Source organism: Quercus suber, unplaced genomic scaffold (assembly GCF_002906115.3).
Source record: "Quercus suber isolate HL8 unplaced genomic scaffold, Cork oak 2.0 scaffold_284, whole genome shotgun sequence".
Lineage (NCBI taxonomy): Eukaryota > Viridiplantae > Streptophyta > Magnoliopsida > Fagales > Fagaceae > Quercus > Quercus suber.
In genome coordinates, this window is record NW_027069740.1 from 274684 (window position 1) to 346772 (window position 72089).

The following is a 72089-nucleotide window of genomic DNA, read 5'->3' on the forward strand; positions in this document are numbered from 1 at the left end:
AAACTGAGAAGGTCCTATGTTAAGAGAAAAACCTTTGTTACTATGTTCGCCAAAGTTAAGCCACGACTACTACAACTAATACATCAATGTTGGTTTTATTCAAAAGGACGTGGCTTCTGTGTGTACAGTTATCAATTTGTGTGTATTGTATTGAAATTATGGAGAATATTACCTTAGCATGTGTCTGGCATTAGTTTTTGCCTGTCAAAATTCTTGAATTTGATGTACAAGCTTAGGAATCGATCAGAGCAGAACAAGTTGGTTTAGTTCCTTCTAGGAATATAAAACAAAACTGATTTTTTTTTTTTTTTTTTCATAAAGAAAAATACAATACATGGTCTATTTGATTTTTTTTTTTTTTCTTTTTTTAGGCGGGGTTGTTTTGAATGGAAAATAATTTAAGTGGAAAATTTTTTATGAAACTATAAAATAAATGCTCATTTTGAAAGCATGGTGTAAAATATAAAATACATGAATGAATGAACAATAAATTAGAGAAGTGAATGGAGACGCGGGGAATCGAACCCGGTGCCTCTCGCATGCGAAGCGAGCGCTCTACCATATGAGCTACGTGCCCAACTTAGAAATTTAAAGTGAAAAGCCCTTGTACCTTCACTAAAGTCAACAACGTCAGAGGATAATCACATAAAAATAAAAAATAAAAAATTAGAACATGGTCAACTCTACCTCCACTTCTTTCTCTCTCTCTCTCTCTCTCTCTCTCTCTCTCTCTCATAAAAGAAGCATTGAAACATTTTTTTTTTAATATGTATATATATATATATATATATGAATAATGTTAATATATTGAGAAGAAAAAGAGAAGGAAGGTCTCAATCCATCTCTAATCTCTGGGGCAAAAACTTAAGATGGAAGGGAGGAGATGATAAAGACCCATTCCAATTACAAAAAAGCAATCCAAAGGGCCAAATTGTGTATCAAATATTTACTTCTTTAGAAACAAAAGCAAAATCGAAGCAAGACAAAAGTTTTAGAGTAGATATAATATCATATACAACCGAATCCAGTGAACCAAAGGATGGGGATGGGGTGTTGAAGTTTTGCACAGTATCAATGAGGTTTTGGAACCTCTGTCAATGATTGAAACATTATCAAACTTAAGCCTGCACAAATCCCATTTCATCCCTTGAGTTTAACTTTTAAAGGTACACATGGAAGTTAATCATATTTAAAATTGTAAAATGAACTAATATGTTATAAATTGTGCAGCGCCCGAAGTGTTGGCTAGTCAGCCCCAAGTCTCCGCCCCAAAACACGCGGTCTTTGGCCCAATCCTCATTCGCCCTAAGGCCAACCCTTGCTATCACAGCTCGGGAGTGCCGAGCTTCACTACTAAGGTATGATCGCATAATTTTACCGAGCACTCGGGGGTGTCATTGAACGGCGCATCGACTTTGTTCGGCTCAAAGAAGGCCTCCAAGCGCCACCACCTCGCTCTAACCTGATGTGGGCACCAAGTCCCAAAGCCACCCAGCCTAGACTCCCACTTACCATCCCCCTGATTGACCCCCGTAGCACTAAGCGCGCCCTAACTCTGCCGAGCTGGCCGACGAATATGGGAACCAAGTCCCAAAGCCACCCATACCTAACCTCCCACTTAGAGAAAATCCTACTGGACCCTCTGTTGCACAAACATGAGAGCATTGATAACCCTCGCCTGAGCTGAGCACTATAAATAAGAGGGAAGGAGAAGGAAGAAGGGTTGGTCAGAAAAGGGGGAGGAAAGAGAACTGGGGTAATAGAGAAGAAAAATAGAGTCTGAGAGGAGTTGGGAGGAAAGATTGTGTTGCCGAGAAGGATAAGAGTGATCTCAGTGAGTCCTTGGTTGTAGAACTACCCATAGTAGGAAATTCAGCCCAACAAACAAATAAGTTGTGAGCCCAAGTGGGGTTGAGCCCATTGGCCTCATTTGCGACCCGCACATAAACAATTCGAGTTTGGCCAGTAAAAATTCTTGTTTGAGTTTATATTTTAATTACACATATCAACATCAAGCCGAAGTTTAAAGCTTGATTACTTAAAGGAACCAAGTTAAAAACCAAAATTCAACATTATACACTCGTGAATACTGAAGAAAATTTTTTCCATGATTAATTTATTACAAGTTCAAAAGACAAATTTATAAAAGAACATTTTTCATGATTTACTTTGAAGTGTAAATGAGTTAATTAATAAAATTATGATATTATTTTGGTGGCTAGTATGCATTAAAAAGGTAGAAATATATAAAGGTTTAAGTAAAAAAATGTATTAAATTAACTTAAGTATCTCAACAAAGCTTATAAACAAGCTTGAGCTAGTTTGGAATATATTAAGGTTATTGAAATGACAACCCCTTTGGTTTGTATAAATACAACAGTAAGGTTTTCCATTAATGAAATATTTTTAAAAAAAATTATTGTTATTAATTTATACATACACATCAGAGACTTTCATTCATCCAAAAACCTTAAAGGAGGGAAATGCCATTCAATCTATAGCTTTGATAAAGAATTTTTCTTTAAAAGTGAAATATTCTGTTAGTGAAATCACACAATTTGAGAGGATATTCACTTAACTATTGCAATTATACAAGCCTCAAGGGTGTGGTATTATCATACAAATGTTTGGCGTGAGTGTCAGTTTGATAAAACTAGAGGAAAAGTGTATGCATGTGTGTGTGCGTGTGTGTGTGTGCGTGTGTGTGTGTGTGTGTATATATATATATAGAATAATAATACAAGCAAGATAACCTTTTTAATTGAAAGCAAGATATACTTTTAACTGACTGAAACTTGTACAACTATGATTAAATATAGGACTATAACATATACATTGGGTGCTACAATACAATGACCTGCTTTCTTTTTTCTTTTTCCTTTTTTCTTTTTTTTTGCCAGATGAAAGTTGCCAAATTCCCCAAGCATGGTGATCCATTTAGAGCAAAAGAAAATACGTCTAGTAGCACGATTAAAATAATAGTCAAAACGAAATACGTCGTTGTTACTTTTTATTGAAGAAGATAGTAGGTCATGTTGTTAGCCATCGACATACTTAAAACAACAGTTTATAAGCCAGATATTTCACTACCAAGATACTCGGATGAGGAATTTTTGGTGCAATGTCAATTATAACCAAAGCTGTTTATGGTCTCTTGTTTTACCACACGGATACTAGTGTGAAAAATATTAATATTATATCAAGCACGCTCATATGTGTCATTGTTTTATACAAAGTCATCAATAGCATTTTGTTCCAATTAGAACAGCCAAAAAATTTCACTCCGATTAGTTACCCAAGTATGAATCACCCCACTGTTCAGCCTCAGCTTGAATTCTAGTCCATTCCAATTTATTTCGATTTTTGCTCTGTTCCACTAAATTTCAGTAGGCATGTGAACAAAACTTTGTTTTTTTATTGATTTTTTTTTTTTTTCCAATTCCTTTTTAGAATAAGAATTTGAGTTTCACTGGAACTATAAGATAGCTAAATGAAAGATCAACTTCAAGGGCAGCTTGGTACACTTTAGGATGAGTTAAATAAAATAGCTAAATGAAAGCAACACCTCCAATCATTAGAATAAAAGTCAACATGCTTTGGACGAGTTCCGCATTAGATCACAATGAATGGACATCAAACTAACTACATGGGCAGCTTGCCTTTGAAAAAGACGTTGGAGCACTGCAAATTAAGAAGCAATGGTACAGTTTAAATTAATGCATTGTCATCTGTTTAGATATTAGACACAGGCTTTGAAGTTTTTACAGGCCTGAAAATGTTAGTGTGATTAACACGAGGATCCAGAAGCCATACCTAAGCATAAGACAAAAATATTGCAAATTAGTGCCTTTAAATGCTAAAAGATATACTATCTTTAGAAGGATGCCCTGGAATCATTAACACAGCTATGGCAAAGGTAACAAACCTCTGGTAATCCCATGGATGGAGAAAATGGCATCTTAGGGGCATTTTCTTTGAATGTAAGAAGCCCCATGTTCTTCATACCTGTCAATCACATACAAAAACAAAACAATTAAGTAATCTATAAGAAGTTCAACCCTGATTCTGTAAGCATGACTTTAATTTTTTGTTCCAATAAAAAAGTGTGGTTAAAATGCATCTCTAACAGTTAAAGACACTTTCTAAGCACAGTTATGGCAAAAAGTGGAAGCTTACTCAGACTTGGAGAACCACATCTGCTGAAATGAACCAAGAGAAGCCAATATACTCCCTCCTATCCAAACACTGCAAAAGTTCTCAACACCAACAATAAGTTCGATGAAGCAACAGTGCATAAATTTTGTATGTAAACAAGAATTTTGCAAAGAACAACGAAAGAAAGAGGTGTTGCAGGAGTTCAACTATAGCAGTATATTAGCCAAAAGTGAGAGGCTACAGTACATAAATTTGAGAATTATGACCTTCATTAGGAGAGTTGAGTATGTGGACAGAGAGTACCATGATTGATAGATCACAACTGATTAAATTTTGAATTACTAAGGCAGAAAGTTAATCAGATTCAAGCCTTTCATGTATCAGGAAGTGATCTGTATAGAGGTTGCCATGGCCCCTTGTCAAAAGGCCTAGTAAAAAATGCTAATACATTTCTTCTATACAGAAAATCATACCACAAAATATCATGCTTTAGGCTTACAGAAACTTGCATCCTAATCATGCTTCAACCTTAGAGAAATCTATAGAGTCAGACCCGTGAAAATGATGCCACCTTTACACAGCATAAAAAGGATGTCTACTCGCACTCAAGCAACACAAGTAGTCCTCATGGAAGAACCACATTTGAAAAAATTTGTTTGACAGAGCATCAGATACCAAAATATTAGGTATTGCAAAACACTGACCTGAATCTCCTTTCTGTTGCATTTCCACTTGCCAATACTTTAACTCGAGCAGCTTGAGGAGATTCCTACAAATTGAGGATGATATCTCAGAAATGAAAGATCTCCATGTAAACTCAAAATTCTCCATGACTTGCCTAAGGTGTGATATCGGTGGTGTTTTTAAAAAAGAATAGTAAATAAGATTTTGTTTTTTTTGTTCCGGGGGTGGGGGGAGTAAATTGGAAGGTTTGAATGCTCCAATGAAAATTGTTGGTGATAAGTTGCACTAATGTGGTTATTTAATACTCAAGGCTTACTGCATGATGAAACTGATCGACTAAGTTGTTGAAAAAGTGCGTACCAACCAGAAAGGAATGTAAGCAAGCATAGGAAGAGAGAGAGAGGAAAAAAAAAAAAGGATAAACAATATACTTCTAGCAAGTCTTTCTCAAGGCGTTCCTTCAACTGTTGCATTGATGCAGTGCCACCAGCAAGCTGTATAAAATAGAAACAGCAGAAAGTTTGAAAATGATCCTAGTTATAGTAAACAAAGGCACTTCTATTGGATATATCATGTGTGTGAGTGCATGTGCTCATGTGTGTGTGATCCCATTGCATGAAGAAATTAGGGTATGTACCTGATAGAGTGGTCTCTAAAGAACAGATAAAAAGAATCTCATTGAAAATATTTTAGCATAGATAAAACTATTCACCTAGTCCTAAGAAGTTATTGGGAAGTCTGCACACATAATACATTATAAAAATTATAATAATTTGATCAATTTTTCCACCCAAAAAAAAGGATATTCAACTTAAACTAGGTTACACTATTGAAGTTTTCATACTTAGTAGCATTTTATAATCTAAACAAAAAATATCTAAGAAATTAATGGATGAAGAGTAGAAATTAATCAAGATATCCTAAAGAAGAAAATTGAAAAAGGAAAAGACAGATTGACACATATATTAAATTTACCAGTATACTACTAAATAGCTCTCTCCGAATGTCCACATCACACTTATTAATGCTCTCTATGACCTGAAGAGTTTAAAAGAAATTAGTAAACCAAGAGAAATTTAAAAAATAATTAAAGACAAAATGCATGCAAGTGTAAATGCATGATCAAACAAAAGAGCTCACCATTTGTGGTAGACCACGAACAGATGGAGCAATCTCTGCAAAATTCTCCATGCCAGGAATTGTCTGAGGTTTACATCAAGAATAAAATTGAAAAGTTAACACACGTCAAAAGTAACGAAGGGGATATTGAATTGCCAAATAAACTGAATAAGCACACAAAACCATTGAGATCTACATACCAATTCAACCACTTAACATTTCGGAAGCACAGACAAGAACACGAGATACACCATGATACATAAATGGAAATTCTTAACAAACTAGAACACGACATAGCGGGAAGATGGGAATTAATTAACTAATTAATATTTTTTGTGTTTATTTTATATAATATTGTTAGGCATGTTTATTTTAGGTTTTAAATAAATAATAACCATAAAAATGTTCATAGTGAATGATAAAGTTAATAATGAAAGTTATTAGACATATATGTTTATTTTGGGGTCAATGATGTCTTAATAGAAAATAATCAAGTCAATGATAAGGTTGAAAAGAAAAAGAGGAAATTATAATAAAGACATTTTGGTCAAACCGTGAACCCATACCAAAGATAGCTCAGAACAAAAAAAATTAAAAGCATTAGACTGGTGAGAGTAACCAAGATGAGATTAGTGTAGAGAGAGAGAGAGAGAGAGCATCAAGGGTTGGTTAAAGCAGCTTGGATGGAGGCCGACGATAGATGGACAGGTCTATCGAAAACCAATAACAGAGGTGCGATGGCTGGTCAAGAGAGAGAGAAGATTTTTGATTGAGAGAGAAAAACAAGAGCGCATATGATTTGTGAGCTTGATCAACAGTTGAGATTGCACAAAGTAATCAAAATAGATCCTTTTTTTTTATTGGTCGTCATATTAGGACCATGTCCCTACTGTGCCCTGACCATGTCCAAAATAAATAAATAAAACTATTTTTTTCCTCCCAACATGCCGTGAACACGCATGCAACCTTGTTCCCATCAAATATAGTCTGACATGGACACACCAGGGATTTTGCCATATCCGTGCTTCCTAGCATAGCACACGTACATTAATTTTTCTTTAAATAGTAAATTGCACATGCATTTAGTGAATTTTCAACTGAACATAAATGCTCTTTTATTGGTAAGTTGCACGTGCATTTAGCGAATTTCAAAACCCAAGATTCTTATGGGAGGAGGAAATTCCATTTGTGCCAAAGCTCAATGGCCACATATATATGTACATTAATTTTGGGAATGTGCATATCATACCAATATATCATATCAATAAAACCCAGTTTTTATTGCACATTCATCCAAAAATAACCAGTCACCGAGATGACAATGAAAGTTAAAGAGGAGGGTGTCTTTCCATTTGTATTTCCTATTATGAATTCCACTAAATAACTTATCTTTCAAATTCTCATTAAACCAACGCAATAGAAAAGGTAATCAATTAAATTAGGAAGCTAGTGTTAACAGAGAGTGAAATCTGATTTTTACAGGTAGAAGCCAATTTAGCCAATAGACCACTGTTTTAAACCCATATTGGTAATAATGGTACTAAATGAGATATGAACCCAAATTTTGTAATTTACCTGAGAAAATATATAAAAATTTGACATTTTGTAAACTCACAAGACACCCACCTGAGCCAGGGATGGATTAAATAAAACATCAGGAATCTTGAATCTGTCAGCACCAATTTCAATCGTCCTGTGTTATACATTCAGAATATAATAACTACATATCAATATTAGAAAGAACAACTTAAGGTTACTTAAACAGTATAAAACCGAGGTAAAAGCATGTTGTTATAATGCCACATTGTGCCTCATGAATCCAAAAAAGTTTATGAAGACCAGAACTGGGGAATTCAAAGATGCAGAGCAATGAAACATGATGTAATCTGATAACTGGTAACAAAAAAGTAAAGGGCTTACTGGCCATCAGGTAGCTCATATGGCGTCATTGGAATGTTTGAATAAGAACTTTCTGTAACGATAAGGATACAATATCAGAATGCTTAGTATGGTCAATGCTTCTAAAATCTCAAAGATTAAAACATTTCATGAAACAATGGAGATTTAACCTGAAGAGAATTAACAAGATTGTCAAGGTTCAATTATATATGAAACATGACCACTTGTTTATCATCTATTGCCAATGCAAAAGTACTAAGGTTCAGGCTTTGTTCATTTTCCAAGATAATATTTAATTAAGTTGTGAAAGAATTGAGGTATCTTGCCAATGAGCCCTAGCGTGACAAACATCTCCTCCCCTTGCAAGAGAAAGGTGGTGAGTGAGGTCGTGGGTTCAAAACCCATCAAGTGCGTGTGTAATATTACCAATAAAAAAAAGGGTATTCCATTAGTCCTTAAGTAGGCTCCTGGCTCTCATACACTATAAAAATTAAGAATTAGAGATACAGTGGCGGGAGCGTGGATATAAATGAGCTACTTAAGGAGCCTTTGGGGGGACGGGATATGGAAGAGTAAGGAAAAATCAGGTTCTGGACCCATCGCAGGAGTTTGGGACCTTCTAAAAAATTGACGAAAATATGGGGAAAATGCACTTGCAAATTCACGAATTGCTACAAAAAAAAAAAAAAAAAAAAAAAAAAAAAAAAAAAAAAGCCATGCCTGAACACAAGCAGTAACTAGAGGAAAAAAGAAAAAAAAAAAATACAGTAACTAAATAAGATAAGCATAAAAATACATGCATATATCTTTATAGCTACAAAACAGCATCTTAAAGTGTAGATATGGGAGGAGCACAAACCATCATACGGAGTATCTGGGGCTCGACACACACATTCCTTAATATCACTAGCAATTACCCTCTGTAATAAGAGAACAATCAGAAAATCATAATAAAAATGAGAGAGAGATTAGTAGAAAAATTAAAATAGAGGATACATCTCAATAAAAAAACCATGATCAATCACAGACCTGGGAGTAGAGCTTGTAGCTTTCTGTTGTATTTGGAAAATCAAGGTCTACTGTCTGTGGATTATAAAAGTTAAAATTGTTAGCAATTACATGTTAATAATTTAATATGCAAATGCACGATTAGGAAATGTATAACTCATAGTGCATTTCACTTAAAATAATGACAGAAGGAGAATTAAGAATCTTGCATTATCTAGTAGTGCACCAATAAAATTTATTCTTGAGCTGAGAAGCATATCAATCTTTTTGGTAAAGAAAGTCAGAAGCATAATAAGAACAGTGGTCAAGGTGTTGAATGGCACACCTTTAGATAAGTTTAATCTTAAGCAATAATGGACAGTATTTTGAATTTCAAGGCCTTTGATTACAAGCAGCACGCCAGATGGTCAAAAGGGAATCAGGTATATACTAGAGTCAACTTATATTTAGGAACAAGTGAGTATATTGTTAAAGAAATCAGGAATTGTTAATAAATAAAGACATGTTTCTGGCTAAGAAGAAAAAAAAAAATCTAACATTAGACTTCATATAAAGCTTACAAGCAACCTGACCATGTGGGTACTATAATTTTGTGGTTTCATGCAGATTGAGAAGTCAAGACAGAGGAGATGAGGAAAGAAAGTATGAGATTGAATTATGATACAAATAAATTGAATGAATTATGTGCACAAAAGAAACGAGCAATGAAATCATTGAATACCTGATACTCCCCTGGCCTTGTTTCCTTTCTCTTAAAAGCATATCGAGGTTTTATCTGCAAAAGAATATTAAGAACACATTTTGAAAAATAAAAGGCAAGGAAAATTTATGAAAATTGAGACAATCAATTTGCCATTCAAGATCTATATTAATTTTAGTCACTTACCATCATTCCTTTGCTTTCCAAACTTTTCAACAAGCAATCAGTAAGAAATTCTCCTCCAATTGGAGAAGATGCCACAGCCTAAACACAAAAATTAGGGAAAAGGGTCTGTTACAAGCTATGAAAAGATTTATTAGACCTTTAACATGGTAAAAACAGGACATTAAACAACTTTAAGCTGCCCCTTCATATTTTGGGGAGAATAGGAGGGTGGATATAGGTTATATAGGATGAATGTTAAAATTTAAGAACGAAGCTTATACAATCACTTAGTAACAGTTGTATGTATCCAAAAGACATGGACATCAAAACTTATCAACCAGTAGGTAATTAACATTCTTAAATGTTAAGATTTAAGAATGAAGCTCTGTTTGATTGATCTCATGCATGGGGGGCTTACAAATGACCATTCACTTTAAACTTCAAAGAATCAGTTTATTTTTTACAATTTATTTTTAAAAATTCTTTTAGGTGACTTTGTGTCATTATTGTGTGCATGATGTGCATGAAGTAGTCTATTCCCTTATTAAATACCATTACTTTTTTTTTTATAATGCCATTATTTTTGGAACTCAACAAACTTCTAAAATTAGATAATTAGTTGTACTTGTGACTGGGATGAAAGGATTACTGACAATAAAAAAAGGTAAAACTTGCTGAATGAGTGATACAAGCCAGTATATGTATCAATAATTATATAGCTGGCAGTACATATATGAAGCTACAGTGACTATGTAAGAGTCCAAAAGGCAGAATTTGAATAAAAACTGAGCTTGCTTAACAAGAACAAAATTTACTTGAATATAACAATAGCTAGTCATTCTTTCACTTGGTTAATAGGTGAGGAATACCTTTTGAAGAACATAACCATCGTGCACTGGAGCAACTGTGGTTGATCCTCCACCACTGAAAGAGTTGGCAATTATAGACTATCATATGTTAGTTTTGCTTCTCACAAAAACCAAGAAATTTTAAATGAGGATGAACAGTATACTTTTGATAAGTGAAAAGAAAAACAAATAACAATTGCAAATTGCGCATACTCATTAAGTTACTGACAAGACAAGAAGATTATAACCAACATATTTCTTAAATCAAAGAAAATAACAGTCTCTCCAAAAAAAAGTGTTAACATTAAATATAGACAAAAGAAGGAATATACCGCAAATCAATAACCCATAATTCCTTTTTTTTTTTTACACTGATATTTTTGTGATGAGTATATCATCATTTTATTAAGAGTAGGAGAGTGCTTCACGTTCAAAAATATTGTGCAGTAAAAAATGTCAAGAATTTGATTAAATTCAAGATTTTTTTGCTAGGTAGATGAAATCCAAGAAATAATCAAAGAAATGCAAAGCACATATGATATGAAAAGAGGCTTAAATTAAAAGGGATGCCAATCAATAATGCTTTGCATGTAGCTAGTAATGCCAAAGAAAAGGAACCAATACTCATGCACAATAATTAAATGTGACTACCTGTCAACAACTAATGCGGTAGCACGTCCTGATGCAAAAGATGTTAGAACCTGGCATCAACAAGTACTCCGATCAATCAAAATACTGACATTTCTTGATGAAAGGAGAGGGAAAGAGAAAATTCATATTAATAATCAAAGTACTGGAAGTGAGGATATGGGTCCATTAGGAGCATACAGCATTCTTGGCCAAAAATAATGCAGGAACTTTGTACTTTTCGAACATAAGCTCCGCAGTCCTGTCAGATACACCACAATCAAACTCTTTTATCAAACATAAAGCTACATCCTAAAGAATAAAATGCAAAAACTTAAACCATGAATATTGATTCTCGCTAAGTGGAAATGGCTTATTGAGTTAGGTGAGTATAATTGTTCCACATGAGGGTAGAGCCAGATAATGAAGGCATATAATCTTAAGTGACAAGAAGTTTGATTCTTTATAGATTTATATAAGACAAGAAACTAATGATCACGTATCATGCTTTGCATCAAATATTACTTAATAATATTTTTATTTAAATCATGAAAAAAAAAATCCTCCATTAATGGATTCAATCATAAAGGTTACAAAAATAAAATAAAATTAGCCCAACGGGACAGCACTTGTGTTCATACTACATGACATTTTTATAAAACTGGCACCATGCTCTTGACAAACTCAACTGAAATGCATTTACGTGTAACCTTAGACCGCTGTAGTGAACATTCCACTTTCCAAGAGATCAATATTGTTGTCTAAGTCTTAATTTTGTCTTAAATTTTCAGACATTTCCAATTACCCATTTTAACATAAGTTACTTTTGTTTAAGATTATCTTAAAAGGCTGTGGATAAAGATAGTCCTCTTCTTTTTCTTGGAGTGGTAATTTATAAATGCACCCAATGGTTTTGAACTCACAACCTCGCCCTTTTCCTTGTTCTTACAATGGGAGGATGCACCATCTAAGAAAAAATGTCTATTGATGAAACTATGAACCTGGTCTAAATTCTTTGTCTAAGCTTATCCACTTTGAGGTTTGAACATGGCGGCTTTTGGGTCTCTCCAAACCAGATTACATACATGCACTTTATTCAAAGAATATATTTGAAAGTTACAACACAGTTTCATGAGTTTACTAGGAAACAAAGAGGTTGTTGTTCTATTACACACAAACTTCGAAGATTAATTTTGACAAGGTTTAGACAGAACCTAGGAAACCATTAAAAGTTATCGGGACTACAATCAAGAAGAAGAAGTTATTTAAAATTTGCAAGGACTAAAATGTTCACTTTTTTCACCCCTCACTCCATTTTCAGCTGAAATTCCTGAGGCAAGATACCTCTTAGTTGAACATTCGGTTTCATTTCACAGAACATAAACCCTAGAAAAACCAGATAAGGTTTCAGGATCAACTGTTCTGAAAGGAAAAGAATTTATCATTATATCACAGAAGTTTTTTCTAAAATAAAATCAACATATATATGCAGTTTTCACTCAAAAGTTACCGACGTCCGTACCTCACATAACTCATGAAATAACTGACAAAGAAAGCTGGTAGTATGTATGCACAGAGACAACTAACAACAACTTCAGTAAGTCAATCCTCAGTGGCTCTAAAATAACGCAAGCCATAAAGATTACAACATCCAGAAACAGCTCTAAAATGAATTAAATATGAGAGGCACTCATCATATTATACAGTGCCAGCTCACCTTTCTCTTTGCTGTTGAGTATTAGAAGATGGTTCTGCAAGTAGCATTGGATGCTCTTTAGGATCAACCAATAGGCATTCCCTAAAACAAAAGAGCAACCCATTATGACAATTGACATACAGTAACATAATTACCCAAAAAATTTCTCGCTGATAATTGATATTTTACAGATAAATAACACACTTCTGATTGGTCCTGAACACACGGTCCACCCAGTTCTCACAGCAAGGGGTAATATTTGAGCTAAAGCTCATTGGACTAGGCTGATAAATGATCCCCAAAAAAAAAGCCTTCACATAGTTACATATAGAAGTTTGTAAGTTTTCAGGCAGTGGAGCGGAGTTACAGAATAACATAGTTCTATTTTTTTTGAAATCTGATATTCAATGAGAAAATACTTGCGTGAGTAAATACACACAAACACACAGAGTAGAGTGCTACCGAATGACATGGTTCTACTCTAAATTCAAAGCAACTAAGTAGGTCCACACCTTCACCACATCTCTCAAAACTACAAAAGATCATATGATCATTTATGATTTAGACGCACAAGCCATCTCTATTTCATTAGCATATCACTAGAAAATAGGATTACGAGCACCAGAAGACAGTATAGAAATCTATCCTCAACCATTACCTGAAAGCATGGTCCCATATGCAGTCAGCTATTTCCCAGTCAGCGATGACTCCATCCTTTAGAGGTGACAGCACCTAATAAACAGACAGCAAAAATCAAAAAAAAAAAAATGATTGCCCAGGGAAACCTTCCCTTTTTTTGGAACTCAACAAACTTCTAAAATTAGATAATTAGTTGTACTTGTGACTGGGATGAAAGGATTACTGACAACAAAAAAAGGTAAAACTTGCTGAATGAGTGATACAAGCCAGTATATGTATCAATAATTATATAGCTGGCAGTACATATATGAAGCTACAGTGACTATGTAAGAGTCCAAAAGGCAGAATTTGAATAAAAACTGAGCTTGCTTAACAAGAACAAAATTTACTTGAATATAACAATAGCTAGTCATTCTTTCACTTGGTTAATAGGTGAGGAATACCTTTTGAAGAACATAACCATCATGCACTGGAGCAACTGTGGTTGATCCTCCACCACTGAACGAGTTGGCAATTATCATATATTAGTTTTGCTTCTCACAAATACCAAGAAATTTTAAATGAGGATGAATAGTATACTTTTGATAAGTGAAAAGAAAAACAAATAACAATTGCAAATTGCGCATACTCATTAAGTTACTGACAAGACAAGAAGATTATAACCAACATATTTCTTAAATCAAAGAAAATAACAGTCTTTCCAAAAAAAAGTGTTAACATTAAATATAGACAAAAGAAGGAATATACTGCAAATCAATAACTCATAATTCCTTTTTTTTTTTACACTGATATTTTTGTGATGAGTATATCATCATTTTATTAAGAGTAGGAGTGCTTCACGTTCAAAAATATTGTGCAGTAAAAAATGTCAAGAATTTGATTAAATTCAAGATTTTTTTGCTAGGTAGATGAAATCCAAGAAATAATCAAAGAAATGCAAAGCAGATATGATATGAAAAGAGGCTTATATTAAAAGGGATGCCAATCAATAATGCTTTGCATGTAGCTAGTAATGCCAAAGAAAAGGAACCAATACTCATGCACAATAATTAAATGTGACTACCTGTCAACAACTAATGCGGTAGCACGTCCTGATGCAAAAGATGTTAGAACCTGGCATCAACAAGTACTCCGATCAATCAAAATACTGACATTTCTTGATGAAAGGAGAGGAAAAGAGAAAATTCATATTAATAATCAAAGTACTGGAAGTGAGGATATGGGTCCATTAGGAGCATACAGCATTCTTGGCCAAAAATAATGCAGGAACTTTGTACTTTTCGAACATAATCTCCGCAGTCCTGTCAGATACACCACAATCAAACTCTTTTACCAAACATAAAGCTACATCCTAAAGAATAAAATGCAAAAGCTTAAACCATGAATATTGATTCTCGCTAAGTGGAAATGGCTTATTGAGTTAGGTGAGTATAATTGTTCCGCATGAGGGTAGAGCCAGATAATGAAGGCATATAATCTTAAGTGACAAGAAGTTTGATTCTTTATAGATTTATATAAGACAAGAAACTAATGATCATGTATCATGCTTTGCATCAAATATTACTTAATAATATTTTTATTTAAATCATGAAAAAAAAAAAATCCTCCATTAATGAATTCAATCATAAAGGTTACAAAAATAAAATACAATTAGCCCAACGGGACAGCACTTGTGTTCATACTACATGACATTTTTATAAAACTGGCACCATACTCTTGACAAACTCAACTGAAATGCATTTACGTGTAACCTTAGACCGCTGTAGTGAACATTCCACTTTCCAAGAGATCAATATTGTTGTCTAAGTCTTAATTTTGTCTTAAATTTTCAGACGTTTCCAATTACCCATTTTAACATAAGTTACTTTTGTTTAAGATTATCTTAAAAGGCTGTGGATAAAGATAGTCCTCTTCTTTTTCTTGGAGTGGTAATTTATAAATGCACCCAATAGTTTTGAACTCACAACCTCGCCCTTTTCCTTGTTCTTACAATGGATTCGTACTTGTATTTCAACTGTCCAGTTCTCTATTTTGGTTAATGGGACCCCAGCTGATTTTTTTAAGAGCACGAGGGGTCTGAGACAAGGGGACCCGTTATCCCCTTTGTTGTTTTTGGTTATAATGGAGGTTTTAAGCAGGATGTTGAAAAGAGTTGAAGGTGCTGGCTTGATCAGGGGTTTTAAGGCTGAAGGTAGACAGGGGGAAGGGGAATGCATCTCGCATCTTTTGTTTGCGGATGATACTATTCTGTTTTGTGATGCTGAAGTGGAGCAGATCCTGCATGTTCGAATGCTTCTCCTCTGTTTTCAGGCTGTGACAGGTTTGAAGGTTAATGTCTTGAAGAGCGAGATGGTTCCAGTAGGGGAGGTTAATAATTTGCATGCTTTGGCAGAGATTCTGGGTTGTAGGATTGGGGCTTTGCCTATGACATATCTTGGTATGCCGTTGGGGGCTTCCCACAAGTCCCCCTCTATTTGGAATCCTATCTTGGAAAAAATTAAGCGAAAGTTGGCTGGGTGGAAGAAGTTGTACTTGTCTAAAGGTGGAAGATTAACGTTGCTTAAGAGTACGCTAGCTAGCCTCCCTACTTATTATTTATCTCTTTTTACCATCCCTTCTCATGTGGCTAAGAAGATTGAGAAGATGCGAAGGGACTTCCTGTGGGGGGATTCGAAGGCTCATTTGGTGGGGTGGGATAAGGTGTGTGCTCCAAAGGCGAATGGTGGATTGGGAGTAAGGAAAATTACGACTTTCAATAAAGCCTTATTAGGAAAATGGTTATGGCGGTTTGGGGTGGAAGAGACTCGTCTTTGGAGGAGGGTTGTAGCTTTGAAGTTTGGGGAAGAGTGGGGGGGTTGGTCTTCCAAGTTGGGTAGGGGTGTCCACGTGTGTGGTTTATGGAGAAGCATCCGAAAAGGCTGGAAGGTGTTTTGTAAATGCATTCACTTTGAGGTAGGGATGGGAGATAGAGTGAAATTCTGGACGGATTGGTGGTGTGGGGAGTTACCACTCCGTCTATCCTTCCCGATGGTGTATGGGATTGCTTATAATAGAGAGGCATCTGTGGCCTCGTCTCTTGAAAGGTTGGGGACTGGGGCTCAGAGAAGCTGGAATGTTCGTTTACTCAGGGAACCAAATGATTGGGAGTCGGGAGAGGTGGAGGATTTCCTTCGTACCTTAGGCTCAAATTTACCTCAATCTGAGCACGGAGACCGTATGAGGTGGAAGTTGTCAAAGAAGGGGAGTTTTAACACTCACTCTTTCTATAATAAGCTTCGTAGTCCCTCATCTATTATCTTTCCTTGGAAAGGTGTTTGGAAGGTTAAGGCTCCTCCGCGCGTCTCTTTCTTTGTTTGGAGTGCTGCTTGGGAGAAGATTCTTACTGGGGATAATCTGCAGGGTAGAGGCTTTGATTTTGTTGACTGGTGCATTATGTGTCGTTGTAATGGGGAGACGGTAAATCATTTACTACTCCATTGCGACAAAGCTTATCAGCTGTGGAGCTGGGTTTTCAGATCTTTTGGGATCAATTGGGTATTGCCAAGCTCGGTTGTAGATACGCTTTTTGGTTGGTGGAACTGGCTGGGAAAGCACTCTTCTAGTATTTGGAATTTAGTTCCTCCGTGCCTAATGTGGTGTATTTGGAGGGAGCGAAACTGGCGCACTTTTGAGGACTTGGACAAATCCGATGACCAGCTGCTCGCTTTTTTTAGTGGCTCCCTTTTTGATTGGTCTGGGGCCTAGGGACTCACCTCTAGTGATTCTCTCCCTATGTTCCTTAATTCCCTTCTTTGTACTTAGTTTTTTGTTGTTTGTTGTTTGTTTTGTTGTTTTTTCATGTTTGTTTCCTTCTCTGTATTCTTTGTTCTGCCTTATGTTGTTTGCATGAGGTAGCTTCTTGAATATACTTCTCTCTTACTTATCAAAAAAATGGACCTGGTCTAAATTCTTTGTCTAAGCTTATCCACTTTGAGGTTTGAACATGGCGGCTTTTGGGTCTCTCCAGACCAGATTACATACATGCACTTTATTCAAAGAATATATTTGAAAGTTACAACACAGTTTCATGAGTTTACTAGGAAACAAAGAGGTTGTTGTTCTATTACACACAAACTTCGAAGATTAATTTTGACAAGGTTTAGACAGAACCTAGGAAACCATTAAAAGTTATCGGGACTACAATCAAGAAGAAGAAGTTATTTAAAATTTGCAAGGACTAAAATGTTCACTTTTTTCACCCCACACTCCATTTTCAGCTGAAATTCCTGATGCAAGATACCTCTTAGTTGAACATTCAGTTTCATTTCACAGAACATAAACCCTAGAAAAACCAGATAAGGTTTCAGAATCAACTGTTCTGAAAGGAAAAGAATTTATCATTATATCACAGAAGTTTTTTCTAAAATAAAATCAACATATATATGCAGTTTTCACTAAAAAGTTACCGACGTCTGTACCTCATATAACTCATGAAATAACTGACAAAGAAAGCTGGCAGTATGTATGCACAGAGACAACAAGTAACAACAACTTCAGTAAGTCAATCCTCAGTGGCTCTAAAATAGTGAAAGCCATAAAGATTACAACATCCAGAAACAGCTCTAAAATAAATTAAATATGAGAGGCACTCATCATATTATACAGTGCCAGCTCACCTTTCTCTTTGCTGTTGAGTATTAGAAGATGGTTCTGCAAGTAGCATTGGATGCTCTTTAGGATCAACCAACAGGCATTCCCTAAAACAAAAGAGCAACCCATTATGACAATTGACATACAGTAACATAATTACCCAAAAAATTTCTCGCTGATAATTGATATTTTACAGATAAATAACACACTTCTGATTGGTCTTGAACACACAGTCCACCTAGTTCTCACAGCAAGGGGTAATATTTGAGCTAAAGCTCATTGGACTAGGCTGATAAATGATCCCAAAAAAAAAAGCCTTCACATAGTTACATATAAAAGTTTGTAAGTTTTCAGGCAGTGGAGCAGAGTTACAGAATAACATAGTTCTATTTTTTTTGAAATCTGATATTCAATGAGAAAATACTTGCGTGAGTAAATACACACAAACACAGAGTAGAGTGCTACCGAATGACATGGTTCTACTCTAAATTCAAAGCAACTAAGTAGGTCCACACCTTCACCACATCTCTCAAAACTACAAAAGATCATATGATCATTTATGCTTTAGACGCACAAGCCATCTCTATTTCATTAGCATATCACTAGAAAATAGGATTACGAGCACCAGAAGACAGTATAGAAATCTATCCTCAACCATTACCTGAAAGCATGGTCCCATATGCAGTCAGCTATTTCCCAGTCAGCGATGACTCCATCCTTTAGAGGTGACAGCACCTAATAAACAGACAGCAAAAATCCTTGTAATAAGAAATTATTTTGAAATATCGGGTCAAAAATCCCATATTAAGTAAAAACTAACAAGCTTACATCCATATGATCCCGACGGAAGCCTAAGGATTGGGATCCAACGAACAATTTGCGTTTTCCCTTGGCTTTGTCAGAATCAAGAGTTTTGACAATGTTTTTAGAATCTACTGCAGATCCAGAATTTTTTTCAGTAATTGCAGTCTCATCAACATCCATTTGGTCAATTGCCCCGACAACCTTAACAAACACAGAGAGATATCAAAAACTGATTTTAGCTGGTACAGATTCAAAAACAAAGCACAACTGCACAACAATTTCCAACAAATTATGTTAAGGTGGACAGAATATATTTTACACCTAATCCCGTAAGAGTGTAGACTGTAGACTTATGAAGCAGTAGCATATCATTATAGAAAGCTCCCAGACCGATGCTCACAACCTTTAACTGTCCAAGCTGTTTTTTTTTTTTTTTAAGTAATAAAAATTTTATTGATATAAAAAAAAAAAATAGTGCAGCCCAAGTACACAGGGGTATACAACTGGGGGATCAATTACGCAAATTACATAAATTTATCAAATCAATAATAGATCATAAAGAATGACTATGCAAAACCAAGGTATGGGCCAGTGGGACCACCCCTGAGGGGCAAACCCCAGATGCCTACACACACCGCTGAGCAAGCATCAGCTAAATTGTGAAATTCCTTATCTAGGAGTCGAACAAGAGACTTCTGGATTTACAGTTAGTCCAGGCACTCTCCCTTACTGCTAAGGCACCCTGAGTGGGGGCACATGCATACATACATATATGTCATATATATTCAACGCATGGAATGCGCAAGTCTGAAATCCCAAGAACCAAGAACCAAGTATTTTTTAATTTTTATTGGTAAGTTATACATACTCCCAATGGATCTTCAACCCAGGACCCCCACCTTCCATGCCATTGGTTGAAGTGCCAGTTGACCTATAGTTCATTGGCGGCTCAAAGAGCCAAGTATTCAACACCAAAAATTGAACATTTCCATTTCCCACCAAAAACATAATATCGCGATCAACCTCCACACCCCTTCGTTAACTAGAAATTACCAAAATCACTACATTTTGCACAACTGTTTAAATAACACCAAAACTGGAAACATTTTAACATTCCCCCACCAATCTTCCCACAAAAAATACCCCAAAATTACCATCCCATTCCCTCTAAAAGTTTCCACATACCATTAATAGTTCCATGCTACAATTCCAAAACTCACTAACACAAATTTTATAGTACAATGCTACAAGCACACAGAAAATTACAGGTGTGGAGGTAAAATTGAGACCAAAAGTTAGAAACTTTAACAGAGTGAAAGTGAGAAAAAGACTTACAGAAGGGAACACAGCTTTTGGGGCATCTTCACCGGCGTAACCGGCTTTGCAAGTGTGCGACCCTAGGTCTATTACTATAGCTGATACCTCGTCTGTTTCAAAAAAAAAAAATCAACAATTCAAAAGAAAAATTAGTATACTTTAAAAATTCCATATATATGAGAAAACAAAGTATGAAGCTTTATTCACTCACCTCCTCCGTACATGGCTGCAAGATTTCACGGAGAGAGAGAGAGAGAGAGAGAGAGAGAGAGAGAGATTTTGGGGTTCTGGTTTGGTCTTGTAGTTTGGTTAGGGTTTTAGAGAAGAGAGTCGGAGTGAGGGAAAAACTGAAGTCAAAATATTTTGATTCGTGAAGATCCGAATCCGAATCCGACTGTGACTAGGATACGGACTCGTAGACTCTCTCTCTCTCTATTCCCCCAACTAGTCTAGTTGGCCGAATTCGAGTAAGCTGGGTTGGGAGGGCGGGTTCGGTTTCGGACTGGTTTGGTCTTGTAGTTTGGTTAGGGTTTTAGAGAAGAGAGTCGGAGTGAGGGAAAAACTGAAGTCAAAATATTTTGATTCGTGAAGATCCGAATCCGAATCCGACTGTGACTAGGATACGGACTCGTAGACTCTCTCTCTCTCTATTCCCCCAACTAGTCTAGTTGGCCGAATTCGAGTAAGCTGGGTTGGGAGGGCGGGTTCGGTTTCGGTTTCGGGTTCGGGTTAGAGATACTCGTCACCTGTACCCGTTTAAGCCTAAGAACTAAGATGTACTGCGAGAAGTAAAAGAGGGTATTTTATGCCAATTTTTTAAAATCCCAGTTTTGATGCTAGTGGGAGTTTTGTAAAGTGGGCCAAGCTGTTTGGCCCAGTGAAAACTATTACAAAAATCCAACATTTTGGGCCTGCCTATTTCAAATGTGTTTAGTTTTTCAAAACAAATGGATTTGGTTTCCCAATCCCAAAAAAAAAATAGAAATATTATATCTACAATATTTTCACAATACTTTCATAACAAATTTTAAATAATAACTTTTTATTAGCTATTACAACTGGGTAAAAAATTAATTTAAGTTATAGATTCAAATTAGAATCATTAATAATTTACCCACATATGATTTGCTGTGAAAATGTTATGGATGTAGGGTAGTATTTCTTTTTTTTTTTAATGTTTTTAGAAGGATAAAAAATGGTTTTGAGATAGGTTTTCAAAACATGTTTTCATTATAGGTTCTTTGTGAAAGAAGACAAAAAAAAAATATATATATATATATATAGTTGGCAAATGTATCTCTATTATAAGTTTTTTGTTAAAAACACAAAACTCAATCTTGAAAATACCTTCAAAAATTCAATTTTGGTATTTGCACAATAAATTTGAGCAACCATTTTCTAAGTTTGGCTTTTTAAAACATTTCACTATTCCATCATATTTTATTTTTAAATGATTAAAATAATTTTGTTTAAAATGCCTAACCAAACAAGATACAACTTAGGTCTATGCATTGATGCACTAACCAAAACTTAACCCAACCAAACAAGCCTGCTTTTCTTTCTTTCATCTTCTTAAGAAAAATCCTAAAATAAAATGTGTTTTTGTTTTTGATCTCTAAAATAGTTTTAAATTATTTTTTTTTCAAAAACATAAACCAAACATGCAAATTATTTTACATGCATCACATACACAAACACCAAACAAGCAACAAATCCAAATTGAAATTTCAAGCACAAACTACTACAAAATAATAATAATAATATTAAAAAAATACATATTACAAAATGCAACAAATCCATTGAACTTTCAAGCATAGCAATCGTGCACATCCATCACAAAAGAAAGAGAGGAAGCTAGAAAGAGAGACTTTGATTAGAACTACAATTGAGTTTTTGTATAGTTGGAGGCTATGACTCAATTGTCCATGTCCCAATGGAAGATTTAACAGCTACTGCTGCCCCTGCTTTCTCGGGCGGAACTCTAGGTTGAGAGTTACTCAAAAGGCTACCAAGATATCAGTATCTTTGGTTTGATAGTCAAGAGTATAATAAGTCAATTTATAATCTTTAACACCAGCTTTGAATCCAACACTTGCTTTAGTATCTGTTTGTGGTGACATAAGTCCCTCCCTACAACTAATGAACTAATAATTTTTGCAACAACAAGGTCTACTCAACATGAATTAAGTTTAAGTTTGGATCCAGCTTTATTGTGAAAAGGGAAGATGAATGAGATGGAGAAAGGGGGCAAAGATTTTGTGTGATAGTTCTCATGGCTCAACAAATTCAAAACGCCACCAACCTTGCAAACCAAACGCCGATTTGTGACTCTCAAGATCAGCACCACCAACTCATAGGAACTAGATTGAAGACATGACATGGCTTAGGTGGTCATAGGTTGCAAGGAGGGTCATAGGTTGTAGGAAGACTAGAGAAGAAAAAGAAGAGAGAGGGCTTATAAAGTAATGGGCAGGGACATTATTTACAAAATTGCAATCGCCTTTTGGTTGAAAAAAACTAAAAACTCTACAGGGATCAAGTCATAATGTTGTTCAATAAATATCTCTTTTTCTTTTTTCCTCACATGTGCATGTGAGAGGTGACTATCTCCTACATTTTTTTTTTTTTTTTTTTACTTTGCATATATGCAATTGAACTTACTGAGAGCATTAGCATTAATTGTGTTAAATGCTAATTTTTTAGCATTTAGCACACCAAACATAAAAAAATAAAAAACTCATACATCAAATGTGTCAAATGCTAAAAAAAATCATTTTTATTCAATTTATCTCTCCTCTCTCCTATCTATTTGTCTTCTCACCTCTCTCTCTCTCTCTCTCTCTCTCTTCACAAATTACTTATCTCTCATAGCCATTTAATCAATTGCAATACATCACAATCAAGAGCTAAATGTAACTTTTTTATTGAGTCGGCCCTCGCCATAGAGATTGATGTGTGAGGAGATCGGCTGGTGGAGACCAAGGTTAGCATGGTTAATTTTGTAATTGTGATTGTGAATGGGTTATAGGGATGGTGGATTGTAAATGGTGATTTTTATTTTATTGTTTTTTTTCCTTCGATGGTGGTAAGTTTCAAACACATAGAATGTACCGACCCCGCCTCAACTGTATAGATATTGTTCGCTTTGGGACCCATACCCCTCACGGTTTTGTTCTCCCCCAAAGCACACAACAATGGAGGAAAAAGCCTCAACACATTAAAGGAATGCTACTCCTTATAAGCACATCCCCATGTGCTTTCTTAGGCGATGTGGGATTCTATGGATTGCAAGACCCTCTTTTAGGTCACTACAATTCATTCCCCTTACGGGCACACGCGTCCTCACGTGTGGGACCCACACTTCCGGTTAGGGCACAACGGAAGCGTGATGGGCCTATAACCCACAGGTCCCAGGATCGAAACCTAGTTCTGATACCATATGTAACGACCCAAGGAAAAGCGCTAGCTACATCTGTGCTATACCTCAAAAGGACTATTCACAATTGAAACTCCTTGTAGTTGTTAATAAAACTTAGTTCAACCTAGTAAATATCCGATGTGGGACTCATCATACACCCACATACATCACACAATCAATCAAATTGGGGCATCACAATCTCCCTCACTTAAATCCCTAACGTTCTTGTCAGGACCCACTTTATGGGGTAGTGTTTCTGAGCCCACACGAGATTACCAAGCTAGCTCTGATACCATATGTAACGATCTAAGGAAAAGCACTAACCACATCTGCATTATACCTCAAAATGACTAGTCACAATTGAGACTCCTTGTAATTGTTAATAAAGCCCAGATTTACCCAATAAATAACCTATGTGGGGCTCATCACACACCCACACACATCATACAATCAATCAAATTGGGGTATCATAATCTCCTCCACTTAAATCCCTAACATCCTCGTTAAGGCCCACTTTGTGGGGTAGTGTCTTTGAGCTCACACAGAGTTACTGGATTGGCTCTGATACCATATGTAACGACCCAAGAAAAAGTGTCAGCCACATCTGTGCTATACCTCAAAAGGACTAGTCACAATTGAGGATTTTTGCAGTTGTTAATAAAACTCAGTTCAACCTAGTAAATATCCGACGTGGGACTCATCACATACCCACACATATCACACAATCAATCAAATTGGAGTTTCATATATGTAACAACCCAAGGAAAAGCGCTAGCCACATCTGCGCTATACCTCAAAAGAACTAATCACAATTGAGGTTTCTTGCAGTTGTTAATAAAACTTAGTTCAACCTAGTAAATATCCAATGTGAAACTTATCACACACCTACACACATCACACAATCAATCAAATTGAGGCATCACAATCTCCCTCACTTAAATCCATAATGTCCTTGTTAGGGCCCACTTATGGGGTAGTAGTGTCTCTGAGCCCACACGGGATTACCGGGCTAGCTTTGATACCATATGTAATGACCCAAGGAAAAGTGCTAACCACATATGTGCTATACCTCAAAAAGACTAATCACAATTGAGGCTCCTTGTAGTTGTTAATGAAACCCAGATATATCCAATAAATAACCGATATGAGACTCATCACATACCCACACATATCACAAAATCAATCAAATTAAGACATCACATAGAATGTGATTGTGATTGATTTTGGTGGTGGTGGGTAGTGGGTTTGAGGTGGTGATGGTTTTTTTTTTTTTTTTTGTGGTGGTGAGGTTCAATGAGAGAGAGAGAGAGAGAGTTGAAAAGGAAGAGAGGGAAATGAATACATAAATGAATAGAATATTAAATTGGAACATATAATATAAAATGTATTGTCAAATGCTATATTAAAGTAGTAGTAAAAGTAAATTTGAACGTGTGAAAATAAATTTTTTTTTGAACATATGCTCTAAGAAATTCTAACCCGCATGCTTTCTTAAAGGGATAAGTTATCATGTGGATTAAGAAACTTTTGTTTGACATGAGACTAAATAAAAAACACTAAATTGTCAACGAACTTAAAATTATCAAATCATCACGCAATTTAAGAATATATATATATATATATATATTTGTATAAGTCAATAATTTTTTCTTAGATTGTTCTTTTTTTCCAAATCACCAGACAATTGCTGAGGCTAGGTGCATAAATAATCTTTGATGTGCAATGATCATGATGCAGTTTTTTAGTTAACCGAGAGCATCCTTCTCCTCTGTTTGTTGGGTTATATTAATATTTGCAGTTAGGGCATATATTAATGAATAATTTAAGAAAAAATTGATACACTTATGAAAAATATAAAAAAAATAAAAATTTCCATAAATTTGTTTTATAAAAAATCTGTTAATTTTTTTTTAAACAGTTTTGTGTATCAGCGTATTTATAATGATATTGAGAACAAATTTCTCCCTAATGTCAAACTTCCGTTCCCTTGTTAAATGTAGCATACGATAGATAAATAAATATATATATATATATATATATATTTTACATGCGTGAGTCTTCCTTTTGAAGACTTTTTTATTCATTTATTTACACAAAATAGAAATTATACTTTAGCTTATTTAAGAAGTCTAAATCTTTTATCCCATTCTTCCTGCTCTACTATATACTCTACAAATAAAAACATGCCGCATGTCTATCTAATTTATTAAATGTTAAATTTATGCCTTATATTATTTCAATTACCTAAATATAATGGGTTTTATTTATTTATTTTAGGAAATTGAAATAATAGAAGATATAAATTAGCATTTAACAAATTAGATAGACATGTAGCATGTTTTTATTTGTGGAATATATAGTAGAGTAAGAAGAGTGGGATATAAGATTTGGTCTCTAATCTAAGTGTTTATTTGTGTAAAGTTCTTTCTTAGAAACTTAAATCCCAGCTCTTATCCCCCACACTTCATAAACACTTATACTTGAGGAGTGACCATCGTACCAAGAGTGTGCTGTGATTCCTTTTAAAAACTTGAATCTCAGTCCTTATCTCCCACACCTCACAAATACTTAATACTTATAGAGTAATTATCACGTCAAGATTGTGTAACAGTATATACGATAAAGTTTTAGCTCATCCTTATTGAACGCAATTTAAGGCCTGCACCCCCCCCCCCCAGTCCGTGATAAATGTGAAGCCTAAAAAGATAAGGCATCTGATTTTGGAGGAAATTAAAAGTAAAATTTAAAAAGATAAAGATAAAACTTAAATATAGTATTTTAAGTTTTTTTTTTTTAATTTTTTTCTTAAAATTTACCCATGTGACTACTTATTCAGTTTTAACACAAGAAAAAAAAATTCACAGGAAATTTAAAAAATACGTATATAAAAACCCCACTTGCCTAAGTCTTGCTCGTTAAAAAATTGGTTAATGTAATCATATCTTATCTTATCCAAAAAGAGAAAGACAGTCTGATTTTCATCATTTGTGCAGACCACGTAGAAGAAAGAGTTCAAAATTTTGACTCATCAGTTACTGCATGAACCAACCAGCGTGAATCTCATTGTTTCTTAAAATTCCGTGAACTTTTGCCTTTGCCCATTAAAAAGTAAAAGAGTAACAATCATAAAACAGTAGAAAGTATAGTTGTGAATCTCCAATTGTGCCCCTAAATTCGGTGAACCTAAAAATCTTTGTCATTAAAAATCAAAAATCAAAAATCAAAAAGAAAAAAGGACAAGCACCTAATGTTAACGATTGTTCTTAGAATATTGGTTAAAATTTTATTTAAAGAAAATTTTTATGAAAAATAAAAAAAAATAATTAATATTTTGACAATTTTTTTCATTTTCCATAAAAGTGATATCAAAACTTTTCTAAAATTAATTATTAACCAGTGTTCTAAGAGTACTAGTTAGCATTACTCATTATTTTAAGGTATTAATGCAAGACATAAAAAGAAAATAGAAAACACACATTTTGGTAACTTACAATTATAGAGAGCTTTACAGTTGTCACATGGTCCTGTATAATAACAGTCATAACTTAGGAGAATTATATATATCCACCACGTTATGTTTGTGTCAATGTCACGGACACACACCTGCCTCACCTAAATTCAGTCCCAAAATTCAATTTTCAAAATGCTCACCACCCCCCACTAGTGAAATTTATTGGCACCTTATCATCATATCACATGATTCATATCCACCATCAAGGCTCGTACCACTCCCTCTTTAGCTTTCACATTTATTCACATAAGCTATTGCTGAAAATTGAAAGCTTAGAGAGTTGAAAGTGAGAAGTTAGGTCCCATAGCATTTTCCTACTTTAATGTGTCATAACAATTTTTATGGGTACCGGTGACAATTAGTTATTGGTCGTGTTAACCGACGGCTAAAGGCATTCGTTAATTAATTATTTTAGAAAAATTTAAATATTATTTTTATAAAAAATATAAAAAATTAAGAATTATTTTTAAAAAAAATATTCGGAATTAAAAGAGAAAAAAAACTGTAAAAAATAAAATAAATAAATAAAAACAAAACAAAACATTTAAGGGGACGACGTCTTTCCCCTTTCCTTGAAATCAAAATTCAAAACCAAAGACTATTTTCATCTTCCGAACTTCCAAATTCTCATTTATTTCAGTCCAGTTTAGAGCAAGAAAGAAGTATGGGTGCAACAAGTAAAGCTTCTTGGATGGTGGCAGCAAGTATTGGTGTAGTTGAGGCCTTGAAAGACCAAGTTATTTTCAGATGGAACTATCCTTTAAGGTCATACTATCAAGCTAAGAAACTCTCAGCTTAGTCTTCCACACAGAGCTAACAACCACACATCAAACCAAACAATACAAACAATCACAAAAGCAAAATTAACCACAAAAATCATTGAATCAAACATAATCAGCATAATTTAAAATAAGAAAAACTAAATAATTATCCATCCATATCATCTAATTACCTTGAAATATCTCAAAATTCACCAAAATATCCGAATTTGTTTTTTCAAAATTAAAATAGAAGAACCTCTATCTCTCTATCTCTTCACTCAGTCCAGAGGGACTTCCACATCACCATCAGAGATCTCCTGCTGCAAATCCTTAGGGTCTTTCCCATAGACCGTGCAACCCATAGAGAGGCAAGTGCCAAGAACCTCCTTGACGGTCCCATTGAGGTCTTTGGCCATGGATCTAGGGCACGTAACCTTGGCGGTCTCAACGACGTTGTCAAGGGAGATATTCCCATTGTGCTTGATATTCTTTGTCTTCTTCCGGTCATGCTCCCGCTCCTTCAGTGCCTTGATGACCAGAGTCGTCGTCGATGGCACCACCGACACCTTCGCGGACCGATCTTTGGGGCGAATGAACTTGCAGTACCGACCTCACCTCCGATGACTTAGTCTCTCTCTCTCTTAAACCAATCCAGTTTTACTCAAAATTAGAAATTCTTTGTTGTTCTGGTTTTGATTTCAGGGGGAAGGGGAATGAAGTTGTTCCCCTTCAATTGTTTTCCTCCTTCTTCTTCTTCTTTAAAAAAAAAAAAAAAAAAAATTTTTATAATTCTAAAAAAAAAAAAAAAAAACCAAAACGATGCCGTTTTGGCTCACTTAACGGTAGCAAGTAACTGAGGTTTAACAGAATACTACATTGACAAAAATTGAAAGTTAGAGAATTAAAATGACAAAACTAAAAGTTAGAGGACTGAAATAACAAAAGCTGAAAATTAGAGAGTTAGTTTTGCATTTTTGCCTAAATTTTTTTAAACCACTTAAAGCATTCGTTAACTTTTTCCTTATTTAATTACATATTCTTTATGTAAAATTCAAAAAAATAGATATTTTGCATTAATTTTTGAACTATGTAGCCAAATAGTCCAATTGTCAAAATATGTAACAAAATACCATTATTTTGAAATTTGATAGTGTTAATGTTGAATTTCAATCAGAACTCAACATCAACAATATCGAGTTCTATGCATATTTTTAAGTGAAACTTAACATTTCTAATATAGAATTCTGCACAAAGATTCAAACTCATATAACTAATGTCAAGTTTCAAAACAAGAGTATTTTGTTACGCAATTAAAAAATACAGCTATTTTGACATAAAATAATTAATGCTAAACAGTCATTTTCTCCTTAAAATCTATTTAAGCCGTGTAAACTACGTGCAGCAATAATTTAGCAAACTTTATTATTCTCCTCTCAACTCTCAACGAGATTGACGTTAGCAACATTGGCCCCGCCCAATCACTTCCACTACTAGTCTCTGCTTTCCTTTCTAAATAAACCCAAATCTCTCACTATTCCGTCTAAACAAACACACACACACACACCTCTATTTCTCTTTCTGAATCCAGCTCTCTGATCCGAGGTCTGGATTCTCAAACAATGGCCTTTAACCCTTTCATCTTCGTTGTTCTCACCGTCTCTCTCCTCCCTTCCTTCACTCTCTCTCGCACCTTGTTGTCAGAGACTACCACTCACACTAACCTTGATGTCTCTGCTTCACTCCAACAAACCCAAGCTGTCCTCAACTTCGGCCCTCAAACTCTTAATTCCTTAGACCAACAACAACAACTAGAAGAAGAAGTGCAAACTCTCACATACCCAAATGCCTCTTACTTCTCAGTTCAACTTCACCCACGAGCGAGACTCTACAAAACCCCACACAAGGACTACAAAACCCTCGTCCTCTCTCGTCTCGAGCGCGACGCGGCCCGTGTCAACTCGCTCACCACCAAGCTCCAGCTCGCCCTCCACGGCGTCAAGAAGTCGGATCTCCTGCCCGTGCAAACGGAGCTCCAACCCGAGGACTTGTCTACTCCTATCGTCTCCGGCGTGAGCCAAGGCAGCGGCGAGTACTTCTCCCGTATCGGTGTCGGAAAGCCATCAAAGCCTTTCTACATGGTCCTCGACACGGGAAGTGACGTCAACTGGCTCCAGTGTCAGCCTTGCTCCGACTGTTACCAGCAATCCGACCCGATATTCAACCCGAGTGACTCCGCCTCCTACAAACCACTCTCCTGCGCGTCCTCACAATGCAGCTCGCTCGACGTGTCCGCGTGTCGCTCCAACAAGTGTCTTTACCAAGTGTCCTACGGAGACGGGTCCTTCACGGTCGGCGACTTCGTCACCGAAACGCTGTCGTTCGGAAACTCCGGCTCCATAAACACCATCGCTCTGGGTTGCGGACACGACAACGAGGGACTCTTCGTAGGTGCCGCAGGTTTACTCGGACTCGGTGGGGGCCCACTATCGCTCACCTCACAGACCAAAGCGTCGTCGTTTTCTTACTGCCTGGTAGATCGCGACTCGGGACGGTCCTCGACTCTCGAGTTCAACTCAGCCCCGCCCGCCGACTCGGTCACCACCAATCTCCTCAAAAACAGCAAACTCGACACGTTCTACTACGTCGGACTCACAGGTATGAGCGTCGGAGGCCAAGCCGTTTCGATCCCAACCTCGCTGTTCCAGCTCGACGCGTCGGGAAACGGTGGGATCATTGTCGACTCGGGCACCGCCATAACTCGGCTGCAAACTCAGGCCTACAACTCGCTCCGCGACGCGTTCGTCAAGCTCACTCAGCACCTGCCGTCTACAAGCGGAGTCGCTCTGTTCGACACGTGTTACGATCTATCGTCGCAGAGGTCCGTGAAGGTCCCAACGGTGTCGTTTCAGTTCTCGGATGGGAAGTCTCTGCAGCTGCCAGCTAAGAATTATTTGATTCCGGTGGACTCGTCGGGAACTTTCTGCTTTGCTTTCGCTCCAACGACGTCGTCTTTGTCTATTGTTGGGAACGTGCAGCAACAGGGGACACGTGTCAGCTTCGATTTGGCAAACTCAAAGGTTGCTTTTTCGTCGAATAAGTGTTAGTAGGTGTAAAACAGTGAATGTTTTCATTATTGGAAAAAAAAAAAAAAAAAACAAAAAACAGGTAGTAGTACTTTTAAAAATGGTAGTTTAATTTACGTTTTTACCCCTGAAAAATGAGTGGTCTGATATAGTGTGATATTGTTAGTATCTAGCAAAGAGAAATCAGAAATGCAATGCTGTACTATAAAGTGGTTGTGTGGCTGAAAAGTGGAGCCCATTTAAATAAATTCCAAAGGAGCTTTGGTTGGTGTGGTTCATAAATTTATATCAAAATTATTGTACGTTTATGGCAGTTTTTGTTTTTTTGGTAGAATTGTACGTATATGGAGCTATATGGATATGGGCATCTAGAGGAAGTGGTACTGTATCTGTATGGCAAATTAGTAGAACTTAAGGGGACTTTTAACCAAAGTGGGAATGTGACATTTCATGTTGTGTGTGTGTGTGTGTTTGTTTGTAAGGGAAAAATGTACATATGTCATGACAAGGAAAGAGATAAGGGTGGACAGTGATTAAGTGAAGCTTACGTTGTGAATAGTTTGCATGGGTGACACGACGCGTCCAATGAGAAATATGACAGTGGTTTGGATTTTGTGACGGAGGGGATGTGTGTGCGTTGCATTATTTATGGTTGTGATGCTATTGAGATATAGTTTAAGATTTGTTGGATTTTTTTAAGATTTTGTTTGGGGCATAAGACAAACAAATATTCTTTCAGGAAAAAAAAAAAAAAAACATATATATTTACACACACACACACACTAAGTTATTAAAATATGTACAATTAATGTATGAATGTAATATAACTGTACATTAAAAAAAATGGAATATTTTGTTCCAAGTTCCAACCTCTGGGTATTTTTGTTTCAAAATTGTATGTGTTTTAAAATATTGTATAATTTTACTTTTTAATCATCTTAGAGCATCTGTATCAGGTGTGGTAAATGTGCCAAATGCCAAATATTTGGCACATTTACCACACCAAACAAAAAAAAGAAGCTTTATGAGATGAGGCAAATCTTAAAACTTATACCACATTGCTACAGTACCGTTGCAAATTTGCAACGGTACGGACAGATGTGGCAAAATTTTTAATCTTTTTATATTCTCTTTTCTCTCTCCTCTCTCTTCATTTTTTTCTTTTCTCTTCTCTCTCACACACCGGCTCCCTCTCTCACATCAGACCCAGCTCTTCCCTTCTCTCTCACTCACCGGCTCGCCATCGTCACTCCGATTCGATCGCCACTTCGATCGGATCATCGGTCTCGTCGTCACTCCGATTCGATCGCCACTTCGATCGGATCATCGGTCTCGCCATCGTCACTCCGATCGGCGAATCATCGGTCTTCTTTCATTGCCATCGTCATTCCGATCGGATCGCCACTCCGATCGGATCATCGCCGTTGGAGGCTCAAGCGGCATGGGCGACGCCACTCCGATCATCGCCATCGTCATCGCCGCTCCGATCTCACCGATCGCTCTCTCTCTCTTTTTGTCTGTTGGTTGTTTTGATTGTTGGTGGTTGGCTGAATCTGAAGTTTGATGGTGGTAGGCTGATCGGATTGTGGGTGTGAGATTTGGGATGGGTATGAGATTTTGGTTGATGGTGGTTTTTTCTGGTGTAGGGGCTGATATTGGTTGTAGTGTTTGTTTGAGTTTTTTTTTTTTTTGGTAGCAAGTGGCTGATATTGGTGGTCGGTGGTTGATCTGTGGGTTTGGCCGGTGGTTGTGGGCTGTGGTAGTTGAGCTGCGGTGTGGGTTGTAGGTGCTGTTGTTGATAATAATGAATTAGGAAATAATATATTATTTTAATGTGAAGGAAATATTATTTTAATGTATATAATTGAATTATAAAACATCTGATAAATGAGATGTTGTAAAATGATGTGGTAAAATAATAAAGTAGGTGTTTGATGTGGTAAAATGGCAAAAATTTTGCAACATCTGATAAAGATGCTCTTACACGTTATAGGCTTATGTCATCAAAATCAAATTACCTTGATTTCAAGAATCTCCTTTCCACCGTTACCATTTTTTTTATTCCTCAAATTAATGATAAAGACTTTTTGAATATATTTTGAAGGGAAATGTTATTAAAAGGAGAGAAATGTTAAGAAATGTCCTTAGGCTATTGGTTAAATAATTCATTTAAAGAATGCTTTTATGAAAAAAAAAATGATTAATATTTTGACAGTTTTTTTTATTTTTCATAAAAGTAGTGTTAAAACTTTCTTAAAATAGATTGTTAACCAATACCTTAAGGACACTCGTTAACATGAGCCTTAAAAGTATAATAACGGTTTTGAAATAAATGTGGAGGTTGAGGATTATAAATATAGGTAGACTATTATTTGTAACTAAAATTAACCACTGAGGGTGGGTGACAAGTTAGTGACAAGGACTTAACTGCGTTAACTCTCGTGTGGCTTGATTAGGATTCATATCTTGAATTCAAATTCCAAACTCTTTAAGGCGCAGAATTGATTTCAGGATGGCCATTTGTTGTGTGATTAAGACTCGGTGGAATTAAGATTAAGCTATGGTTGAATCTATATATATTAGAGAATACATATATTAGGCGAAGACATAGACTCGATAAAGACGGAACTACCAGGGGACTCCCTTTCCTAAAGATATTGCTTATTGCATATATATTGAGAACACAAGTATTTGTGATTTTTTTTTTGAGGGACAGCGTTTGTGAATTTGATTGAGGTGGACTATCAAATTTGATTGAGGTGGACTATCAGTTTATCACTTCGGCCCGTGGATATAAATAAATAATGAGTACGTACACAATTAAAAAGGTGAAAATGAAATGTATGAAAGATATGAAGTCAAATTGAATAATTGAGATTTGGAGTAATGTAATGGAGTTATTTAGGTGGAAATACTGTTATGGTTATTGTTTGTTTTCTGCTTTTAACGATGATTGAATTAAAATGTATTAAGAAGTAATTATTTGTATATTTTCATTTGCTAATATTTTGTAATATCAAATCAATACTATTTTAGATTCTTATAAGAGATATAAAGTCAAATTGAATAATTGAGATTTGGAGTGATGTAATGGAGTTATTTAGGTGGAAATACTGTTATGGTTATTGGTTGTTTTCTACTTTTAATGATGATTGAATTAAAATGTATTAAGAAATAATTATTTGTATATTTTCATTTGCTAATATTTTGTAATATCAAATCAATACTATTTTAGATTCTTATAAATATTTTTGCAGTTCTTTCTTTGGCGGCCTCAAATTCAAATCATGGCTCTGTCCCTACCAATACCATCTCATCACCTATTCACCCTTCAAACATTGATTTTTCAACAAGTAATTGTTATCGAGAAATATAAGAGATGACAAAAATGTTTCTTTCTTGCCTAATTCTGCGAGGATTTTTCCTTCCTGAATAGGTGATAGGGTGGGGACTGGAGATGCCTCTATTTTTTTTTTTGCTCGTCTCTACTTGAATATGTACATATATTTTTATTCAATTATATTTAAATTATTTTATATAAATACATATATCATATTTATAATTTACACTTGTCTTTCTATTTTTCTTCATCTCTTGGGGACCAGAAAATGATATATAGGATACTCATGATCCAGCAATTCCGACCGGTCGCCATCATTCCCTAACATCTCTTATTCAGAAAAAAAAAAAAAAAAAGCACTAAATTTTTTTTTTCCTTAGCTAAAAAAAACTAAAATAATGGTAGAACTATGGTCATCGTGTTAATATAAGCAAAAATGGTGTATTGATTTGGAGGGGTTGGTGCGGTGGGCTTTATGGGAATAAGGGACGGGTGTGTGGGGAACAGATCACATGAGTTGGAGGCCGCTTTTGTGAGTGGAAGACAACTTAGGTAATTGATATATTATGTTTATGGTTTTTAATTTTGGAGGGGCCGTACACCCCCCCCCCCCACTTGTTCTCTTTCTCTCTCCTTGGTCCCATTTTTGGGGATGTGGGTCCCTTTCCCTTGATTGTCGGCAAAGCTTCTGTATTGCCAGATCATTTTCCACCACCCTTTCACTAGTCAACACGTGGCATTTCAGCTGCTTCTGGGTCCCATTTTATAAATAGGGCGCTAGTACTACTAAATAGATTACTTCTTATAGTTCTTTAGTTATTATTATTACCCGTGAATGATTCTTTCTTTTACTTGAGAGTGATGGTAAATTAAGTAATGTCTGCAATGCGTGTAACGTGTTTTTTTTAATCATTTCCAATTATATAGCCCTTAACTAATACTCTCTGTGTTTGTTGATTGTTACGTTTACGTCAAAAGTACTGATAATTTTAAGGAAAATGGTTAGATAACAACTTTTGCCCTCATTTTTTGCTGCAACTTGTCCATACAAGTGATGGAGCAAAAATGGTGAGTCTATATCTCCATCACTCAAAACTTATTATGTAAATAAATTGTAGCAAAATTGTGGCAATTATTGTGTAACAAAAAGGCAAATCACAAACCTTAGTAAAAACTCATAGTAACTTTTATAACCTGTTCGGCTAATTATCCTTAACTCCTCCTCCATCCAATTTGGTCCTTAAGAGAAGGTAATGTAAGTTATACTACAGTCAAAAGATTAACCTAAAACTTATTTTAAATTTTAAATTATATTAAGATATGATAATAAGTTTTCGCCTTTTTTTTTTTTTTTTGGGTTGGATCATAGAGTACCTATGAGTGTACCCAAAAAATAACGAAAAGATCATGGTAGATGGTGCCTATCTTGCATTAGCAAATATGAACCTTTTGGGGTGTGCTCTCTCTCCTAGTAGAGGCAGAGAGGAAAGGAAGGCACACAAGGTGTGGAATAATAATAGTTTTTGAAGGACATAAAATAGTTAAATATACCTATTTTTCAGCTCCACTTGAACCCTTAATTAAGGCCTTAAACCATGTGCTTATCCACAAAGATACAAGTATGTTGGTATTAAATAATTGATCCCATTTGTTTGCAAAATAAACGAATATAATCTTCACACGATAATTGTATATGTTTGAAAACCTAAATATTTTGACCACTTGACCAAGACCAAGCCAATTTCCAAGACGTACTTTCTACAGTATAGAAAGAACTTTCAAACTAGAGCCAGACACATTTATTCAAAAGTAAAACATGTTATCAAAAAAAAAAAAAAAAAAAAAAAAGGAGAAGAAGAAGAAGAAGAAGAATTAGAACCCAGAAACTCTCTTTAAGTAAAAATGCAAAAATATCTTGGGATGGGACAGTAAAAAATATCTAAAAGATGCAATATTTATCCTGTGATTTTGCAACCCCAACAGACAATTAATAATAGTAGTCAAATTTTGAATTTAGAAAGAAAGGGTTTTCAAAGGATTTTGAAAAAGCATATTTGTTCCCCTTGTCTGCTTCTTTGATTTGTAAATGATTTTAATTATCTCTAAGATGGTGGGCCTAACTTGAATCTTTCCACACCCCCCCCCCCTCCCCCCCTTTTTTTTGTGTGGGTATGATGCCAAACTCTTCACATGAAAGAAATGAAGAGTTTGGCATCATGTTGATTATATCTAAGTCACATTTGTTGAATGAGATTTGGCATAAACAATGCACTTCTTGCATGCATGTCATTGAAAATACAAGTCAACCATAAACTAGCAATACCATCTAAAGGTAGCTGAGGCTCCCATTGACTGTTAAGGCACTTGGACCACCATATATATCACCTATTAGGCCTTCAATCAAGGCCTAAATCTAGGAAAATTTTTCCTACCTGCTTATCAATTATCACGCTGCTTTAACTTTTCTTGTATCAACTGGTTTTTAAAAGCTGACTATTGGAAATGATTCTTGAAGAATTAGAACTACCAGAACTTTTCATTTCGCGCATGATGATATAGTTTCATACTAAATTTTTTTTTTTGGGGTTCATAGCAAAATATATGGTAATAAAATCTTGGCTTGGCCCTTCACAAAATAAATAGAAAACATACAAAATCTTTGCTGGGAGTTGCATGATTAGAAGGTTGGGAAAAAGCCAATGTCTCAAAAGAAAACAACCTTTCGGAAACCACACAACTTTGTTAGACTATTGTGCTATGTTTATTCCATTCATATATATACCAATCAACATTCTAACCTCGCAAACAAGTAGTACCATATCTAAAAATATAGATTCTTTTTGACCAAGCCAGCAAGTAGTATCATAATAAAGTCACATACACAATGTCACATGTTATGTTAGGCCTTGTAGGTAATGCTCACAAAGATTGTTAAGGTCACGTGGACCATATATCACATGTTAGGCCTTCAATCAAGGTCCAAATCTGGGAATGTTTTTCTTTTTCCTTCTAGAATCTAGATGCGCCTCAACTTTTCAGGTAACAAATAACCAGCATGTAATTCACGCATACACGTGAATACATTTGAAAATAAATACATTTCTTAATTGTAAAAATATAAATAATTGATTGAATTATTAGAAAAAATAAACTTAATTCAATGCATATTAAAATTCTTGCATAAGTTTAATACTATTTATAATCATTTTTATTCTAATTTTTTATAAGATAAAAAATGTGGTGATTTTAATTGAGTAGATATATGATTGGTTTTTTTATTTTTTATTTTTATATTTCATTAATATTAGACTTTTAGTATTTTACACTCATTAACTCACTTGACACAGATTAAAAAAAGTTTAGCGGGCACATGACACAAAATTAGCCCACAATTGAAGTCTAATTTGGAATCTAATTGAATTTTTTTTCCATCTTTGGTTTTAAATATATACTAGTGTGTAACCCCGTGTTTATGCACATGTATAATTAAAAACAATCACAACCATACTGTTTAAATTATACATTTTTTTTTTTATTTTATAAAATGTTGAAATTATTCATGGTATTAGCTTACACATTTTTTAAATCATAAATTTTTAAAATATGTAATGGTTTCTAATTATATATATATATATATATATATAATTTAGAATTTAATTGGATTTAGACTCTTTAATTTTTGCATCCAATAATTCACTTGCCGTAAGAATTAAAAAATTAGATGGACATGTGGCGCAAAATTGGACTGCAATTGATATCCAATTTAGAATTTAATTAGTTTTAGACCTTTTATTTATTTTTTATTTTTACACTCAATTAGTGTCTAACCTTGTGCATATGCACAAATACAATTAAAAATAATCACAATTATTTATTTCAAATTATACATTGTTTTTAGAAGATGCTAAAATTATACATGGTATTAATTTACTAATAAGATTCTAACGGATTCAATGGAGGAAGGAATGAATCAAGAATTGGAGAACAAGAGAACAAGAAGGGAAGAAAGAATAGAGAGGAAAAACAATGAAGATTCTTATCTGAATGTCCTGTACAATAACCTCCCTTCCCATATAAGCACTACACTCCTAACTAACTAACTAACTACTTGACACCCTGGCCTAACCAACTAACAACCCACAATAGCAGTCCAGCTCAACTGCACTAATCATTGCTTACCTGAGCACACACCCACTCACCCTCATGCAGGCTCACACGCACCCACTTGTAGGTATACACACATAGCCTTGCACACACACACGCACACCCCCCCTACACACCCTTACACAATTACAACTGTCACAATTACAATTGTCCAGTAATGGTTTCTAATTATATAAATATATATATATATATATATATATAATTTAGAATTTAATTGGATTTAGACTCTTTAATTTTTGCATCCAATAATTCACTTGCCGTAAGAATTAAAAAATTAGATGGACATGTGGCGCAAAATTGGACTGCAATTGATATCCAATTTAGAATTTAATTAGTTTTAGACCTTTTATTTATTTTTTATTTTTACACTCAATTAGTGTCTAACCTTGTGCATATGCACAAATACAATTAAAAATAATCACAATTATTTATTTCAAATTATACATTGTTTTTAGAAGATGCTAAAATTATACATGGTATTAATTTACTAATAAGATTCTAACGGATTCAATGGAGGAAGGAATGAATCAAGAATTGGAGAACAAGAGAACAAGAAGGGAAGAAAGAATAGAGAGGAAAAACAATGAAGATTCTTATCTGAATGTCCTGTACAATAACCTCCCTTCCCATATAAGCACTACACTCCTAACTAACTAACTAACTACTTGACACCCTGGCCTAACCAACTAACAACCCACAATAGCAGTCCAGCTCAACTGCACTAATCATTGCTTACCTGAGCACACACCCACTCACCCTCATGCAGGCTCACACGCACCCACTTGTAGGTATACACACATAGCCTTGCACACACACACGCACACCCCCCCTACACACCCTTACACAATTACAACTGTCACAATTACAATTGTCCACAATACAAAACCGCTATCAACAATACAATACCTATCAATACCCTCCAATCAAAGCACCTTACCCACAAGGTGAGGGAATTGATGATGCAAGGCATAGAGAGACTCCCAGGTAGCATGAACTTGATCCTGCCTTGCCATTGGACTAAAACCTTAGTAATTAACCTGGTCTAAAGTTGTTTAGTTCTGGTCTGTAAGATAGCAACAAGTTCAGGATGTACAAGACCATCAGAATCAATAGGAGGTAAAGTGGGAATGGGAATGACTTAAGCCCCCAAATGCTTCTTAAGGTAAGACACATGGAAAACTGGATGTAGGAGACAATCTGAAGGCAAAGCCAACCTGTAAGCAACAAACCCTAGCCTCTGCAAAACCTAAAATGGCCCATAGTACCTCGGAGAGAACTTATTGAAGCCTTTGGACCTCAAGGTTAGCTGTCTATAAGGCTGAAGCCTTAAATAAACCCAGTCCCCAACCTCAAATGACCTGTCAAGCCTATGTTGATCAGCCTGGAGCTTTATTCTGGATTGAGCAGCGAAGAGATTTTGTTTAAGTAAGGATAGGACTTTAGACCTAATCCTAAGAAGGTGATCCACTGCCTCAACCTTGGTGGTGCCAAGAATGTAGTCCAATTGCCTAGGTGGAGGGCAACCATACAATGCTTCATAAGGAGTGAATTTGGTAGAGGTGTGGTAGTTAGTGTTGAACCAAAACTTTGCCGAATGCAACCATTCAACCCAAGAGTTAGGCTTGTCACTGACAAAAGCCCTAAGATATTGTTCTAAGCTTCTATTAACCACCTCAGTTTGACCATCTGTTTGAGGATGGTAGGCTAAAGACATGGTCAGGTTGTTGCCCAGAAGATTGAAAAGTTCCTGCCAAAACTTGAAAGTAAACACAACATCTCCATCACTCACAATGGATCAAGGCATGCCATGAAGCCTAAAAATCTCCTTCATAAACACAGCAGCCACCTGAGCAGTTGTGTAAGGATGCGAAAGAGGCATGAAATGCACATATTTGGTCAATCTATCCACCACCACCATAATGACCTCAAATCCATGGGATTTAGGAAGACTCTCTACAAAATCCAAACTAATATCAGTCCAAGGCTTGGAAGGAATTAGCAAAGGTTGTAACAAACCCCCTGGCTTGGTAGTCTCTACCTTAATTCTTTGACACACCTCACAATGCTTCACATGTCTCTTGACATTAGATTTCATTCCCTTCCAAAAGAAGTCTTACTTGACCCTATATAAAGTCTTTAAGTAGCCAGAATGACCACCAATAGGACTGTCATGCATGTTAGGATGCGTGCCCTTAAATTCTATTGTATAATGCTATCTATGATATTATGTATGACATAATGTTATGATTAAACAAGTTATTTTATTATTATCTAAAATAATGGTAATATGAATATTTGGACATTATCATATAGTCTATGAGATGCATAACATGTGATTTAAATAAAAATTCACAGAAGATATAAATCACAAGTTCTTTGTAAAATCAGAATTATAGTTTGTAGTCGGTAATGAAATTGGACATTTTATCTGCGAAGACTATAACATATTAACTAAGATGATTTGTCTTGATCATGGAAGTAGAGACTTCTAGTTGGTATGTTGATATGTTTTAAGAGTTAAGACATATTGAATTGGGCCGCTGTGAGATTTATTATTCTCCTAAGAATTGTCAAATGAATAATAAATCTCACAACTTCTATTTGCATGAACTCTTAATCCTGAGAGAATAATGGATCTGATCATGAGGTGTAAGTTGCTTTGATATATCAGGAGTGAGATCTATAGTCACGATCAAAACCTTAGTATGTTGGGCAACCACATTTAGTGTTGATGGAACATATATTCTCAAGATGGAATTCATAATCTCTTAACGGAGATATAAAATATTCCCTTGAGATAAGTTTAATGGGTTGGTTATTCAGAGTGTTAGGTCTAACCACTTTAGTAAATTGGATTTCATAAATATATGATGAATAACTTAAAGGATTAAACTGGGCACTCAAGGATTAAGATGTAATAATCTTCAAAGTGACATCTACATTCATGACTTTGTATTACTACGAATATTTTATGAAGAGGTTGCATGTATAATAAAGTCTTGGGATATAATTTATTAATAAGGCCTAGAGTTCAGTTATATTTATAAGTGGTATTAAATATAATTAATGGTAACTTTGGACTTGTCAAGAGTTGATAGAAAAGCCCAAGGCCCATTGGAGCTAGTGTCTTATTGGTCCCTTTTGGTCCCACTCCAAGCCACACATTAGAGCCCAATTGGAAAGGCCCAATAGGCAAGCCCAATTAGATAATCAGTTAGTTATAAAGGGAGAAACATACAAAATTTTATTTTAAGAGAGACATCATTGTGAAATGGTGTATATGTGTGAGTGAAGCCACTCGATTATCTCCCTTAGAAACTCATTGAGTGACCACACTTCTTGGGCGTAAAGTGGAATTGGAGTGAAGATTAAAAGTGTTCACAAGTACTTCTAATTTTTTGTTTTGAATTTCACCGCACCCAGGTACGCTATCTTGTTCTTAAATTATGAAATTTACATAGTGCATGTTATCAATTATGAATGAAATAGATCCATGTTTATTGCTTCCACTGTATGTTTTGTATGAGATACAAAACCAGATTTTCCAATAATTGGTGTCAGAGCCAGGTTTTCATATCATTCTTGTATAACATGTGATTGAGATTTTAGAATCAAAGAAAGTAGTTCTCTTGGTGATTTAAATTTTTACCAAGTAAAGTTTCTGCATAAAGTTATTGTTCCATAAACCCTGTGTACATTGATCAATATATGCGATATATTGTTTTGCATGGTTCCAAGAGGACGCGGCTATAACTTTTGTTTTGTGCCGTATGTTTTTGGTGTTCGTATTCATCAAGGACACCATTTACACATCTTGCGAACGAGTTTACTTTTGTTATTCACCACTTGGATATCTTTGGCAGTTGAGAGTAGTTATTGAATTTCATTCAATAACTATTAATTGTTGTTGTCAGTGGACATCTTGGCTATATATATTTTTGATAGTGCCGTGTCTTAATAGTAATTGCCAAGGATATGTAGTTATTGAATGTTATTGAAATAACCGCCATGTGCGTGAATTTACTTATTGCACCGCTTGGCTATAAAAGACAATTTAACGTTAATTGCCTTGATGGTCATCTTGCATGTGTTAATTGTTTATAAAGGATTCATCCAATCTGTATATTATATTATTATTATATATATGGGTTTATATGCAAATTCTTGATGGACATCTTATAAGCATGTGATAATTGCCTTGGATGTATTGTGATGAAGCGTTAGTTCATCAGTCAGATTGGGCAGATGGAACCAATCCCCAGCTTGTGTAAATGGATCTTCAAAGATGGTCACCGGTGTAGTGCCTGCCACAATGCCTCCGATGCCAAAGTCAATACAAAGAAATCTTTTTGTAAGTTTAAAACAGAGTTGCAGTATAGTAGTAAAATTGTCTAAGTATATTTCGTACCTTGTGTTGATATTGTGAGGGTCTTATATATATGCTTTTGCAACTCCTAGCCGTTGGAGTAGTTATGGTGGCCTTAATGTTCTCCTTAGTAACGTTTTATGCTTTGTTATGTGGCTTCAATGTACTCCAACGGCTCATACAACTGGTTCTGTAACCGCTCTGGGTATAACTGGCCATATTGAATGGCAGAGTTGTTTTTGTCAATAATGTGGGTATTCATTTGGCTCGTCAGACGATATCCTCGCTCGTATTGATGAGATCGTCATTGGGAGATGGATTCGTTCGTCCCATCAGCTGTCCCCCGATTCTGTGGTCGTTGTGATGTGTTATGACGACCATAGAATATGAAAGGTTTATAAGTTGTAAGTGACTCTTGGGGTTTCGCTTCGTTTTAAATGCATAGTGGCGGTGCTTCGCAGGTTGTGGCTTACGTGGCATATTCTGATTGGTGGGGCTAATGCTCCAATTTGTGAGATTATTGGGTTTCCCGCTAGTTCTTAGTTTTCCGAGCCTTGGTTTTAAACTTTTCTCCTTCCCATTTTTTATTTTCACTTTTCTCAAAAACTCTCAATCATTGTTTTGAGCATTTTCTTCGCTAATCTCCCTCTGCAACTCTTCTTCAAACTGGTGCGCTGAGCGGTGGTGTTTTCTTTGTCCGCTATTTTAAAGGTATTTTTCTCCTCTGTTTTCTGCTTTGCCTTTCCTTTTTTGTTGCGATACAACTTCTAATTTCCTTTCTTCTTCCCCCTCCCCTTTCCTTTTGTTTATTTGTTTATTTATTTTTTTTTCTTTGGGTTTCCATGCTTAGTAGCTCTGAGGTTAGGATAGCTTGCCCCTCGATTTCCTTCCTTTTCGCGCGTTTAGGAGGGTCTTTGGGTGTTTTTCCAAATCTGGAGGATTTTGTTTTTGAGTGAAATAATCTGGGTGTGGCATTAGCGGAGTTGTTGCCTCTGTTGCGTCAGTCAATTGATTGGTTCAAAGGTCTGGTGAGAGAGGGAGAGGCGATGTCTGAAGTTAGGTCGAGTGAACTCGAGACTGGGTTATCGTCTAACGGTGGCCCAGCGGAAAGAGATACAGCCATCTCTACTCCTCAAGTGGTTAGGACTTTTTATGCCCTCGAGGAGACGTGTGGGCTGGACGTTGACACCGTGGGTAGGTTTAAGGATCAGTTTTATTTTCCAGAGAGGGTCCGCGTTTGTCTGCCCGTGATGAGGATATGGCTTGCCATTTCTTCCTCGGTGAAGTATGCTTTTATGAGGCTACTTTCACCTATGGGCTTAGATTCCTCGTCCATCCGTTCCTGATGGAGCTTTTAGATTACTTTGGCATTGCTCCAGGGCAACTTATGCCCAATTCTTGGAGGATAGTGGTCAATTGTATGGAGATATGGTTGGCCACCAACGGGGACATGATTAAGGTTGGTAAACTTGTTTATTTATATCGTTTGAAAGAATCTAAGGAATACGGATATTATGAGTTGGTACCTTAGGAGAGGAGAACCAGGATAGTTAGGGGTTTACCTTCGTCCTTCAGGTACTGGAAATCAAGATTTTTCTTTGTGTCTGGGGATGATTTTGAGACTCCCTCTGGCAGGGACTGGGGTGATGTCTCGAGGTTGCTTCGTCGGTGGGGAACCCCGACTTTAGGTGCGTCAGTATTTCTTCTCGTCACTTTAATTCAGTCGCATTGTGATGTTATCGTTTATTGACTCCTTTTGTTTTTTGCAGTTAAAAGGAGGCCTAAGCTCAAAAGCAGGCATAAGGAGCATGTTGAGCAAGCGATAGAATACACCAAGACGATTGAAAGTTGGGACGATCTTGTAGACCCATGTACCCTTGCCTTCTACAATCTCGGTCTTGACCCGTCCTCCTTCGTCTTGCGCAACATTGATATCGAAGGAAAGAAGAGTAAGTGTTTGGTTCGTCAATACTGATTTTTAATGGGTACACCTCTTTTTTATTTTATTTTTTTATTTTTTTTATGTGTTTCCCTTTTGCAAAAATGATGACCAAATTCAACAAAGATATGTATGCTAAGATGAGGGCAAAGAAAGATGAGCCTTTGTCAAATATAGGGAAAAAGACCATGCGTGTCACTGGGAAGGGTCCTTCCGTCACTCCGGCTGCTTCTGTTACTCCCATTGTCTCTGGAACTGGGACAACGAGGACGGCTTCTCCTTCAACTTCGATTGAAGAGCTTCCTTCTCCTGCCTCAAAAAGGTAACACATGTCTGATAAAGAGAAAAAGAAGATTGATTTGGGCTCGCCCATCGTTTGGTATGACGAGAGATTGGCTGTGGAAAGGGCTCATGGGGTCATCACTGCGGAGGATTTAAAGGTTTTCTCAGGCTTGCCCTTCAATGACGTTGTTGCTCGCCATGTCCATAAACTTGTTTAGGTAAATTGTTTGTGCAACTTTTTGTCTTCGTTTCTTTCTCAGTTTACTGACGGTTTTCAATCCCTTTTCAGGTGTTGGGGGAAAGTCTCCACATTACCTCTGAGTATATCACCCAAGGGGCCAAGGTGGCAGCAATCACATCCAGAATGGAGGCTTTGGAGAAAGAGAATTCTAAACTGAAGAAAAATCTTATTGATTCTATGGATGAGGCCACCACTTTGAAGGAGAAAGTCAAGACCCTGAATGACGACCTTAGAGTTGAACGTCAACTGACTCTGGAAAAGGACGAGCAACTTCTAAGTGCCAAGGAGTTGCTCAAAACGATTGCTGCCAGATCTGTTGAATCCTTCCAAACCACTGACGAGTACAACACAGTGCTCTTCAGTTGGTACTTTAAAGGGTTTGAGCTTCTCAGGAGGTATCTAGTCAAGCACCCCACTGGAGTTGATATGGAGAGCCTAGACCTAGAGGAGGTGGACAAAGAAATGGCAATTGGCAAGGCAGCCCAATCCTTCGTTCTCGAAGGTGATGTCCTTGAGAATGCTCCTGTTGACGATGCCCTTGTTGGTGACCCCCCCACAGTTGCTGGTGCCTGAATATGTTACTTGCAAGAATTTTCTCCTTTTGTTTTTTGGTTGTTGCCCATTATATCTTTTGGGCTTTTTGTAAATCTAATTTCAAAACAATTTCCTTTTAATCTACTCTGGTAATTGCCTTTAATTTAAACTTGTAGTTGCATGCTTACTTGCCGTTGTGATTGTGGATTTATTCTTTCATGACTTGCTTGTGTTATCTGACATTCGTCTGCGCCTTGTACTTAGTAAAATTTTTTTTTAGTTGTTATGATTCTGTAGCATCATCTGTAACTTACATCCGTCAAGGCGGAATCTTGTTACTTAGCCTTTTAGGCTTTTGTGACTTACATCCTTTTTAGGGATGTTGTCATTCTTTGTATTCGTCAATAACTTACATCCGTTAAGGCAGAATCTTGTTACTTAGCCTTTTGTGACTTTTCTGACTTGCATCCTTTTTAGGATGTCGTTATTCTTTGTATTTGTTAGTAACTTACATCCGTCAAGGCGGAATCTTATTACTTTATCCATTTTCTGGGCTTTTGCGAGTCATAGTTGAATAGACCTGCTTACACAGAGACATCAGTTGAATAATTCGTTTATTAATTTCAGGAATGAATACATTCGTTTGTTACATCTACTAGTGGTACTTCTTCAAGTGTTCAATGTTCCATGGCCTCGGGAGTCTCTGTCCGTCTAGGGACTCCAGGTGACAGCTGCCTTACCTGTAGTAGTGGATGACTTGATAGAGTCCTTCCCATGTGGGGCCAAGTTTTCCTTGGGTAGAGTCTCTAGTTGCTGTGGTGACTTTGCGCAGGACGAGGTCACCTATGTCAAGTCGTCTGAGCTTTACCCTCTTGTTATAGTATTTGGCCATCTTTTGTTGGTACTTCATCATTCTGCTGAAAGCTTTCTCTCTCACTTCGTCCAGACAGTCCAGGTTGATTCACAAGCGATTGTCATTGTCTTCTTCGTTGAACACCTCTCGCCTGATACTGGTTACTCCTACCTAGACTGGGATCACTGCTTTAGTGCCATGGTGAGCTTGAAGGGGGTTTCCCTTGTTGGGGTTCTTGCTGTGGTTCTGTAGGCCCATAAGACATTAGGTAACTCTTCCAGCTAGGCACCTTTCGCGTCATCCAACTTGGTCTTGATGATCTTGAGTAGCGTCCAATTCGTCACCTCTGTCTGTCCATTTTCCTAAGGATGCCCTGGAGATGAGAACTGGTTCTTGATACTTAGGCCTGAACAAAAGTCTTTGAAGCCTTGGCTATCGAACTGTCGCCCATTATCTGATATGATCGTCCTTGGTATTCCAAACCTGCAAATTATATTATTCCATACGAAGCCCCGAATCCTTGCTTCCATGATGGTTGCAAGTGCCTTTGCTTCAACCCACTTCGTAAAGTAATCAATAGCAATTAATAAGAATTTTACCTAACCTTTACCTAGGGGTAGTGGACCAACGATGTCGATTCCCCATTGCACAAATGGCCACGGGGATGTTATCGTCATCAATTTTTCTGTTGGGAGCCGTTGAACATTCCCGAACTGTTGGCACTTGTCACACTTTTTGACGAGCTCCACTGCGTCCACCTGCATAGTAGGCCAGTAATAACTTGTTCGAATGACCTTGCTTACCAGGGATCTAGGGCCAGCATGGTCCCCACAAATTCCTTCATGAATTTCTTCCAGAATGTATTTGGCTTCCTGTTCGTCGACACACTTCAAATAGGGCATGGAGAAGCCTCTCTTATATAAAGTGTCATTAAGGATCATGAACCTGGCCGCCCTCTTCCTGATTTTCTTGGCTTCTTCTGCATTCTGAGGTGCTTTTGGATTTCCATCACCAAGTCCATACTTGTTGCCCCGTCTTCTGACGATGCCATCTTCGAGACTTCGTCTGCTACCATATTCTGGCTTCTAAGGATCTTTACAAATTCCACTCTATCAAACTCCTGAGTTAGGTGTTTCGTCAGCCTAAGGTATTTATGCATTCTCTCCTCCTTTGCTTTGTATTCGCCCTTGATTTTCCCAATCACCAGCTTTGAATTGTTTTGGACTAACAGATTCTTAGCTCCAAGCGCCTTCCCGAGCCTTAATCCCGTCAATTTTCCTTCATACTCGGCCTCGTTGTTGGTGGTCGAAAATTTCAGTTGAACTCCGTACTTGAGCATTTCTCTGTCAGGGGCGATTATGATGACCCATACTCCTCCCCTCTTTTGGGCTGACGAACCATCGGTCTGGATCGTCCATAATTCGGCCTCGTTAGTGAGACCGTTCTCGTCCGGGAAGGTAAACTCGGCGATGAAGTCCGCTAGAGCTTGTGCCTTAATGGCTATCCTGGGATGGTACTCGATGTCGAATTGGCTGAGCTCAATTGTCCACTGGACCATTCTTTCAACTGCCTCTAGTTTGTTCATGGACTTTTTAATAGGTTGATCCGTCATTAACAGGATTGGGTTTGCCTGAAAATACTATCTTAGTTTACGTGAGGCTACTATTAATGCGAACACAATATTCTCAATCCTTGGATACTTGGATTCAGCCCCCTGGAAGGCTTGGTTGACATAATAAACTGGAAGCTGTTTCTTGTCTTCTTCTCGAATTAGGGCTGCACTCACGGCTGTAGCTGATACTGCCAAGTACAAGTATAGTTTTTCCCTTTCTTTGGACGAATTTAAGAGAGGTGGATTACTCAAGTAGCGTTTGAGTTCTTAGAACGCTACTTCGCATTCGTCGGTCCAAGTGAAAGCCTATTTCAAAGTTTTGAAGAAGGGAAGGCATTTATCTGTTGCTCTAGAGATGAACTTATTAAGGGCTGCGATCCTTCCAGTAAGCTTCTGGACTTCCTTGACGGTCTTGGGCGATGCCATGTTGATTATGGCTTGCACCTTCTCTAGGTTTGCTTCTATTCCTTTCTGGGACACCATGAATCCTATGAATTTTCCTGAAGCTACACCAAAAACATACTTACTAGGATTCAGCTTCATCTAGTATTGTTTGAGGGTGACAAATGTCTCCTTCAGGTCGTCTAGATAGGCAAGTTCTTCCTTACTCTTAACGAGCATATCAAACATGTAAACCTCCATATTCCTACCGATCTGCTTGCTGAACATCTTGTTTACTAACCTCTGATAAGTAGCTTCTGCATTTTTTAATCCAAAAGGCATTACCTTATAGCAATAGAGCCATTGGCTTGTGATGAAGGCTGTTTTCTCCTGATCTTTCTCAGCTATTTTTATCTGGTTGTATCCTGAGAAAGCGTCCATGAACGTCAGTAGCTTATGCCCGGCTGTAGAGTCTACAAGTTGGTCTATCCTTGGTAGAGGGAAACTATCCTTTGGGCATGCCTTGTTCAAGTCCATGAAATCTACACATATTCTCCACTTTTCGTTTGCCTTCTTCACTAAGACAACGTTCGCGAGCCAATCAGGATAGTACACTTTGCGGATGAAGCCTACGGTTAATAGTTTGTTAACCTCATCTGTAACCGCTTGGTATTGCTCTGGGGCAAAAATCCTTCGTTTGTACTGGACGGGCTTTCTCTCTGGGTCTACGTTCAATTTATGTTGAATAACTTCTGGAGATATGCTTGGCATGTCTTCGTGGCTCCATGCGAAGACATCCATGTTCTCTTTAAGAAACTAGATGAGCTTTGTTCTCATCATAGGACTCAGTGTCGTCCCTATTTTTGTTGTCTTTGTCACATACCCTTCGGCCAGTTCCACTGTTTCCAGAGTTTCCATTTTATCTTCCATCTTCTCTTCAATCATCCATGTATGGTTCTCTTTTGCAGCCAAGACGGCCTGGTAGCATTCTCTGGCTAGGACTTGGTCTCCTTTTACCTTGCCTACATCGTTATCTGTTGGGAATTTTACCTTCAGGCAATAAGTAGATGTGGCTGCTTTCAATTATTGAGTGTAGGCCTTCCAATAATTACATTGTATGATGAGGTACAATCTACTACTAAGAAATCTAATTGACGCGTCAATTGCGTCGGGTAGGTCCCCACTATCACTGTCAACGTCACTACACCCTTGGGATATACTCTGTCTCCACTGAAACTGACGAGAGGAGAATCAAATGAGCGCAGTCTTCTTGGATCTAGTTTCAACTGCTGAAAAGCAGGAAGGTATATTATATCTGCGGAGCTGCCATTGTTCACAAGGATCCTTTTGGTGTTGAATCCCTCTATAGTCAGCATTATGACCAAAGGGTCGTTGTGGGGCTGCTTCACTCCTCTGGCATCCATCTCATTGAAAGACATGTCTTGGTTTGTCTGTCTTTGCTTATGCGGGGGTATCATGTGGACGCTATTCAATAGTCTCTGGCACGCCTTTTTGAGGGATCTGAATGATCCTTCCTTGAAGGGTCCCCCTGTAATCGTCTTTATTTCCCCAACACATCTTGTGGAAGCTGGGATGGACGACCTTCATTCCTGGATGAGGACTCGTGCTAACTCTTATCGCTGTCTCTGGACTTACTATATTCCCCTTTTTTCACATATTTCTACGGTTTCCCTTTTCAAATTAACTCTTCTATCCGCTCCTTTAAGTCCCAACAATCTTCTGTGTAATGACCATGATCCTTGTGAAACCGGCAGTACTTATTCTTATCACGAACATGGGGGGATGAATATAATGGTCTTGGCCATTTAAGGTAGTGTTCGTCCTTGATTTGCATTAGAATTTTGTCAACAAGCATAACTAAAGGAGTAAATTTTACCGTTTGAGGATTTTTATCGTCTTTCCTTCTGTTCCCATCACCGATCCGATGATCTGGGCGCTCTTTTTTTTGTCCCCTACACTCGTCATCCTTCCTTCCTTTGTCTTCTGGCTTTTCTACATCCTTTATGGCTGCTAATGCGTCTTCAGCATTCATGTACTTCTGTGCTTTCAAGAGCATCTCTGTCATCGTTTTTGGAGGATTCTTCACGAGCGAAGCCACGAGATCTCTGGATCTTAGCCCTGCTTTGAAAGTCGTCAGCTGCTCCTTATCATCAGCCTCGTCTACTTCCAAAGTCTCCCGAGTGAAGCGTTTTACATATGATCTCAGGGTTTCCTTCTCTCCCTATTTAATAGTGAGTAAATGGTCTGCTGGCCTTTTTTGACGTTGTCCCCCGATGAAGTGACGCAAGAAGGCGTTGCTCAACTGCTCGAAGTTATCGATGGACGATGTTGGTAACTTTGTGAACCATTCCCTTGCAGCTCCTTTGAGAGTAGTGGGGAAGGAACGGCAAAATATTTCGTCAAGGGGCTATTGAATACCCAGCGCTGTTTTGAAGGTATTAACATGGTCTTGGGAGTCCTTAAATCTGTCAAATGGCTTAAATTGAGGAATTTCGACGGTACTAGACACTGTAGGACTACTATAGTGAAGGGCGAATCTGTGGCTCTTACCAGTCTATCATCGCTCCGGTCTGTCTTCATTTAATAGCATTCCTAAATTCGTCCATCTCTTTCCTCATCTCCCTGAGGAGATCTGAATTCTGTTCATCTGAAATAGTAGGTCCTCGATGGTTATTTCTTCTATGATTGTCTCCCTCATCTTCCAAGTTATCTTTAGATCGATTCTCCTCTTGCTGAAGCCGCAGTTTCATTTCCTGGTTTTGCCTAGTAAGTTCCTCAACAGTGGCCGCAAGAGCCTGGACTTGCTGAGCCAAGGTTGCATAATCCGGGTTAGACTCCATTTGAATAGAGAAGTTTATGGAAACTACGTTTTCGAATATAAATACGAAAATGTCAGTTTCCAATAAACGACGCCAAATTGATAAAGCGTAAGTTTGTCAGTCAAATTGGACAGATGGAACCAATCCCCAGCCTATGTAAATGGATCCTCAAAGATGGTCACCGGTGTGGTGCCTGCCACAACGTCTCCGATGCCAAAGTCAATACAAAGAAATCTTTTTATAAGTTTAAAACAGAGTTGTAGTATAGTAGTAAAATTGCCTGAGTATATTTTGTACCTTGTGTTGATATTGTGAGGGTCTTATATATGCTTTTGCAACTCCCTGCCGTTGAAGTAGTTATGGTAGCCTTAATGTTCTCCTTAGTAACGTTTTATGCTTTGTTATGTGGCTTCAATGTACTCCAACGGCTCATACAGCTGGTTTTGTAACCGCTTTGGGTATAATTGGCCATATTGAATGGCAGAGTTGTTTTCGTCAATAACGTGGGTATTCATCTGGCTTGTCAGACGATATCCTCGCTCGTATTGATGAGATCATCGTCGGGAGACGGATTCGTTGGTCCTGTCATATTGAATCCGTATATTATATATATATATATATATATTTATGGTGTGATAATTGTCATATATTATTTATATGGGTTCATATGCATTCGGATTATTGATATAAAGAAGTAATACAATGTTTCTAGCATGTGTTATATGCCTTGGATGTCTTGGATCCTTATATTAAAGTGTGTTTCATATGTTGTAATTTATATGGAGATACATGGATATATATGCTATCTTGTTAATGCTAGGATTATGAAATTTATTCCTAATGAGATTAGGATTATGTTTTCAAGTTGTCTAGTATTATTATGGTTCTTGATCTTAAAAACCTTTAATTTAAAATATCTAGTGGGAGAGAGATACAAGTGTTGGATCTCGCGGCCTTAATTGTCTGTTCATAGTAGTATGAAATATATACTTTGTCTTTACTTCGAACTTAGCATTCCATGTGGAGAGTATTTATTTCATGGTGCTACAAGATTGAATTACCTGGTTTATAGTGGTTTGATCAAACACCTTGTCTTAGCCTTGAGCTTTGCATTCCATGCGGAGGGTGTTTTGTATCAAGATACTACAAAATAAACCTGTTAAGGGAGATGAAATGTGGCTACACATGATTCTAGACAATGGTATACACTAGACTATGTATTATAGTGTCCCCTATGCTGAGTTCTTACTATTATTACTTAGAGTCTAAATGTAAAATGGCATATTATTAGTGTTTGATAAGAATTATCATGATAGCACTAATAATGAGAATGGTTCTCAATCAATCATAGCATTTAATATTCACTCTATGCTGAGGGATATTGAATATGGGATTGAGTTGTCATTGCATATTTTATATTATGGTTTTATTAAGGTTCCATACTATATGTTTATATGCTAAATTGATGATGTCTAGTTTATTAATTATATTCATGTTTGTTATTTTCAGATTTAAAATCATGGCATCATTTAGTCCACTTGTTGCTATTCTTAATCAAAACAAAATGACTAGATCCAACTATGTTGACTGGAAAAGAAATTTGGACATTGTTTTTATTGCTAAAGAGCACAAATATGTGCTTACTCAACCATGTCCTAGCTTTTCATCATTAGATGCTCATCTTGAGGAAAAACAACGATATGATCGTTGGTAGAAATCTAATGAGATGGCTAAGTGCTATATCCTAGCATCTATTTCAAATGTATTACAGCATCAAATGTAGGATGTAGAACTAGCTTTAGACATAATGCTAAGTCTAAAGGAGATGGTTGGTGAGCAAGGCCATTCTGCAAGGCAAGAAACTATGAGACATATTTATAATACCAAAATGGCTGAAGGTACTTCAGTGAGGGAGCATTGTCTTAGGATGATCTCTAATCTAAATACATTGGAAGTGTTAGGTGCCAATATTGATGGAGAATCCCAAGTGGGTATAATACTCCAGTCATTACCAGAATCATTTAAGGAATTCAGACTTAACTATAATATGAACAAAAAGGTTTATACATTGTCTGAATTGATGAATGAGTTGGTAGCGGTGGAAGGCATCCTTGGTACTTCTAGTGTTGATGCCAATATGGCTGAAGTTTCTACTTCTCAACCTAAGTCGAAAGGCAGGGGTAAAAAGAAGAAGAAGAAGAAGGACTTCGCTAAGAAATATGGTAAATAAGTTGCCTTAGGAGTTGCCAACAAAGAAAAGAAAACCAAAGGAAAGTGTTTCCATTGTGGTGAGAAAGGACATTGAAAGAGGAATTGTTCAATATTTAAGGCTGCCAAGAATAAGGTATGAAAATACATTCCTTCTTGAAACATGTTTAGGACAGAATCCCACGAATTCTTGGTGTGTGGATTCAGATTGTACTAATCATATTTGCAAATCTCTTCATGGGTTTCAGGAGACCAGAAAGCTGAATGAAGGGGAAATGTTTCTTACCTTGGCTGATGGGAGCAGGATTCCAGTTGTAGCTATTGGAGTGTTTAATTTATATTTTGGATCTAGAGTTTTAATATTAGAAGACTGTTTGTATGTACCTAATGTTTGTAGGAATTTAATTTCTGCAACTTATTTAGGTAAACATGGATATTATGTTATCCTAAAAAACAATGTTGTAATAAAGAATGATAAAATGTTTATCTGTTCTGGCAATATTGTAGATGATCTTTATATTTTAACTCCTGATAAGCATGAATTATACAATTTTGAATTAGATAATAACTCTCATGTAAAATCATTAAAGAGAAAGTTTCCTTCTACAAGTGATGCATATCTTTGGCATTTGCGTTTGGGTCATATTAATTCAAACAGAATTCAAAGACTTATCAAAGATGGACTCTTAGGGCCCATGGACTTTGATGATTTTCCAGTTTGTGAATCTTGTTTGAAGGGTAAAATGACCAAACGACATTTTAATGCGAAAGGTAGAAGAGCCCAAGAGTTGCTAGAACTAGTTCATTTAGATGTTTATGGTCTTATGTCAATCCAAGCAAGAGGTGGCTATGAGTATTTTATTACTTTCACTGATAATTACTCTAGATTTGGTTATGTGTACCTAATGAAACGGAAGTCCGAAACTTTTGAAAAGTTCAAAGAGTTTAGGGTTGAAGTTGAGAATCAATTAGGTTAATGCATAAAGGCCATTCAATCTGATCGAGGTGGCGAATACCTTCTTAGGGATTTCAAGTATTACTTGACTGAACATGGGATTATATCCTAGTTGACTGCACCTAGAACTCTATAACAAAATGGTGTAGCAAAAAGAAAGAATAGGAATCTTTTAGATATGGTTAGATCCATGTTGAGTTATTCAACTCTATCAATTTCCTTTTAAAGATATGCCTTAAGTACTGCAATGTATCTTTTGAATTTAGTACCTTCAATGTCTATTCCTAAAAAACTTGCGGAGTTGTGGACTAGGCGTAAGCCTAGTATGAGACATCTCTATATTTGGGGTTGTTTAGCACATGTGTTGAAAGGAAAGTCTGACAAGTTACAGTCTAAAACAGAAGTGGTATTCTTTGTAGGGTATCTAAAAAGAACTGTTAGAGGTTTATTCTATAGTCATAAGGATAATAAAGTGTTTGTTAGCATAAATGCCAAATTCTTGGAAAATGACTATACTTCTAGAAGTAGAGTTGTTTTGGCTGAAATGAATGAACTTGTAATAGAACAACCAATGCATGAAACTAGTGATAATATGGATGTATTAGATACACCATAAGACATTACTCATGAGATGACTAGTACACAGGTGTCTCGTCGTAGTGGGAGAATTTTTCAGCCCTCTATAAGATTTGTAGGTTTAGGAGAAACTTATGAAGCTATCCCAGAAGAGGTTGAATCAGATCCTTACACTTATGAAGAGGCAATGAATGATATAGATGCACATCATTGGATCTAAACTATGAAATTTGAATTAGATTTAATGTATTCCAATCATGTTTGGGATCTTGTAAAGGCGCCTAACAGCATTAAACCTGTTTGTTGCAAATGGGTTTACAAGAGGAAGAGACGGATAGATGGAAATGTTGAAACCTTTAAAGTAAGGCTAGTTGCGAAAAGGTATACACAAAAAGAAGGTATTGATTATGATGAAACTTTTTCGCCAGTAGCCATGCTTAAATCTATCAGAATTCTCTTATCCATTGCTGCTCATTATAATTATGAGATTTGGCAAATGGATGTCAAGACTACATTTCTTAATGGCAATCTTGAAGAAAAAATCTATATAATGCGACCGGAAGGTTTCATAGTAAAGAACCAAGAACATATGGTATGCAAGTTGAAAAGGTTCATTTATGGACTTAAGCAAACATCTAGGTCAGGGAACATCAGATTTGGTCATGCAATTAAATCATTTGGTTTTGAAAAAAATCTTGATGAACCATGTGTGTACAAAAGACATCAAGATAAAGTAGTAATGTTCCTAGTGCTTTATGTTGATGACATTCTAGTCATTGGAAATGATGTAGGGGTAATGTTATCAGTAAAAGTTTGGTTGTCAAGCCAATTTGATATGAAGAACTTAGGTGAAGCTAACTTTATTATAGGGATCAAGCTTTGGCGAGATCGCAAGAATAAGATGTTAGGTTTATCACAAACTGGGTATATAGATAATGTTTTAGAACGGTTTAGCATGCAAAACTCCAAGAAATGATTACTTCCTTTTAGACATGGAGTTCCTTTGTTTGATGACCAAATGCCTAAGACTTTTTAGGAAGAAAATATAATGAGACAAGTTTCTTATACTTCTGCAATGGGAAGTCTCATGTATGCCATGCTATGTACTAGACTAGATATTTGTTATTCAGTTTGAATGGTCTATATACTAGACCAGATATTTGTTATTCAGTTGGCATAGTCAGCCGATATCAATCAAATTCAGGACTTAAAAATTGGCAAGCTGTAAAACATATTCTCAAGTATCTACGGAGAACGAGAGATTATATGCTTGTTTACCATAGTGAGGATTTGATTTCCATTAGTTATACAGATTTAGATTTTCAGTCAGATCTTGATTTTAGAAAGTCCATTTCAGGTTGTGTGTTCACCTTAGGAGGTGGAGCCATAAGTTGGAGGAGTGTTAAGCAATCTTGTATTGCAGACTCCACCATGGAAGCTAAATAAGTTACTGCTTGTGAGGCGGCAAAGGAAGCTATTTGGCTCAAGAAATTCTTTTCTGATCTTGGTGTTGTGAGAATGAAGCAAGTTCCCATCACATTGTTTTGCGACAATAGTGAAGCAGTTGCACAATCCAAAGATCCAAGGAATCATAAGAAAGGAAATCACATTGAGAGAAAGTACCACATTATTCGAGACTTTGTTGCTCGAGGAGATGTAGTAGTAGCAAAGATTGATAGTGCAAGTAATCTAGCGGATCCCTTTACCAAAACCTTACCCTAAAGGACTTTTGAGTCACATTTGGAGGGAATGGGAGTTAGATTAGTGCATAATAGTCTTTAGGACAAGTGGGAGATTGTTAGGATGTGTGCCCTTAAATCCTATTGTATGATGCTATGTATGACATTATGTATGACTTAATGTTATGATTAATAAAGTTGTTTTATTATTATCTAAAATAATGGTAACATGAATATTTGGACATTATCATATAGTCCATGAGATGCATAGTATGTGATTCATGTGAAAAATCACAGAAGATATAAATCACAAATTCTTTGTAAAATCAGAATTATAGTTCGTAGTCGGTAATGAAATTGAGCATTTCATCTACGAAGACTATAACATATCAACTAAGATGATTTGTTTTGATCATAGAAGTGTAGACTTCTAGTTGGTATGTTGATATGTTTTAAGAGTTAAGACATATTGAACTGGACCGCTGTGAGATTTATTATTCTCCTAAGGACTGTCAAATGAATAATAAATCTCACGATTTTTATTTGCATGAACTCTTAATCCTGAGAGAATAATGGACTTGATCATAAAGTGTAGGTTGCTTTGATATATCAGGAGTGAGATCTAAAGTCACGATCAAAATCTCAGTATGGTAGGCAGCCACATTTAGTGTTGATGGAACATATATTCTCAAGATAGAATTCATAATCTCTTAACGAAGATATAAAATATTCCATTGAGATAAGTTTAATGGGTTGGTTATTCAGAGTGTTAGGCCTAACCACTTTAGTAAGGAGTTACTAAAGTATATATTTATGAAATTGGTTTTCATAAATATATGATGAATAACTTAAATGATTAAACTGGGCACTCAATGATTAAGATGTAGTAATCTTTAAAGTGGCATCTACATTCATAATTTTGTATTATTACGAATATTTTATGAAGAGGTTGCATGTATAATAAAGTCTTTGAATATAATTTATTAATAAGGCCTAGAGTGTAGTTATATTTATATAGTGGTATTAAATATAATTAATGGTAACTTTGGACTTGTCAAGAGTTGACAGAAAAGCCTAAGGCCCATTGGAGCTAGTATCTTATTGATCCATTTTGATCCCACTTCAAGCCACACACTAAAACCCAATTGGAAATGTCTAATAGGCTAGCCCAATTAGATAATCAGTTAGTTATAAAGGGAGAAACATACAGAATTTTATTTTAAGAGAGACATCATTGTGAAATAGTGTGTATGTGTGACTAAAGCCACTCGATTATTTACCATTGGAAACTGATTGAGAGACCACACTTTTTTGGCGTAAAGTGGAAATGGAGTGAAGATTAAAAATGTTCCCAAGTACTTCTAATTTTTTGTTTTGAATTTCACCCCATCAAGGTATGCTATCTTGTTCTTAAATTCTAAAATTTACATAATGCATGTTATCAATCATGAATGAAATAGATTGATGTTTGTCGCTTCCGCTGTGTGTTTTGTATGAGATACAAAACCAGATTTTCCAATAATGCATATGCTGAAGAACCAAGGACTTCAATGGAGAGGAAGAGCTCAAGAACACCTTATCCTTATAAAGAAGAAGACCATTCTGCAGATAAAAATTAGAGCAGTCGGAAGGGCTGCCAGAAAGGGAAGTGAACATTTGCTGATATTCAGCATCCTCATTGTAGTTATCCTTCAAAATAGTCAACCAGGTAGGGTAGGGAAAAGAAATATGGAATAATGAACCAACATCCTCTAAAGATTGAACAAGACCATCCACTGGTTGCATATCAGAACTCTCTTCTTTTCTAGACAAGGCATCAGTTGCCTTATTCTCCTCACCCTTCTTGTACTCAACAATGAAAGAGTAACCAAGCAATTTGGTGAACCATTTTTGTTGAGCAAGTGTTCCAATCCGTTGCTCCAAAAGGAATTTGAGACTTTGTTGATCAGTCTTGATCACAAAGGGCCTTCCCACGAAGTATGGTCTCCATTTCTTTACAGCAGTGACCAATGCCAATAATTCTTTCTCATATGTTGTCAAAAGCAAGCTTCTGCCTTTAAGAGCTTGGCTATGAAAAGCCAATGGCCTGTGATTCTGCATAAGGACAGCCCCCAAACCAGTACTTGAGGCATCACACTCAATAACAAAAGGCTTAGTAAAGTTAGGTAAGGCCAACACTGGTAGGTGTGACATAACTTGCTTAAGAGTGTTGAAAGCCAATTTAGCCTGAGTAGACCATTGAAAAGAGTCCTTCTTCAGTAGGGCAGTAAGTGGAGCTGCAATTAGGCCATAATCCTTTACAAATTTCCTATAATAACTTGTTAACCCCAAGAACCCCTTTAATGCCTTAACAAAAGTAGGAACAGGCCATTGCATCATAGCTTCAGTCTTCCTAGGATCTGTTCTAACTCCCAGAAATCAAATGCCCAAGGTACTCCACTTTCACACAACCAAAAACACACTTGCTTCTTTTTGCATACAATTTGTTGTCAAGCAACACAGTAAGCACCACTCTCAAATGAGACAAGTGAGATGACAAATCCTTACTAAACACCAAAATATCATCAAAGAAAACAAGAGCAAATTTTCTTAAGTAAGGTTTAAAAATTTGATTCATGAGGGATTGAAAGGTTGAAGGGGCTGTCAAACCAAATGACATAACCAAATATTCATAATGTTTTTCATGGGTTCTAAAGGCAGTTTTCTCATTGTCCTCCTCCTTCATTCTGATTTGGTGGTATCCTGATCTAAGATCCAACTTAGAAAAATGGAAGAACCATGGAGTTCATCCAAAAATTCATCCACCACAGGAATAGGGTACCTATACTTTATTGTAGCCTTGTTAAGGGATCTATAATCTATACACATGCGCCAACTGCCATCTGTCTTTCTCACCAACAACACTGGTGAAGAGAAAGGATTTTGACTAGGCCTAATGGACCCAACCTCAAGTAATTCATGCACAATTTTCTCACTTTCAGATTTTTGATAAAAATGGTACCTGTAGGGTCTTTTACTAGTGTGTAGGCCCGTATATATGCACAGGTACAATTAAAAATAATCACAATTATATAGTTCAAATTATACATTTTTTTGTAGAAGATGTTCAAATTATACATGGTATTAGCTTATATTTTTTTTTTAAATCATACATTTCTAAAATATGTAATGGTTTCTCATTATATATATGATTTATAATATAATTGGTTTTACACTCTTCGATTTTTGCACCCAATAATTACTTGCCATAAAAATTAAAAACTTGCACATGTGGCAAAAAAGTGAACTCTAATTAAAATCCAATTTAGAATCTAATTAGATTTTCTTTAATCTCTCTCTCTCTCTCTCTCTCTCTCTCTCTCTCTCTATACATATATATATATATATAGTTAAGGGTTAGATAGTCAAAATGATTATGTGAGAAATTTACATACTACACAAAATAACTAATATGTGAAGAGTCTCTTGCCCACAAAAGAAAAAAAGAAAAAACCCGCCTAGAAAAGATCCTTCACCTTGTTATTGTAGACTAATTATAAGGGGGTAAATTCTTGAAAGTGAACCACACCATGGTCCATGAATTCCAACCAAACCAGGTGTCAGGCAACTTGAAGTTCATCGAATCCAAACTTGCAAAATTTGAACAACTTTTACTTTCTAGGCTATGATCAATTGATGGGGATGATTTGAGGTATTTTGAAGGTTAAGTCAATAGAAGACCTTTTGAAATGAATTGTAGAGCAATGAAGTATTTCTTAAATGGAAATGGTGGTCAGTTTCTTATAAAGTGAGAAGATTTTGATAATACACTATTCCCTCAGGTCAGTTAAAGGGACAAGTTTTTAGGGTGCTTACCCTAATGTAGTACAATAACAATCTATTTCATTGCATTGAATACAAAATGGGTGTCGGTTAGTTTGGATGATAAATGTTGATATGATGGGTTTAATGACTTTTCTTTGAAATGGGTGTAGATTTGGATCAAACATTCTTTCGGTTGCGCATTGGTCTAAGGGCTTGTCTAGGGGTTTGGTCAAGCACGGGCAATGAGGATTCGTTTGATATTTGGCTATTTTCGTACTAACATTTTTTTCCCTTTTGTTCATAACTAAATATATATCATTGAAATCTTGGCTTTGATCTACTCTATTAAAGGTTAATGAAATGTCAAAGTGTTTAAATTTGCCGTGGTTACAAACTTTTTCCTTAACTGTCTAATATGGAAAAACCTTCTCAATTACAACTTACTTTGACCTAAGAGTGGATAAAAGACACAAATTAAATTTTTTTTTTTTGGGGGCTAACTTGGGTGTCCAGAACTCTTTGAACACCTAATTATTCTCCTAATTAAGAGTTTAAAATTTATAACATATTGTTGAGGACTCTTTTTTCGCTCCACGTGGCATTACTTCATTGGCAACCCACACAACATCAACATAATATTGATTTTTAGGTCTCTTCAAAGCCCAAAATAAGTTCACATCTCATTCAACTACAAGAATTAGGTTCACATGGCTCATAACATCTTCACTTCAAGAGGCGGATTCATGGTCCGCATTTCCTCTTTATCAATTAGAGCTCATAACCCACAACATCATCAACATCAATAGACGGATCGGGCTTAAGCAATGAATCAAAGCTCACGGCCTATATTACCTTTCTCATATTCATAGAAAGCGGCTTCTCCAACAAAATCACATATTTACACATAATGATAACAAAACCCAAGGTACATCGTCTCATCTTCGACTTATGATCTAAGCTCATGAGTGTATATTCAGTAAAGCTCTAGTGGTTTAAAGTTGATAAAAAAAATATGTTGCTTGGTGTGTCTTCTCCAACTCCCTGAACTCTGACGAATCAGTGTGTAGCAGGTAACATATGGTAAGACTCTCTTATCACATAGCACTTAAAATGATGAAACTCCTCATTTCTCATTTCCTAAAACTTAATATTCATCATATGACAAACACTCAAAAACTCTAGCCATCTAAATGCTAACAAAATAATTATTCATTCAATCTCCAGTTATTGCTATACGAATTTGAAAACCTAAGTATATTATTCTACATAAACTTATTACTATTTTTAGCTAAAATCCAACTCAAACACATGGATAAATCTGATTGGCGATCTTTAATCTTCAAATATTAAATATTCATGATATCTTTAAAACTCTGCTATCATCTGCCATAATCAGACCAAATATTCTCCTGCCAACTGCCAGAACAAAGCATTAAATGCTCTTTTTGCTCACCAAGATTAAGTCACAACACAATGAGATCTTGACTAGATCTCTAAAGCTTCATCTGATGGAAACAAGACATGTACGCAGTGGAAAAATTAAATTGACAGATCTACTTCATTCACAATTGTCAACATGTGCCATATAAGTTTCAGAATTAGAGAGTAAGATTGTGTACCTTGAAGTAGTGAAATTCAAAACCGAAAATTCAGAAGTTCTTGAGAAGACTTTCAATCTTCACTACAATTCCACTAACTCCCAAGATGTGTGGTCTCTCAATCAGATATGAGTTTGTTCTAGAGAGAATTGAAGAGTGTCCAACACTCACATACATACCAATTATTTCAGATTATTATTCATATTAAAATCTGTATGTTTCTCTCTATATATCTGATTATCTAATTGGGTTAGCCTTTTGGGTCTTCCCAATTGGGTTTTAGTATGTGGCTTGGAGTGGGACCAAAAGGGAACAAATAAGACTCTAGCTCCAATGGGCCTTGGACTTTTCTGTCAACTCTTGACAAGTCCAAAATTACCATTAATTATATTTAATATCATTATATAAATATAATTGCACTCTAGGCCTTATTAATAAATTATATACCAAGACTTTATTGTACATGCAATCCCTTCATAAAATATTCGTAATAACACAAAGTCATGAATGAAGACTGCCACTTTGTGAATTACTACATCTTAATCCTTGAGTACCCGGTTTAATCCTTTTAAGTTATTCATCATATATTTATGAAATCCAATTTCATAAATATATACTTTAGTCTTACTAAAGTGGTTAAGCCTAGCTCTCTAAATAACAAAACCATTAAACTTATCTCAAGGAAATATTTTGTATCTCCGTTAAGAGACTATGAATTCCATCTTGAGAATATATGTTCCATCAACACTAAATGTGGTTGCCCAACATACTGAGGTTTTGACCGTTACTTTAGATTTCACTCCTGATATATCAAAGCAACCTACACTTTATGATCAGGTCCATTATTTTCTCAGGATTAAGAGTTTATGGAATTGAAAGTCATGAGATTTATTATTCAATTGACAGTCATTAGGAGAATAATAAATCTCACAGCGGTCCAGTTCAATATGTTTTAACTCTTAAAACATATCAACAGATCAACTAGAAGTCACCACTTCCATGATAAAGACAAATCATCTTAGTTGATATATTATAGTCTTCGCATATGAAATGCCCAATTTCATCACCGACTACGAACCAAATTCTGAGTTTACAAAAAACTTGCGACTTATATCTTCTGTGACTAAATCACATAAATCACATACTATGCATCTCATGGACTATATGATAATGTCCAAACATTCATGTTACCATTATTTCAGATAATAATAAAACAATTTTATTAATTGCAATATTAAGTCATACATCATGTCATACATAATATAATACATAGCATTATACAATAGGATTCTAGGGCACAAATCCCAACAATCTCTCACTTGCCCTAAAGACTATTATGCATTAATCGAAATCCCATTCCCTCCAAATGTGACTCGAAAGTCCTTTGAGGCAAGGCTTTGGTAAAGGGATCTGCTAGATTATTTGCACTTTCAATCTTTGCTACCACCACATCTCCATGAGCAATAATGTCTCTAATGATGTGATACTTTCTTTCGATGTGCTTTGCTTTCTTGTGATTCCTTGGATCTTTTGATTATGCAACTGCACCACTATTGTCGCAAAACAATGTGATGGGAACTTGTTCTATTCTCATTACACCAAGGTCAGAAAGGAATTTCTTGAGCCATACAGCTTCCTTTGCTGCTTCGTAAGTAGCAACATATTCTGCTTCCATGGTGGAGTCTGCAATACAAGATTGCTTGACACTCCTCCAAGTTATGGCTCCACCTCCCAAGGTGAAAACACATCCTGATGTAGATTTTCTGAAATCTAGATCTGATTGAAAATCTGAATCTCTATAGCCAATGAGAATCAAATCCTCACAATGGTAAACAAGCATATAATCTCTCGTTCTCTGTAGATATTTGAGAATATACTTTACAGCTTGTCAATGTTTTGGTCCTGGATTTGATTGATATCGGCTGACCATGCCAACTGAATAACAAATATCTGGTCTAGTACAAAGCATAGCATACATGAGACTTCCTACTGTAGAAGCATAAGGAACTTGTCTCATCATATTTACTTCTTCTTGAGTTTTAGGCCTTTGGTCATCAAACAGAGGAACTCCATGTCTGAAAAGAAGTAATCCTTTCTTGGAGTTTTGCATGCTAAACCGTTCTAGAACCGTATCTATATATCTAACTTGTGATAAGCCTAACATCTTATTCTTGCGATCTCGCCAAAGCTTGATCCCTAGAATAAGGTTAGCCTCACCCAAGTCCTTCATATCAAATTGACTTGACAACCAAACCTTTATAGATGACATTACCCCTACATTATTTCCAATGAGTAGAATATCATCAACATAAAGTACTAGGAACATTACTACTTTATCTTGATGTCTTTTGTACACACATGGTTCATCAAGATTTTGTTCAAAACCAAATAATTTGATTGCTTGATCAAATCTGATGTTTCATGACCTAGATGCTTGCTTAAGTCCATAAATGGACATTTTCAACTTGCATACCATATGCTCTTGGTTCTTTGCTATGAAACCTTCTGGTTGCATCATATAGATTTCCTCTTCAAGATTGCCATTAAGAAATGTAGTCTTGACATCCATTTGCCAAATCTCATAATCATAATGAGCAGCAATGGATAAGAGAATTCTAATAGATTTAAGCATTGCGACTGGCGAAAAGGTTTCTTCATAATCAATTCCTTCTTTTTGAGTATACCCTTTCGCCACTAGCCTTACTTTAAAGGTTTCAACCTTTCCATCTATCTCTCTCTTCCTCTTGTAAACCCATTTGCAACCTACAGGTTTAATGTCGTTAGGTGCCTTTACAAGATCCCAAACATGATTGGAATACATGGAATCTAACTCAGATTTCATAGCTTTGACCCAATGATTTGCATCTATATCACTCATTGCCTCTTCATAAGTGTAGGGATCCGATTCAGCCTCTTCTGAGATAGCGTTATAAGTTTCTCCCAAACCTATGAATCTTATAGGAGGCCGAACAATTCTCCCACTATGACAAGGCACCTGTGTACTAGACATCTCATAAGTAGTATCTTGTGGTGTATCTAATATAGCCACATCATCCCTAGTCTCATCCATTAGTTGTTTATTTACAGGTTCATTCATTTCAGCCAAAACAACTCTACTTCTAGGAGTATAATTATTCATAAAGTCATTTTTTAAGAATTTGGCATTTGTGCAAACAAACACTTTATTATCTTTATGCCTATAGAATAATCCTCAAACTGTTCCTTTTGGATACCCTACAAAGAAAATCACTTCTGTTTTAGACTGTAACTTGTCAGACTTTCCTTTCAACACATGTGCTGGACAACCCCAAATATGGAGATGTCTCATACTAGGCTTACGCCCATTCCACAGCTCAACAGGTGTTTTAGGAACGGACTTCGAAGGTACTAAATTCAGAAGATACATTGCAGTATTTAAGGCATATCCCCAAAATGAAATTGGCAGAGTTGAATAACTCATTATGGACCTAACCATATCTAAAAGAGTTCTATTCCTTCTTTCTGCTACACCATTTTTTTATGGAGTTCCAGGTGTAGTCAATTGGGATACAATCCCATTTTTAGTTAAGTAATCTTTGAAAACCATAAGAAGGTATTCGCCACCACGATCAGATCGAATGGCTTTTATGCGTTTACCCAATTGATTCTCGACTTCAGCCCTATAATATTTGAACTTTTCAAAGACTTCGGACTTCTGTCTCATTAGGTATACATAACCATATCTTGAATAATCATCAGTAAAAGTGATGAAGTACTCATAACCTCCTTTTGCTTGGGTTGACATAGGACCACATACATCCGAATGAACTAATTTAAGCAACTCTTGGGCTCTTCTACCTTTTGCATTAAAAGGTCATTTGGTCATTTTGCCTTCCAAACAAGATTCACAAACTTGAAATTCATCAAAGTCCATGAGCTCTAAGAGTCCATCTTTGATTAGTCTTTAAATTTTGTTTGAATTAATATGACCCAAACGCAAGTGCCAAAGATATGCATCATTAGTAGAAGGAAACTTTCTCTTTAATGATTTTATATGAGAGTCATGATCTAATTCAGAATTATATAATTCATGCTTATTAGGAGTTAAAATATAAAGACCATCCACAATATTGCCAGAACAGGTAAACACTTTACCCTTCTTTATTACAACATTGTATTTAAGGATAACACAATATCCATGTTTACCTAAATAAGTTGCAGAAATTAAATTCCTACGAACATTAGGTACATACAAACAGTCTTTCAATATTAAAACTCTAGACTTAAAATATAAATTATAAACACCAATAGCTACAACTGGAATCCTGCCCCCATTAGCCAAAGTAAGGAACAATTCCCCTTCCCTAAGCTTTTTGGTCTCCTGGAATCCCTGCAAAGAATTGCAGATATGATTAATACAATCTGAATCCACACACTAGGAATCTGTGGGATTCTGCACTAAACATATTTTAAGGAGAAATGAACTATTCATACCTTTATTCTTGGCAGCTTTGAAAATTGGACAATTCCTCTTCCAATATCCTTTCTCACCACAATGGAAACATTTTCCTTTGAGCTTGTTTCCTTTGTCAGCAACCCCTAAGGCAATTTGTTTACCCTCTTACTTAGTGAAGTCCTTCTTCTTCTTCTTCTTACCCTTACCTTTCGACTTAGGTTGAGAAGTAGAAGCTTCACCTACATTGGCTTCAACATTAGAAGTACCAAGGATGCCTTCCGTCGCTACCAATTCATTCATTAATTCAGACAAAGAATAACTCTTTTTGTTCATATTATAATTAAGTCTGAATTCCTTGAATGATTCTGGTAGTGACTGGAGTATCATATCCACTTGGGATTCTCCATCAATATCGGCACCTAAAAACTTTAATGTATTCAGATTAGAAATCATTGTGAGACAATGCTCCCTAACTGAACTGCCTTCAGCCATTTTGGTATTATAAATTTGCCTCATGGTTTCTTGCCTTGCAAAACGGCATTGCTCACCAAACATCTCCTTTGGACTTAGCATTATGTCTGAAGCTAGTTCTACATCCTGCATATGATGCTGTAGAACATTTGAGATAGATGCTAGGATGTAGCACTTAGCCATTTCATTAGATTTCTACCAACGATCATATCGTTGTTTTTCCTCAAGAGGAGCATCTAATGAAGGAAAGCTAGGACATGGTTTAATAAGCACATATTTGTGCTCTTCAGCTGTGAGAACTATGTCCAAATTTCTTTTCCAGTCAACATAGTTGGATCCAGTCAGTTTGTTTTGATTAAGAATAGTAACAAGTGGGCTAAAAGATGCCATGTTCAAATCTAAAATTAATAAACATGAATATAACAAATAAACTAGACATTATCAATTTAGCATATAAACATATAGTATGGAACCTTAATAAAACCATAATATAATATATGCAACGACAAGCCAATCCCACAATTAATATTCCTCGGAAGCGAGGTCATACCAATTACCATGATCAGGTGAGAATTATTCTCATTATTAATGCTATCATGGTAACTCTTACCAAACAAAAATAATTTGTCGTATTTCTTTTTGCCTCTAAGTAATAATGACATAGCTTCGAAGGGAGGTTAACATTATACTTAGTCTAGTGTACACCATTGCCTAGAATTAATGTGAGTCACCAAGTAACTCCACGGTAGTGTGGTCGTTTTCAATGTAAAAAAACATATCATCCATCATTAAGAAGTTTAATCTGTAGTTCCATGAATTAAACACCCTCCGAAGGGAGCAAGGCATATACGCCAAGGTAAGGTGATTAATCACACTACTATAAACTGACAATGGAGGCTATGAGATCCAACCCTTGTATCTCTCTCCCACTAGATGTTTTAAAATAAAGGTTTTTAAATTATAAAACATGCATAATCTAATTACACATTGCCTTGCACTCTATACAAAAGAAAACATTAGAAAAAATTCAAAATTCCCTTCAGTGGCATTTTTGCGAGTATCTCGCGACTAAGCCCTTCTCGCGAAAATGAAATAGTGAAAACACAAAATTCAGACAGAAACTTTCACTACTATCTCGTTACTATCTCGCGACTAAGCTCTTCCCGCGAAATTGAGTTTAGGCAAAATAGTGAAAACTCAAAAAATCAGACAGAAACTTTCGCTACTGTCTCGCGACTGTTTCGCTAGTAAAGCTTACCCGCGAAACATTTTGTGCTTCAGAAACATTTCTCACGAGTAACTTCGCGGGAAGCTAATCCGCGAAAAACCCGTATTTTTCAGTTTTTGAAGGAAAAATCTGAACAGTTTTCTATGAACAAACAATCACCATATGAACATGATAGATAGAATTTGATGTCAAAACTGAATTTCATTGATGCTATAGCCTTAAAGTTCAATTTAACTTACTTAAATTCAAATTTAAACAACATCATAACATCAATATCAATTTTCATCAAATCATAGTTTCAACAAACATGCAGAAAATTAAATACAATTATAATCTTCTAACATCATGAAACTATTATCTCTAATTCTAAAACTCATAAAACATGTTAAACAGATTGGAAATTGAAGACCGCTCTGATACAATTTGATGGAAACAAGACATGTACGCAGCGGAAAAATTAAATTGACGGATTTACTTTATTCACAATTGTCAACATGTGCCATATAAGTTTCAGAATTAGAGAGTAAGATTGTGTACCTTGAAGCAGTGAAATTCAAAACCGAAAATTCAGAAGTTCTTGAGAAGACTTTCAATCTTTACTCCAATTCCACTAACTCTCAAGATGTGTGGTCTCTCAATTAGAGATACGAGTTTGTTCTAGAGAGAATTGAAGAGTGTCCAACACTCACATACATACCAATTATTTTAGATTATTATTCATATCAAAATCTGTATGTTTCTCTCTATATATCTGATTATCTAATTGGGCTAGCCTTTTGGGTCTTCCCAATTGGGCTTTAGTATGTGGCTTGGAATGGGACCAAAAGGGAATAAATAAGGCTCTAGCTCCAATGGGCCTTGGACTTTTCTATCAACTATTGACAAGTTCAAAGTTACCATTAATTATATTTAATACCACTATATAAATATAATTGCACTCTAGGTCTTATTAATAAATTATATCCCAAGACTTTATTGTACAAGCAACCCCTTCATAAAATATTCGTAGTAACACAAAGTAATGAATGAAGACTTCCACTTTGTGAATTACTACATCTTAATCCTTGAGTACCCGGTTTAATCATTTTAAGTTATTCATCATATATTTATGAAATCCAATTTCATAAATATATACTTTAGTCTTACTAAAGTGGTTAGGCCTAACTCTCTGAATGACAAAACCATTAAACTTATCTCAAGGGAATATTTTGTATCTCCGTTAAGAGACTATGAATTTCATCTTGAGAATATATGTTCCATCAACACTAAATGTGGTTGCCCAACATATTGAGGTTTTGACCGTTACTTTAGATCTCACTCCTGATATATCAAAGTAACCTACACTTCATGATCAGGTCCATTATTTTCTCAAGATTAAGAGTTCATGCAAATGAAAGTCGTGAGATTTATTATTTAATTGACAGTCATTAGGAGAAAAATAAATCTCACAGCGATCCAGTTCAATATGTTTTAACTCTTAAAACATATCAACATATCAACTAGAAGTCACCACTTCCATGACCAAGACAAATCATCTTAGTTGATATGTTATAGTCTTCGCAGATGAAATGCCCAATTTCATTACCGATTACGAACCAAATTCTGAGTTTACAAAAAACTTGTGACTTATATCTTCTGTAACTAAATCACATAAATCACATACTATGCATCTTATGGACTATATGATAATGTCCAAACATTCATGTTACCATTATTTCAGATAATAATAAAACAACTTTATTAATTGCAATATTAAGTCATACATCATGTCATACATAATGTAATACATAGCATTATACAATAGGATTCTAGGGCACAAATCCCAGCATTATACACTAGCATGCATCTAAGATACAACATGGCATCATTCATCCCGAAACACATATCAATCCATAAAGAAATAAAGAGCCAAACACATATGAGAAACCTTAGCATGTGAAACCCTATCATACATCTTAAGACAAGGTAGCAACCCAAACATGGCAGGCAGCAAAGCAAATCATATCATAAATCAAAACAAGGCATCAACTCCATACACATATATCAAGGGAGGATTAAATAATCAACATGCATGTTCATGTGAATGCATGACTTATCTTATTTACCTTACAGCATCTCAGCACCTATGGCATCATGAATGGGCATGTGAATGCATGTCCATCGCATTAAGATTAAGAAACAAGAAGATAAACCCTAATCTAGCATATGAGAGATACCAACAAATAAAGCATGTGAGCCAGAGACTCAAATACGTATATACATATGAAAATGGTTTAAATAGAGGCAAAACATGTGAATCAAATAAACTAAACAACATAAGGAATCTGAATTAGGGTGTCTGGATAAGTACCTGCGTATGCAACTAGAGACCTACGTACGTAAGATTTAGCCTGTCTACGCATGCTTATGGCATGTGTGCATGGGACTTGTTAAAAACCCTAACCCAGAAACAGACAAGTAGAAAGATAGAGCAGAAAGGAAAACACTAATTCTAACAACCTAGCATGCTTATAAACATCAAACAAGCATAAGACAAAACTAAGCAAACATGTTATAACATAAACAAAACAAGAAAAACAGATTAAATAGCAAAAGAAAGACTAAAAAGAGAAAAGAAAGGTTGAAGCTTGATACCTCAAAAAGGAGTTCCCAAGCTTTGATTTTGACCGTTCACCTTAGTCAAATCTATGGCAAGTCATTAAACAAGTGATTAGCAACGTTAAACTAAAAGGATTAGAGCCATAAAAGGTCTCAATCAAATAAAATTGACTTGAGGGTGTTTGTAAAAAACTCCTTTTTGATTCACTATTTTCTAGTGAATTTTAGGTTTTTCCTATGGGATTTTTGTGTGTTTTGAAAATGTATCATGTAAGACTTTTTATAGTAGAAAAAATGAGGTTTGGGATAACTCTTAGATGATGTGAGATTCATTCCAAACCTCAGCCATTATAACAGAAAACTTGCATTTTCCATTTTTCTGAAACCCTAGCTACATAAGCAAGAATATGCTTGTGTACGTATGCTTTGGCCCACGTACGTAGGCCGCTGCCCACGTACGTGGGCCGAGGGTCACTTTGGTCACTTACTTCCAAAAATAGATTTTTGGTCATTTAAAAAGTTACATTTTCCATTTTAACACTTCTCAAGTCAATTTGATATCTGATTCGGCTCTAAACTAGCCTTGGGTCTTAGAGTTTGCGCATCATTGGGGAACGAGAGTCCGAGTTGTAAAGGGTACAAAATGCAGTGTTTACACATCCCACAAAACATCTATATCCTCTACTATCTCCATACTTCTCAAGTAATATCAAACACTCATACTAAAGCCCTTCTCCTAGAAGGCACAAATACTTCTTACAAAAGCCATTCTTATGGAAGGCACAAAACTATCTTACAAAAGCCCTTCCCATGGAACGAAATACTATTCATAGCTTCATTATAACTTAAAAAGCATTATCAAGGGTAAATTCATTTAAGTGCATGATAAACGGGGCAAATTTAACCAGTCTCTACACACAGC

At 36.0% G+C, this 72089-nt stretch overlaps 3 protein-coding genes across 5 annotated transcripts in view; 2 read left to right on the top strand and 1 right to left on the bottom strand.

The window, feature by feature from the left end:
* LOC111990718 (ATP-dependent Clp protease adapter protein CLPS1, chloroplastic) overlaps positions 1–176 on the top strand; it is a 7854-nt gene extending 7678 nt beyond the window's left edge. The window contains exon 3 of the mRNA XM_024022502.2: positions 1–176. This exon is cut by the window's left edge and continues 355 nt beyond it. The gene's annotated coding sequence lies outside the window, so the exon portion shown is untranslated.
* Positions 177–3531: 3355 nt separating this feature from the next.
* Positions 3532–20770, bottom strand: LOC111990738 (actin-related protein 4). 3 transcript variants are annotated; one of them, XM_065781941.1, is made up of 21 exons: positions 20502–20770; positions 20309–20400; positions 18998–19174; positions 18831–18904; positions 18196–18276; positions 11407–11467; positions 11230–11279; positions 10600–10654; positions 9752–9829; positions 9587–9640; positions 8887–8940; positions 8717–8777; positions 7879–7930; positions 7585–7651; positions 5980–6042; positions 5815–5877; positions 5271–5333; positions 4860–4924; positions 4177–4245; positions 3926–4005; positions 3532–3813 (listed from the first exon to the last, which is right to left on the bottom strand). In XM_065781941.1, the coding sequence occupies exons 1-20, from the start codon at positions 20512–20514 to the stop codon at positions 3960–3962; spliced, it is 1338 nt and encodes a 445-aa protein (XP_065638013.1). In that variant the 5' UTR covers positions 20515–20770; the 3' UTR covers positions 3532–3813; positions 3926–3959. The 3 variants fall into 3 exon arrangements, with proteins under 3 accessions (XP_065638013.1, XP_023878295.2, XP_023878294.2); XM_024022527.2 differs by lacking the exons at positions 10600–10654; positions 11230–11279; positions 11407–11467 and adding exons at positions 13984–14038; positions 14604–14653; positions 14781–14841 and having other exon boundaries at positions 3532–3681; XM_024022526.2 differs by lacking the exons at positions 10600–10654; positions 11230–11279; positions 11407–11467 and adding exons at positions 13984–14038; positions 14604–14653; positions 14781–14841.
* An 8617-nt stretch (positions 20771–29387) lies between these two features.
* Positions 29388–31376, top strand: LOC112013837 (protein ASPARTIC PROTEASE IN GUARD CELL 1). The gene has a single exon (XM_024046219.2). The coding sequence runs from the start codon at positions 29600–29602 to the stop codon at positions 31082–31084; it is 1485 nt and encodes a 494-aa protein (XP_023901987.2). The 5' UTR covers positions 29388–29599; the 3' UTR covers positions 31085–31376.
* Positions 31377–72089: the final 40713 nt, after the last annotated feature.

Coding starts and splice junctions, on each gene's coding strand:
- LOC111990738 (XM_065781941.1), bottom strand. Junction 11,468..18,195: donor ACTCAACAGCAAAGAGAAAG/GTGAGCTGGCAC, acceptor TGTATCTGACAG/GACTGCGGAGCTTATGTTCG. Junction 8,778..8,886: donor GCTACAAGCTCTACTCCCAG/GTCTGTGATTGA, acceptor CTCTTATTACAG/AGGGTAATTGCTAGTGATAT.
- LOC112013837 (XM_024046219.2), top strand. CDS start 29,600: ATGGCCTTTAACCCTTTCATCTTCGTTGTTCTCACCGTCTCTCTCCTC.